We start from the raw sequence: 71,697 nt of genomic DNA on the forward strand, positions 1-71,697 counted from the left end.
TGTGCCCCTCTAGGTAAGGAAGTGTTGGATGGGCAGCTGCCTCTCGAGGAAGGACCCGGACTAGTTTTGGGGGATTCGGTACACAGAGCAAGAGCTCACCCTCAAAAGGGCCTGTTGGGCATATTCCCAACACAGACACCCTCCCATGGACAGTGCCCAGCCGGGACTCCCTTCCTGGGACCCACTTCTCTGCAGTGAGCATTTGACACCACACCTCTTCATTTCACTCATGGGCATGTGCCCCGGTTTTTGCACTGCTACTGCCTGGACCCCAAACATAGGCTCCCATGGTCTAGAGTGATAGTTCAGCAGGATGGGTGTTTGCCTTGCATGTGGCTGACCAATAGTCAATCCCTGGTAACTGAGCCACCAGGAGTAATCCCTGGGCTCAGAGCCAGGAATAAGCCTGAGCACCTGAGCACTGCCAGGTATGGCCAAAAGCACATAAAATACAAAAACCAAAACCAAACACGAAATCCCTGGAATCCAGGTGTCGAGCACTGTGTCAGGGCCCAGCATAGTAGGGACAACTGGACAGAAAGGAGGGTCTGCGAATCCCATCCCCAGGATGAGCCCCATGTTCTCATTCTGAAAGCCCGCAAGGCTCCAATAGCGGCCATTTCTGAAAAGTGGGTCCCGGTCTGGCCTTGCTCTTTCCCCACCCCCGCCCCAGACACCTACTCTGACACTTCAAGGGCGGGAAGTGGCTGAGGAGGAAGAACGAATGAGCGAGCTAGAGAGCGGAAGGAGGGAAAGTGAGGGGCTCCGTCTGTCCACAGGCTACGTAAACACCCTGGCCCCGGTGAGAGGATGCGGCCACTTGCTCTCCTGCTCCTTCTCTGCGGCCTCTCAGGTGAGACGCGCCTGGCCTGGGGTCCTGCTGGGCCCACCCCCTCTCCATAGGTGTCTAGGTCTTGAGGAAGGTGGGACGGTCTGAGTGCAGTGGACCCAGAACGGGTGAGCTGCGGGGGCCGCACAGAAATCTGCCTGGGGCCTGGCTTCTGACCCAGCGGGTGGCCAGGTGGACAGTGAGCACCCGGTCATGTTGGTGGGAGCACCATAGACAGCTCAGTGACCAGCATCCACTTCTCCCTCCTCTCTGTCCCTGGAGGGTGGGGTGGGCCCTGGAAGGAGGGGACAGGGTGCAGGAAGGAGAAGGGAAAGTGTTGGACACTCAGGAGCCTGCACTGGGCACCGGGAGCAGGTGGGGAAGGCGGAAGGGCCAAGGACTGGGGATGGCTGAGGCAACTCCAGTAGCTGCGCTAACATGGCGGATGAGGTAGCTGTGGGTGTGGCTGCTGGGGCTTCTGAAAAGACGTGGGGGTTTGGGGTCGCCCATCCAGGTTCAGACAAGGCCTGAGGTGTCAGCCTCAGGGACCCTTGTGCCAGAGGATCTGAGCAGGGGGTTAAGACTCTGTGAGGTGACCTTCACCTGAAAGAAGTCTCAGGTTCTCAGTTCCCTGAAGCTGAGAGCTCTGGACCTCCTCACAGTCTGGATGAGCGACCACCACACACCTCCCTGTACTTCCAGAAGTCTCCGCAGCTACGCCCAAGAACCACCCCCACTGCCAGGTGAGCTCAGCAGTCAAAAATTTAACTCTGTTGGACTGGAGTGATAGCACAGCGCGGAGGGCATTTGCCTTGCATGTGGCCAACCTGGGTTCAATTCCCAGCATCCCATATGGTCCCCTAGCACCGCCAGGAGTAATTTCTGAGTGCATGAGCCAGGAGTAACCCCTGTGCATTGCTGGGTGTGAGCCAAAAAGAAAAAAAGTTTAATTCTGGATAGACTGACCAGTTAATAGCTGGATTTCCTTGGTGAGTGGCCACAGTCGAGGCCACATGGCATCTCCAGAATCTACAACACTGAAAATCAGGCAGTAGCACAGAGATGGGATGGGATGTCATGAGAACCCAACCAATCTCGACTAGAAAAGCATTAACCCCGGAGCTTAAAGTGTAAAACATTTTCGTAGAACCTCAGACTCGGACTTTATTTTCTCATGATGACATGCAAAAACATTTCACTAATTTTCTTCTAAGGGAATTTTTTATTATTCTGTTAGACGGTAATGCGTAATAAGTAATATAAAATAAATTATGTGGGACAGGCTTGGGGTTTGGTTGGGAAAATGGAGACAATTGTCGTGGGAAGTTGCCAGTTGTGGGTTTTGTGTTGGAATATTGAATGCCCAGAACAAATCTTCATGAGGGACTCTGTAAACCACAGCATTGACATAAAGTGCGTGTGTAGGGGGGGAAGTGGGGATGGGTCTCTGAGGCTCAGTGCCGAGGTGAAAGACTCTTGTGGTTGCTTTGGTTTGTGAGAAAATCTCAATCTTAATATTATTTCACCATTCACTCTATTAGGAGAATAAATAATATTTCTTATTTTATTCATTCAGGTATTAATGCTGTTCTTTGCATTCCCACTTTTTTGTATTGGAATGTCCTGGTATTATATTTGTATGTAATAACATTTTATGAAAATATTAAGCTAAATATCAAAAAGAACAATGCATCTGAAAATCATTCAATAAAATGAAAAGTATCTTAAATCAGTTTAATTTGAGGTCCCTTGAAAACCTACTATCAGCGCCTATGCTGCCTGAGCCCAAGTTCTGCTTGTGCCCTCGTGGCTGAGCACATGTGGTGTTTGAGCACATGTGGTGCCCGCATCTCGGCCCTTGAGATGTGTACTCTCATTCTTTTGTGTCCAGTGCTAGGATGTGTGTAGAGCTTCCCTTGGAGAAGCCCGCGTTCTCTCTTGAGAGCGTGACTCATACTGGTTTTTTTCTTTTCCACTTATCCCTTCCTCCTTCCCTCAGAAACCTCTAAATAAAATCTATTTACTTCAAAAAAACCTACTATCAGATGATAATATAAAATATAGATAGTAAAAAAATATAGATAGTAAAAAAGTATATAGATAGTATAAGTATAGATAGTAAAAGTATATAGATAGTAAAAAATATATATATAGTAAAAAAGTACAAATGCTTACTTTTTTTTTAGTAAAAACACCAAGGATTGGGAAGCTAGCTTAGTGATAGAGTGCTTGCCTGAGGAGCTTGTCTGAGAGCTCTGGGATCATGTGAAGGGTCTAAGGAAACCATGGCTCCTCTGATCTCTGGATATCTGCTCTCCCGGCCTATGCGAGCGTATCTTCAGGATGCTGCAAAATGAGCAGCTCTAATGCCAACCTTGGCAACGACAGAGGAAGGGAATGACGGACTGAGCTCACTCAGGGACAGTTCTGGGGCAGGGTCTGAAAACTGGGTGCAAGCACTGACAGAGTGGACCCTCGAATGCGTAGTGACCCATTTATTTTTTTAATCTTAAAGTAAAATGTATATAGAAATTTAAACTTCTTATTAAGAATTTTTTACAATACCACCATGATTTCCCAAGTAGTTCCTCATACAGTTGTTTCGGGCAGTCAATGTTCCAACATTAATCCCACCACCAGTGTAGGATAACAGTGGGTTTGTCCTTTTAGCCTTGCCACAGGGAACTTAGTTTACCTTAAAGCAATGTCCTTTCTGTATGGACAGAGGAAGACAGTTAATATTAAGCCTTGGAACTTGGGAGTTGACTAACTCCAATAATGTTTACTCGTGGGCATCTGCTTTCTCAAGTCAATTGCCATTATTTCCTAGCACCCCAAAAGCAGGGCCCAATGAGAGACAGAATGAACCCAGGGCAAGCTGTGAGCTACCCTGGCATCGAAATGGGCCAGGCCAAAGCGCCACAATACTCAACTATAAGTTGAGAACATGATTATAGACAATTGCTGTCATGATCCAAAAGTAGCAACAAGACTAGGACCCAGCTGGAGTTAGGAAAACTAACCTGGCCTGAGGACTGTGGTTTGGAATATATAATGAATGTCCTCAGGAAAAATCAAACTTTAAGTTTGATATATCTCTTACTGTGCTCACACAGAATGACATTGCTAGAAATATTAGAAGTAAATTTACTATAATTATTTAATGGATTACTAGCTGAGGAAAGAAGAAAGTGACACACCCTGGATGCTATCCCACCATTGACCAGATCTCCTAGTAATCTGGAGTAAACTCCTTAGATGAGAGTTTGTTAATATCCTGGAGAAGTGGTCTTAACCCTCTTTGTTGATTTGTTAGTGTTCAACCCACCTTTGTGTCACCACCCTATGTGATTGCTGTATGAACTAAGACTGTAAGAGAAGTAGAGGGAGAAGACACAGAAGAAGAGCACAAGCGAAAGAGAATCAGGGAGTCATCGGAGCCAGAAGCAGGGGAAAGAAAGAGCACAAAGCGAGTGAGAGTCAGAGTCAGAAGTAAGGGTCAGAGTCAGAAATAAGAGACAGAGTCTATAGTGAGAGCGAGTGGGGCTCCAGAGAGAGAAGCAGAAGGGCTCCGGAGAGAGAGATCAGAAGATAGATCAGAAGAGACCAGAGGAGAGACGACAGAGACAGAGAAGTCGGAAGAGACCAGAGGAGAGAATACAGAGACAGAGTCAGAGATAGAGAGACAGACAGAAGAAAGCACAGCGGCACACACAGAAGCAGAGCACAAAGGAGGAGCCATCCCAGTCAGGTCCATACATAGCAACTCGAGAGCACCGAACTCGAGCGGCGAGAGAGAGAGAGAGAGAGAGAGAGAGCGACACTCCAAACACACATCACCCCTCCAGTGTGCACGCATGTTTGTAATTTTTACACACCAGTGTGACCTGCCCTCCACCAGTGTCCCCCAGTTTTCCAACAACGCCCCCCCCCCAAGTCTGCCCCTTTCAGGCATGAGTAAATTTACTTTTATCATTTATGTGACACAAAGGCAAGAGGAATGAGCAACCTTTGAAGGGTAGGAGTGACTTTGTGGCGATTGTCCCCCTCACACGGGGGTTAGTAAAGTCGCCATCCGAGGCTGTGCTGGGCTGGTTGCTGCTGCCTGAGCCTCTGGTTACTGATCAGGCCCCTGAGCTGGGGGCTTCTGGGCAACTTTCCCATCAGCCTCGCTGGGACCCTGTGGGCCGACAGCGCTGTGGGATTCTGAGGTCCGGGAGCTTCAGTGTGGAGCGATGTGGGGGCTGGGCAGCTTGATGAGGGTCAGCTCTGGAACTGGTTGAGAGGAGTTCGAGGTGGGTGGAGCTGCCGGGACATCAGGAAGAATGGGGAATATTCATGCCCCCATTCCAGAAGCCCCCCAAGTTCTCAGCCCAGACCAGTCAAGTTCTTTTGAAGACATGGTGCTGGGCCAGTTCTCTGCCCATGACATGGTCCCAAGTGACCCACTTACATCTCCGCTACTGTTGTTTCTGGTTAAGTTTCCAGCAGACAGACCCACACAATGACCAGTTCCAGTAACTCCGTCACACATCCTGCAAGGGAAAAGAGTCTGTGTGGGAGGGGCCTCTCCCGTGGGGTCCTCACGCTCTCAGGGGTGGTCCTAGCTCTGCTCCAGAGCCAACAGGGCGTCTCAGGACCCCGCTGTCTGCAGAGTGTTCCAGAAAGGAAACAAGCTTTGCCAAGGCCATGAATCTTCAGACAAGTCAGAGAGAGAAAGGGATTTGGAGGAGACGCCTCTGTACCTGTAACGCTGCCCACACTGATGGAGGGACGGGTCAGCATCAAGATGGACAGAGGGAGCCGGGACACCCCGAGTGACACACAGAGGATTCCCCTGAGGGCCAAAGCAGTTCCCAGATACCACGGCCCTGGGGGAGGCAGATTCCACCCACAGGGGACAGTGGGCACTGAGCCATGGGGGGCTTCAAGTGTCTGTGCAGACGGTTTATCACCAAACAGGATAGACCATCATGACCACTGGGGAGAACCCCCACTCCAGGGGTGTGTTGCTGCAGTTGTGGGGCTCCTAACACCATAGAAAAAGCATCATCTGTCACCCACAACCCATCACCTTCTATCCTTCATCCTTCAGAGACAGGGGTCCAGGTCCTGCCCGCCAGCCCAGTCCCGCAGGGCTGCTGAGGGACAGACTGAACCATCCATGTGCAGCGGGTCTGAGCACCAGGCAGGGGCCGTCACTGCTCAAGGTCACGGTCTTCACTCTCAGAGGCCTGTAGTGGTCCTGTGGGTTCTTGGGGGGGGGAGCAGAAGGGTGGACAGGGGAGGGGAGTGTCCCTGGGTGAGGAGGGATGGGATAAGTCCCCGTGCCTGTAGGTAGCGCTGCCCACACTGGGAGGTGACAGACACTTGTGTTTTTCTCCAGGCTCAGCTACTCTCAAGGGACCCAGAGAAGTTATGGGTCAAGCTGGAAGAAACTTGACTGTGACCTGTGACTATAACATCGAGTATAAGAAGCACCGGAAGTGGTGGTGCCGAAAGACAGCCCTGATCCACTGTCAGAACCGTGTACACACCACTGGAGCAGAGCAGGTGGTGAGGAAGGACCGGGTGACCATCAGGGATGACCAGGGTCAGCACAGGTTCACCGTGACCATGGAGCGGCTCAGGGACAATGATGCGGGCATGTACTACTGCGGGGTTGACACAGATAAATTTGATCTAGCATTCCCCGTCAGAGTGACCATTGCCCCAGGTAGGTGACAATGTCTGTCATGAATCCCCCAGGGCCACTTCTGGCTTCTCTCCGGGTCCCTCTCCTGTCTTCATTGGTCACTCTGAGGGCACAATCCTGGGGCTGAGTCCTGGCTTCACACTTATGTGGGCACTGGAGGGGGCCTCTCTGCTCAGGGGCTCCCCCACACCGAGTGCCCTCGCCCACCCTTGGATCAGCGCTTTGTGCCCAGGTCGGGACTGGCCGGACACCCTGAGCCGCCTGTGACCTGGTCACACTGTTCAACTCCATCCCCAGCCCCGATCACCACCACTGTGTCCACCACGACTACCACAACCACCTGTGCACCCATGACAGCGGCCACCACAGAAGAGCCCACAGACATCCCGAGGGTGACCAGGGCCCTCTCCAACACCACGTGAGCCAGCCCCATGCTCTGCTCTCTGCCATGTCCCTCTGGGCCCACTGCACCATGCGAACACCCAGGACGTGTCTCTGGACCCTCAGGCTCCTCGAAGGACCCAGCGGGGGTCCCCCACTTGTCCCTTAGCCCCAGCAATCCCGAATCTGAAACCAAGGCATGGGTGGGGTCGGAGACATCCCCAGGGCTCCACGGGAGACCGCTGTCTGAGCCCCCGTGAGCACCCACACTGCCTGCCTTTGCTTCTCTCCCCCTCTCCTCTCATTCCTGTCCTCTCTCCTCCCCTCCCTCCTCCTCCTCCTCTCCCATTCTCTTTTTCCCTCCTCACCTCTTCTCCTTTTCAATCCTCTCCTGTCCCCTGCTCTCCCCTGCCCTCCTCCCTGTACCGTACAATCCCCTACTCGACCCGTTGGCAGCACTGAGTCCCGGAGGTCCCACAGGAAGTTCAGATGGTCTGAGCTACTCAATTCTCCCCCTCTTCCTCTCCCCTTCCCTCCTCACCCATCCTGTCCTCTTCACTCCTATGCCCACCCCCCCTCCGCTTTTCTCTCCCCTCCCTCCTCTCCATGGAGATTGGGGTATCCTAGTCCTCTCAGACCTGGTGACCAGCAGCCATGGGGTGCTGTCCAGATCCTGGGCTTCCATCCTTGGCCATAGGTCTGCCCCCCCACTCCCCACACCGGGCACAGAAACAGACTTGGAGCCCCCAGCCTCTGCCACTCTGAGGCTTCTAGAAATAGAGGTCCAGCCCCTCCTGATCTGCCTCTGAACATGGTGACCCCATGAGGAGACCCCATCCCCCTCAGAACCCTCAGGTCCCCTCCTTGTTCTGAGGTTCTGAGGTTTCCTCCTTCCAATCACTCAGAAACGGTGAGCCAAGATCTGCTTCCTCTTCCCGGTCAGCCCTGGAGGCTCCAGGGGGGTCTCTGGCCACAGAGCATCGGCCAACTACGGGATTCTGGGACTCAGAGTCATCAGTGCTCACACCCTGATGGGTTCATTGGGTGGAGGGGGACCTGGGAGACTGAGACTCAGGGCCTGTCCTGGGGGACATTCAGGGGCTGTTCTGGGAGACACACAGGTGATGGGGCCCAGGGGCTTGAGATAGGGGGCCTGGGAGGTGCCTCATTTCTTGTCAGTGTCTTTTAGGTCCCTGCTCAGCAGCGTCCACTTCCTGCTCCCGGTCTTCCTGAAGGTGCCATTGCTGCTGGTCCTGATGGGGGCTGTCATCTGGGCAAGCTGGCCAAAATGGGGTCCTAGGAACAGACAGAGAACCTCCAGTCACAGAGCATTGAGGAGTCGCAGAAATCGGGATGCCAGGCAAGACCGGGGTCCCACCCTGCAGGGCCGGTCCCCACTCCCCGAAACAGTGCCTGCACATAGCTGAGTATTTCCAGGTCCTGCTAGAGGGGAGACGCAGTCGTCAGAGACAGGGTGAAGGAGCAGGAGGACCCCAAGTGCGATGCAAAAAGAACATCTGCCACTTCCCCCGAAACAAGTTCGCAGCTTCCAGCAGAAACAGCACCCAGGAAAGCAGCCTCTGTAGAATGGGGGGCCTCGAGGGGACCCCCACCCAGCTTGTCCCTCAGCTATGCCCAACTGAACTGTGCCTTCCCATCTGTCTGTCAACTGGCTCCCTCTGGCCTTCCAGAACCTGCGAACAGAATGTCCCCTCCTCTCGCAAGCAAAAATGCTGGACAATAAATGCAGGACACGCTGGGGCAGATGAGTCCAGCCCATGGCCCAGGTTCCGACAGTCTCACCTCCTGTGTTTACCCTGAACAGACTCTTTCCCCTGGTGTTTGGGTTTGGTTTGGGTTTTGCGGCCACACCCTGCAGTGTCAGGGCTTCCTCTGGCTCAGTGCTCAGGGGTCATTCCTGGGAGGCTCGGGATGTCCTTGGGGTGCCTGAGATCAAAACTGGTTCAGCCACATGCAAACGAGTGCCCTGAGCCCTGTTTGGTCTCTCCAGCCCCTAAACGTCCTTTCCCCAAGACCCGCTGAGGGACGTGTTAGGTGCCAGCCCCAGGATACATGCCTGGTATGAGATCTAGAAGGGCACTGTCATGACGAGCTTCCGTTAGAGCCTGTTTCCCTGTCCCCAAGGAGAGTTTCCGGGGAACAAGCCCCATCGCGCGTCCCTGTGCCCCCTGTCCCTGGACCTTCTGGCTCTGCTACTAACAGCGTCTCTCCCTCACAATGGGACTCTGGGAACCTCTGCCCCACACTCACCACCCCCAACACACACACACAAAGGCTTTGCCTATTTGGCTCTTACCAGTCCAAACTTTCAAGGACCCTCCACCAGCGCTGCAGACCCCAGAGAGTTCCAAGACCCGACACCAGCATTGGTGGTTTCTGACCCGATACTCTGAATGCAACATGTGGAAAACGCATCTTTGTTTGGCCGAGAAATGCCACAAGCCCTCAGAAACAGGAAGAGACCTGCAGCCTCCAGGGGCTCCACCGGAAGTTGCCAGCTTCTTGTGGGCAGGTGCCAGTGGCCAAGTTGAACTTCCGGTCTCTAGGGCTTTGAGAGACTCTGTCTGTGGCTTTAATCTCCAAATCTGGGGGCGAGTTTGCTCCTAGGAAAATCAGACCCACCTTCCCCCTCTGAGGGGAGCTGCAGGGGAGACAAGGAATGGGCAAGACTGACTCTCCTTCTCCTCTGGGACCCTGGAGGCCAGATATTAGAGCCAGTTCCCTACTGGACTATGACTCATCCTGCCCTGTGCCTACTAGTGGTCTCTGCTCCGGGAGCTCCCGGGGCCCCAGAGTCAGGGGTGCTGGGAAACACACTGCTAGCGGATGTTCCAGTAAAGTCATTTCTTTCTTCTCCGTTTTCTACTCCATAAACTCCAAGGGATCCACCAGCCATAAGACCTGGTTTCCCACACGGAGCCTCTGAGAACCCCGGTCCCTCATCGGGATGGGTACAGCTGGGTAAAAGTTGACCCCAGGGTTTCCGCATGCAGAGCATGTGCCTGGCCCATTGGACCAACTGCCAGATCCCTCTTCTGGCTTCATAATAAATGTAAATCATGGGGGCGAAGCTATAGTACAGCCAGGAGGGCATTTGCCTTGCATGCGTCCAATCTGGGTTCAATTCCAGGCATCCCATAGGGTCCCCCCAGCACCACCAGGAGTGATTCCTGAGTGCAGAGCCAGGAGTAACCCCTGAGCATCTCAGGGTATGCCGCGAAAACTAAAAAAAGAAAGAGAAAAAGAAAATCATGAAGATTCTTGAATATTTGTCTCAGAGCCCCACAGAGGAACAGCAGATGAAGACCCCAAACACTCACCTGATACTAGCTCAGACACACACACACATGCAGGCACCTCACGCCATATAAACACACCATATACACACCTAACAGACACACAATCTCACACCACATATACATACATATACCTTACAACAAAGACGCACATACACCTCACACCACAAAAATGCGTACACATACCTCACTACATACACACAGTCACAACAGAGGGACATTTCTGTTACTAATTCTGACAAACAAACGGCTCATACAAGAGACACTCACACTCTCGTACCACACACACATATGTGTCAGGCCACAGACACACATACTTCAGACTATGTTGCAGACACAGACACACACAGACACACCTTATTTCAGAGACTCTTACATCTCACACCAAAGAAACACACTGACACCACACAAAACTCATCTCACACACTCTCTCTCTCACACACACACACACACCCCTCACACAGCATCTCAGGTGCACACTCTTCATCAAAGATCACAATTACCTGACACCGCACACATCATACAACACATGTCTCACACCATAAGAAAAACACACTCCAGTCACACCACACACATACATGCCTCATGCCACACTTGAACTGAAATCATAGATCAAATATAATTTTGTGTCGTGTGACAATCACACAGACCTCACGGAACAACAAAGTGCAAACTCCCAAGATCATGCCCAGGGACACAGCTCACACCACAAACACATGCACACCACACACACACAGTGTCTCAGACGCTCTCCTCACACGCATCTCCCTCAGACACAGGCTCCTCACACACGTTCCCCTCAGATGTGTCCCAGAACTCTCCTCACCCAGTGCAGATGTCCCAAAGCTCAGGCCCTGAGACCCCGCTGTACTGGGCCCCCGACCCCCAACTTCCCTTGCGGGGTTCTGTAAGAGATAGGGGAGGTGAGAGGGGCTCCCAATGGTGGGAAAGAGCCTCAGACCAGGGGCGCCATGGGTGGGGTGTGGAGGGCTATTCTCAAAGTGGATGAGGGAGCGTCTGAGTCTGAAGCGCCTGTTTCCCAAATGTGGTCCGGCGACTGGTTCCTGTGGAGACGCAGACCCGAACCTCAGCATCTGCCCCTCAGCCCAGCTTCCCGAGGCTGATCTGCCTTCCTGAGTGGGGACCCGCCCCACACCTGTGTCAGCAGTGCAATGGCTCGGGGAGGAGGCGACAGAGCAGCTGGAGAGGTGACAGAGTGTGGGCCAGAGGCACTGACCCGGGTTCTTTGCACCCTTCAGGAGCGAGACCTGGGGAAAGCGAGGCAGGAAGCAGCGGGGAGACCTGGGAGGGGAGAGGCTGACAGGCAGAGTGACTGTGTGAGCCCCGGGGTGCCGGCACCCAGCAAACTCCTCCACCCACACAGCAGCCAGGTGAGGGAGCCGCTGAGGGGCGCTGGGAGCCCTGGGCAGGAAGTGCTTCTCCCAGAAGGCTGGGCCAGGAGCTGCTGGGTGAGGGGGTTCCAGAGGCCAGGGGGTGACGATCCCCTCAGCCTCCTCAGCCTGTGAGCTGTGCCCGCAGGAGCCACAGCTAGGGGCTCAGGGCCCTCCCCCAGCCTGGGGGCTTTGGGGACAGACCAGCATGGAAATGGGGGCCCCACCCCCAGCCGTGCATCTGTGAGCCTGAGGGTTACATCTACGCACACACCTCACTCTGCACCTCTGACAGGATAGAGGTGTGAGGAGAGCTTCACTCAGGGCTGGGGGGGCCTGGGCTGAGACCCTGATCCACACTGCCCCCCCTGCGCACTTTGCTGGGGCCTCAGAAACCAGCTCTGCCCCCCACTTCAGGTCCTGCCCTCGCCCTGACAGGCTCCCCTCCCTGCTTCCTGGGAACCCTGTCAACCTGAGCCCTCACTTTCCTCGCTGGGACCCCACGGGCACGCCCAGACCCTGTGGCTCACCTCTCCTGTCTTCCCCGTCGGGGCACCGCTGTGTCCCCAAGTTGGGCCTCACAGGCCTGTGCTTGCTGTGGCTCGGATGTGACCATGGCCCTTGCTCAGTCCTAGGAGGCTCCAGTGGGTGGTCCTGGAGGGCCAGGGGGAGACGGGCTCCTCCCCAGGTCAGGCTTCACTAGACAGGGACAGGCCGGAGCAGGGGCCGGGCCCAGGAGGGCTCTGGGCTGTGTCTGCAGGCCGGGAATGTCCCGCTGGAACTGCCTCTCAGCTGGGTCCGGACACGGGCTGAAGTGGAGCTGGGCCCTGGATTGCCTCTGGGCGGCACAGCTGAGGAATCTGTCTAGAATATTCTGCCGGCCTCAGCCTCATGGATTCCTCCCCTGGACACAGCCCTGAGCAGCCTGCAAGGACACGGCTCTGACTTCCAGGAGGTTTCAGTCGCGTTCAGCCAGGGGGAGCCCCAGGAGACGAGGGAGCAGGAGAGCATGGCAGGTGGTGACTGTCCCTGGTGCGGTTGTCCTGAGGGTGGGGCTCTGCCACCAGCCTGCCCATGAGACCCTCTTCATCTTGAGCGATCATGGCCTTGGATTACCTGCTCACACAGGCCTTGCCTGAAGATTCTGGAAGGCCCCAGTCCCTTCTCCCATCCCTGAAGCCTGCTTTCCTGGCAGATGGTCTTTGTCCACAAGTCCTTGGAGGACCCCGGGGGGCACAGACCCATTTCCAACCCACACCTGGCAGAACTGGCAGCACTTAAATGAAGCTGATGCCCACGGTGGCATCAGAAGGAGCCTGGAGGAACTTGCCCTGGTGCAACTGCACCAGCAGCGATGTCTTCCCAGCTGAGCACCCAGAGGCAAGTGCACAAAGGAGGGCACACGGTCCTGCACACACATGCACACCTGCACACACACATACACATATGTACATACACATGCATGCACACACATGTACACACATCTGCACACACCGGCGCACACACCTACTTGAACACACACATATACACACATGTACACACCTGCGCTCACACACCTGCACACAAACATCTACAAAATACACAACTGCACATTCACAGATTTGCATACACATCTACACATAGACCTAAACACACACCTGCAGGCAGAAACATACATGGACACATACACACCTGCATCACACAACTGAGCATACACATCAGTATACACACATATACCTGCACGCACACATGCACACACACACATCCCTGCAATTGTATGCCCTGACACACAGACTCACCTGCAAACACATAGATGCACATGCCCATTCAGGCACACACATCATACAGGTTTAGACACATGTGGGTGCATACACCATACGCTTTGTTTCCTGTCATGGCCATTATACAAGACGGAATTGGGGTGGGGTGCAGGGGATAAACTCTCTTGGACTGAGCTGAACATGTGAGGTGACCGTGAGGTTCCCCTCTTCGGCTACACCCTCAGGTCCGGGCTGTTCTACTGCATCACAGTGGGTGCATGTCCTGCATCCTTCACTCACACAAACACACACATGCATGCGTGAGCACTAGGCATATTCACAGAACTACACACACTAAACACGGGATCACAACCCTGCTCCCAAGACATGCAACACACTCCCTACACATGTGTTCACACACTCCCATACATGCCCACATAAAACATATAGCACAGGACTTCATGGCACACACCAGCACACATACTCACATACACGCAAATATGCACACACTCACAGACATACTCGCACATACTCACACACAGCACACTCTCACACGCACACGCATACATGCTCACACATATTCACACTCAAACACCCGCACCAGGGCTTGAGAGCGGATGGTGCTCAGAGGATCCATCCAACCCCATCTTTCCCGGTGTAGTCAGAACCCCGAGGGAAACCCTGCCTGGGCAGGATCGTGTCAATCAGGGTCCCATGGTACAAGGATTTCTGTGAGCATGCGGGGGTCCCATTGCCCCAGTCCTGCAATCATTCTCCATTCGTGGTCAAACCCCAGGGGGACGGGGCAGGAAGGGGGGATCTGAGCAGCTCAGGTGAGGGCAGACCCCTGTCTGCTGGGAAAAGAGCAGAAGGAGACCCAGGGACCCAGCCTCGCTTCTGTCTTCCTCAGCCCCTACCCCCTCCCCCGTGTGAGAGGCCACTGGCTCTGGGGACTGGACAGCCCTCATGACAGGCTCTGACATGAGTCAAGGGCAGACGTGCTGGCCATATCCTGTGGGCGGCCCACGGCCCCTCTGCCGGTCTCTGCAACCCACCACAGACTGAACAAGTCTGGTAAGTCCTGAGGGGCTCAAGTCTCTCCGGAGTCTCTGTACCCCAACGGCGGCACCAATGGGGCACAGGTTGTGGGGGCTCATGCTTGAGACCAAACAGGAGAAAACCCCATTCCTGTTGGCCTTGTGCCACTCTAGGTAAAGAAGTGTTGGACTGGCAGCCGCCTCTCGAGGAAGGACCCGGACTAGTTTTGGGGGATTCAGTGCACAGAGCATGAGCTCACCCTCAAAAGGGCCTGTTGGGCGTATTCCCAGCACAGACACCCTCCCATGGACAGTGCCCAGCCGGGACTCCCTTCCTGGGACCCACTTCTCTGCAGTGAGCATTTGACACCACACCTCTTCCTTCCACTCATGGGCAGGTGCCCCGGCTTTGACACTGCTACTGCCTGGACCTCAAACATAGGCTCCCATGGGCTAGAGGGATAGTTCAGCAGGAGGGGTGTTTGCCTTGCATGTGGCTCGCCAATAGTCAATCCCTGGTAACTGAGCCACCAGGAGCGATCCCTGGGCTCAGAGACAGGAATAAGCCTGAGCACCTGAGCACTGCCAGGTATGGCCAAAAGCACATAAAATACAAAAACCAAAACCAAATACGGAATACCTGGAACCCGGGTGTTGGGCACTGTGTCAGGGCCTACCATAACTGGGACAACTGGACAGAAAGGAGGGTCTGCGAATCCCATCCCCAGGACGAGCCCCGTGTTGTCATTCCGAAAGCCCGCAAGGCTCCAATAGCGGCCATTTCTGAAAAGTGGGTCCTGGTCTGGCCTTGCTCTTTCCCCACCCCCGCCCCAGCCACCTGCTCTGACACTTCAAGGGCGGGAAGTGGCTGAGGAGGAAGAACGAGTGAGCGAGCAAGAGAGCGGAAGGAGGGAAAGTGAGGGGCTCCGTCTGTCCACAGCCTATGTAAACACCCCGGCCCCGGGTGAGAGGATGCGGCCACTTGCTCTCCTGCTCCTTCTCTGCGGCCTCTCAGGTGAGTCGCGCCTGGCCTGGGGTCCTGCTGGGCCCACCCCCTCTCCATAGGTGTCTAGGTCTTGAGGAAGGTGGGACGGTCTGAGTGCAGTGGACCCAGAACGGGTGAGCTGCGGGGGCCGCACAGAAATCTGCCTGGGGACTGGCTTCTGACCCAGCGGGTGGCCAGTGGACAGTGAGCACCCGGTCATGTCGGTGGGAGCACCAGAGACAGATCTGTGACCAGCATCCACTTCTCCCTCTTCTCTGTCCCTGAATGGTTGTGGGGGCCCTGGAAGGAGGGGACAGGGTGCAGGAAGGAGAAGGGAAAGTGTTGGACACTCAGGAGCCTGCACTGGGCACCAGGAGCAGGTGGGGAAGACGGAAGGGCTGAGGACTGGGGATGGCTGAGGCGACTCCAGTAGCTGCGCTAACATGGCGGCTGAGGTAGCTATGGGTGTGGCTGCTGGAGCTTCTGAAAAGACGTGGGGGTGTGGGGTCGCCCATCCAGGTTCAGAGAAGGCCTGAGGTGTCAGCCTCAGGGACACTTTTGCCTGAGGATCTGAGAGGGTTAAGACTCTGTGAGGTGAACTTCACCTGGAAGAAGTCTCGTGTTCTCAGTTCCCTGAAGCTGAGAGCTCTGGGCCTCCTCACAGTCGGGATGGGCGACCTCCACACACCTCCCTGTACTTCCAGAAGACTCCGCAGCTACGCCCAAGAACCCCCCCTCCCACACACACACTGCCAGGTGAGCTCAGCAGTCAAAATTTTTACTCTGTTGGACTGGAGTGATAGCACAGCGGGTTTGCCCTGCATGCGGCCAACCCGGGTTCGATTCCCAGCATCCCATATGGTCCCCTAGCACCGCCAGGAATAATTTCTGAGTGCATGAGCCAGGAGTAACTCCTGTGCATTACTGGGTGTGAGCCAAAAAGAAAAAAAATTTAATTCTGGATAGACTGACCAGTTAATAGCTGGATTTCCAAGGTGATTGGCCACAGTTGAGGCCACATGGCATCTACAGACTCTACAACACTGAAAATCGGGCAGTAGCACAGAGATGGGATGGGATGTCATGAGAACCCAACCAATCTCGACTGGAAAAGAATTAACACCGGAGCTTAAAGTGTAAAATCTTTTAGTAGAACCTCAGACTAGGACTTAATTTTCTCATGATGAGATGCAAAAACATTTCACTAATTTTCTTCTATGGGAATTTTTTTATTATTCTGTTAGACGGTAATGGTTAATAAGTAATATAAAATAAATTATGTGGGACAAGCTTGGGGTTTGGTTGGGAAAATGGAGACAATTGTCGTGGGAAGTGGCCAGTTGTGGGTTTCGTGTTGGAATATTGAATGCCCAGAACAAATCTTCATGAGGGACTCTGTAAACCACAGCATTGACATAAAGTGCGTGTGTAGGGGGGGATGTGGGGATGGGTCTCTGAGGTTCAGTGCTGAGGTGAAAGACTCTTGTGGTGGCTTTGGTTTGTGAGAAAATCTCAATCATAATATTATTTCACCATTCACTCTATTAGGAGAATAAATAATATTTCTTATTTTATTCATTCAGGTCTTAATGCTGCTCTTTGCATTTCCACTTTTTTGTATTGGAATGTCCTGATATTATATTTGTATGTAATAACATTTTATGAAAAAATTAAGCTAAATATCAAAAAGACAATACATCTGAAAATCATTCAATGAAATGAAAAGTATCTAAAATCAGTTTAATTTGAGGTCCCTTGAAAACCTACTATCAGCGCCTATGCTGCCTGAGCCCATGTGCTGCTTGTGCCCTCGTGGCTGAGCACATGTGGTGCCTGAGCACATGTGGTGCCCGCATCTCCCCCCTTGAGATGTGTACTCTCATTCTTTTGTGTCCAGTGCTAGGATGTGTGTAGAGCTTCCTCCACCCTTGGAGAAGCCCGCGTTCTCTCTTGAGAGCGTTACTCATACTGGTTTTTTCTTTTCCACTTATCCCTTCCTCCTTTCCTCAGAAACCTCTAAATAAAATCTATTTACTTCAAAAAAAACCCTACTATCAGATGATAATATAAAATATAGATAGTATAAAAGTACAAATGCTGTTTTTTAGTAAAAACATCAAGGTTTGGGAAGTTAGCTTAGTGATAGAGTACTTGCCTGAGGAGCTTGTCTGAGAGCTCTGGGATGATGTTGAAGGGTCTAAGGAAACCATGGCTCCTCTGATCTCTGGATATCTGCTCTCCCGGCCTATGCGAGTGTATCTTCAGGATGCTGCAAAATGAGCAGCTCTAATGCCAACCTTGGCAACGACAGAGGAAGGGAATGACGGACTGAGCTCACTCAGGGACAGTTCTGGAGCAGGGTCTGAAAACTGGGTGCAAGCACTGACAGAGTGGACCCTCGAATGCGTAGTGACCCATTTCTTTATTAAATCTTAAAGTAAAATGTATATAGAAATTTAAACTTCTTATTAAGAAATTTTTTTACAATACCACCATGATTTCCCAAGTAGTTCCTCATACAGTTGTTTCGGGCATTCAATGTTCCAACATTAATCCCAACACCAGTGTAGGAAAACAGTGGATTTGTCCTTTTAGCCTTGCCACAGGGAACTTAGTTTACCTTAAAGCAATGTCCTTTCTGTATGGACACAGGAAGACAGTTAATATTATGCCTTGGAACTTGGGAGTTGACTGACTCCAATAATATTTACTCCAGGGCATCTTCTTTCTCAAGTCAATTGCCATTATTTCCTAGCACCCCACAATCAGGGTCCAGTGAGGGACGGAATGAACCCAGGACAAGCTGTGAGCTACCCTGGCATCGAAATGGGCCAGGCCAAAGCGCCACAATACTCAACTATAAGTTGAGAACATGATCATAGACAAATGCTGTCATGATCCAAAAGTAGCAACAAGACTACAACCCTGCTGGGGTTAGGAAAACTAACCTGGCCTGAGGACTGTGGTATGGAATATATAGTGAATGTCCTCAGGAAAAATCAAACCTTAAGTTTGATATATCTGTTACTGTGCTCATACAGAATGACATTGCTAGAAATATTAGAAGTAAATTTACTATAACTATTTAAGTGGATTACTAGCTGAGGAAAGAAGAAAGTGACACACCCTTGATGGGACCCCACCCTTGAGCAGATCTCCTCGTAATCTGGAGTAAACTCCTTAGATGTGAGTTTGTTAATCTCCTGGAGGAGTGGTCTTACTCCTCTTTGTTGATTTGTTAATGTTCAACCCACCTTCATGTCACCACCCTATGCGATTGCTATATGAACTAAGACTGTAAGAGAAGTAGAGGGAGAAGACACAGAAGAAGAGCACAAGGCGAAAGAGAATCAGGGAGTCTTCGGAACAAGAAGCAGGGGAAAGAAAGAGGACAAAGCGAGGGAGAGTCAGAGTCAGAAATAAGAGACAGATTCTACAGTGAGAGCAAGTGGGGCTCCAGAGAGGGAAGCAGAAGGGCTCCGGAGAGAGAGATTGGAAGAAGATAGATCAGAAGAGACCAGAGGAGAGACGAGAGACAGAGAAGTCGGAAGAGACCAGAGGAGAGACTACAGAGATAGAGTTAGAGATAGAGAGACAGACAGAAGAAAGCACAGCGGCACACACAGAATCAGAGCACAAAGGAGGAGCCATCCCACTCAGGTCAAGAGCTACTCAAGAGCACCGAACGTGAGCAGTAAGGGAGGGAGAGAGAGAGAGAGACAGAGAGAGAGTGACACTCCAAACACACACATCACCCCTCCCGTGTGCACGCATGTTTGTAATTTTTATACACCAGTGTGACCTGCCCTCCACCAGTGTCCCCCAGTTTTACAACAACGCCCCCCCTAGTCTGCCCTTTTCAGGCATGAGTAAATTTACTTTTATCATTTTTGTGACACAAAGGCAAGAGGAATGAGAAACCTTTCAAGGGTAGGTGTGACTTTGTGGCAATTGTCCCCTCACACTGGGGTTAGTAAAGACACCATCCGAGGCTGTGCTGGGCTGGTTGCTGCTGACTAAGCCTCTGATTACTGATCAGGCCCCTGAGCTGGGGGCTTCTGGGCAACTTTCCCATCAGCCTCGCTGGGACCCTGTGGGCCGACAGCGCTGTGGGATTCTGAGGTCCAGGAGCTTCAGTGTGGAGCGATATGGGGGCTGGGCAGCTTGATGAGGGTCAGTTCTGGAACTGGTTGAGAGGAGGTCGAGGTGGGTGGAGCTGCTGGGACATCAGGAAGAATGGGGAATATTCATGCCCCCATTTCGAGAAGCCCCCCAAGTTCTCAGCCCAGACCAGTCAAGTTCTTTTGAAGACATGGTGCTGGGCCAGTTCTCTGCCCATGACATGGTCCCGAGTGACCCACTTACATCTCCGCTACTTTTGTTTCTGGTTAAGTTTCCAGTGCACAGACCCACACAATGACCAGTTCCAGTCACTCCGTCACACATCCTGTAAGGGAAGAGAGGCTGTGTGGAAGGGGCCTGTCTCCGTGGGGTCCTCAGGCTCCCGGGGGTGGGCCTAGCTCTGCTCCACAGCCAACAGGGCATCTCAGGACCCCGCTGTCTGCAGAGTGTTCCGGAAAGGAAAGAAGCTTTGCCACGGCCATGAATCTTCAGACAAGTCAGAGAGAGAAAGGGATTTGGAGGAGACGCCTCTGCACCCGTAATGCCACCCACACTGATGGAGGGACAGCTAGGTGTCAAAATGGACAGAGGGAGCCGGGACACCCCGAGTGACACACCAGAGGATCCTCCTGGGGGCCAAAGAAGTTCCCAGATACAACGGTCCTGGGGGAGGCGGATTCCACCCGCAGGGGGCAGTGGGCACTGAGCCATGGGGGACTTCAATTGTCTGTGCAGACGGTTTATCACCAAACAGGAAAGACCATCGTGACCTCTGGGGAGAATCCCCACTCCAGGGCTGTTTGGCTGCAGTTGTGGGGCTCCTAACTATAGAAAAAAGTGTCATCTGTCACCCACAACCCATCACCTTCTATCCTTCATCCTTCAGAGACAGGGGTCCTGGCCCTGCCCGCAGGCCAGTTTAGCGGGGCTGCTGAGGGACAGGCTGAGCATCCATGTGCAGCAGGTCTGGGCACCAGGCAGGGGCCGTCACTGCTCAAGGTCATGGTCTTGACTCTCAGAGGCCTGCAGGGGTCCTGTGGGTTCTTGGGAGGGGGGAGCAGAAGGGAGGACAGGGGAGGGGAGTGTCCCTGGGTGAGGAGGGATGGGATAAGTCCCCGTGCCTGAAGGTAGCGCTGCCCGCACTGGGAGGTAACAGACTCGTGTGTTTTTCTCCAGACTCAGTTGCTCTCAGGGGACCCGAAGAAGTTATGGGTCAAGCTGGAAGAAACTTGACTGTGACCTGTGACTATAACATCGAGTATAAGAAGCACCGGAAGTGGTGGTGCCGAAAGACAGTCCTGATGCACTGTCATAACCGCGTACACACCACTGGAGCAGAGCAGGTGGTGAGGAAGAACCGGGTGACCATCAGGGATGACCAGGGTCAGCACAGGTTCACCGTGACGATGGAGCGGCTCAGGGACAATGATGCGGGCACATACTGGTGCGGGGTTGACACAGATAAATTTGATCTCGCATTCCCCGTCAGAGTGACCATTGCCCCAGGTAGGTGACCATGTCTGTCATGAGTCCCCCAGGGCCACTTCTGGCTTATCCCCGGGTCCCTCTCCTGGTCACTTCATCGGTCACTCTGAGGGCACAATCCTGGGGCTTTGTCCTGGCTTCACACTTATGTGGGCACTGGGGGGGGGGCCTCTCTGTTCAGGGGCTACCTTCTCCGGGCGACCACGCCCTCCCTTGGATCAGGGCTTTGTGCCCAGATCGGGGCTGGTCGGACACCTTGAGCCGCCTGTGTCCTGGTCACACTGTTCAACTCCATCCCCAGCCCCGACCACCACCACTGTGTCCACCACGACTACCACAACCACCTACGCACCCACGACAGCGGCCACCACAGAAGAGCCCATAGATGCCCCGAGGGTGACCAGGGCCCTCTCCAACACCACATAGGCCGGCCGCATGCTCTGCTGTCCGCCATGTCCCTCTGGGCGCACTGCTTCATGGGGACCCCAGGACTTGTCTCTGGACCCTCAGACTCCTCGAAGGACCCAGCTGGGGTCCCCCACTTCTCCCTCCCTTAGCCCCAGCAATCCCGAATCTGAAACCAAAGCGTGGGTGGGGTGGGCGACATCCCCAGGGCTCCACGGGAGACCGCTGTCTGAGCTGCCGTGAGCACCCACACTGCCTGCCTTTGCTTCTCTCCCCCTCTCCTCTCATTCCTTCTCTCTCCTCCCCTCCCTCCTCCTCCTCCTCTCTCCTTCTCTTTTTCCCTCCTCACCTCTCTTCTCCTTTTCAATCCTCTCCCCTCCCCTCCTCTCCCCTGCCCTCCTCCCCGTACCCTCCACTCCCCTACTCTCACCTTTTCCTCCCCTCCTCTTCCTCCTCTCCTCTTCTCTCCCCACATCTCCTTTCCTCTGTCCTCCCTTCCTTCTCACTCCCTGCCCCCCTCTGCTGCTCTGTCTTCACCATGTTGGAGGGGGGGCTCCCATGGGCAGCAGCGGCCTGGAGGTGACCAGCGTGTGCATCTGCTGCAGCCAGGCGGGGATTACGACCCTGCCTCGGGGACTCAGGTGCGAGGGGTCCATCTTGTTTCCAGGGGCTTCCCTGTCTCCCCGCTCCTCCCCGTCATCTCTGCTGTGTTCCCGCTTCTGCTGCTGGCGGCCGCCCTCCTTGCTTGGAGGAAGCTGAAGCGACAGAGGACAGGTGAGAGCAGGGGTGGGTGTGTGGGTCTGATGGCAGCAGGGGCCACAGCCATCAGACAGCGACTCCCCAGGGCTGGGGGCACCGCCCTAAGGCCAGCGCGGGAGGTAGCAGAGCCGTGGGTGGCCGTGGTACGCGGCCCGGCTTCCACCACACAGACTTTTCTGCCTGGTTCTCAGGTGGCCTTGGCAGGTGCCAGCACATGCCCACAGCACCTTCCTGTCGGCTGCTGTTGGCTTGGAGGGACCAGGAGGACACGGAGCTCAGGACACATGCAAACACACATGTGTGAATGTATACACGCACACACATGTGCACGCTTGCATATATTCGCAGCACTTGAAGACACATTTACATATACATACATATTTGCATACATGCACACATGAGCACACATGTGTATACACGTGTACACATACATGTGCACAAGCTCGTGCACACACATGCGTGCACTCACATATGTGCACAAACACACATGCACACACCTCACTCACTCGGAGAAGTAGGAGCTGCGGCTCCTCTCTGGGGCTCCTCTTCCCCGTGCCCTCTCAGCCTCGGGCCAGGTGCAGCTGCTCTGCGGAGGGGCCTCGGCTCCCAGCCGCACCCAGGGTCCAGCCCGGCTCCCACGTCCTTCCTGTGTAACCTCACGCCCACACCCGGTTACCCACCTCGCCCTCTGGGGCCTCATGTCAGGTGTCTGACCCACATGAGGAGAATGAGTCAGAGGGTCCCCATCTGCTCCCCGAGTCTGCCCCTAACCCAATGTCCAGTCGAGGCTTCTCCGCGCTCGGGTCAGTGACTCAGAAGATGAAACCAGGTGTCACCTGCTTCCTTTCGATCTGAAGTTTGGGGTGGGGGGGACCTGAGGGGTAGGGGAGATGGGTCAGGGCAGAAGAAACAGGAACCAGGGAGGATCCTGGACACTGGTCTGATTTCTCTTCCTTTCTCCCTCTTTCCCTCCCTCCTTTCTTCTTTCCTTTCTTCCCTCCTTTCCTTCTTCCTTTGTTCCTTCCTTCCTTCCTTCTTTCCTTCCTTCCGTTCCTGCTGACAGGGCCCCAGAGCCATTTCCTGTGACACTCAGCCCAGTGCTATTTGGGTCCGTCAGTGCTGGGGGCCCCCAGGGCCACCCTGGCCATATCTGGGGGACATCTGCATGCCAGGTGGCCACTTCACTCCTAAGTATTCCCTACCAGGGACGCCTTTCTAATGTTCCCCTGTTGTCTTTCAGCCACCGGGGTTCCCCCAGAGCCGTTAAGAGTCCTGGGGTCACACCCAGCCCCCGCCTACACCTTTCCCAGCTCCCACTACTTGTCCCAGAGCCCCGAGACAGGGCCCATGGTGGGGGGTCTAGAAAGGGCGAGAAGGAGCAGGACTGGGTGGGGCAGAGGAGGGAAGCGGCAGGTGTTGGGCCCAGCAGCCACTGTGGACATGGGGTCTGAGACTCCCCGCATTTCAGCACTGATCCTGGCACTCAGTCAAAGGCACTCAGTTTAATGGGGCCCTTGTGCGGTGGGGGGCTTGGGGACCCAACAGCCTTGTGGCTGGAACCTGGGAGAGACAGGGGAGGGAGCCTGGCAGAGCAAGGGGAGGGGCAGAGGCTCAGGGTGCTCTGCAGAAGCCCCTTAGCACTGCCCGTCCCTCCAGGAGGCCCAGGAGGAGGTCAGCTACGCGCACCTGTCTCTGCGGCCCCGTGACCCGGAGCCCATCTACGCCAACGCGGACGCTGGTGCAGGCAACTGCGCTGACAGGAGCCGAGAGGTGGCCACCGAGTACAGCAGCATCAGGAAGCCCAGGGCTGGGCTCTGAGACCCCTCTCCAGCCTGCACCCCCAGGGTGACCCTGCCCTGGGGTTCGAGGTTAGGTGGGGAAGCTTCTCCCTGCTCCCCTCCTCCCGCCCACCACTGGGGAGGCTGTTCTGGTTCCCAGGGTGCTGATTGAGTGAGATTGGGATTGACAGCGGTACACGGTCCTTCTTCTTGGGCTGAGTAATGGCCCCCCCCAGAACTCAGTGCAGGGCCCAAACCAACCTGACGCAGGTACATGCCCGACCACTGAGCCACCCAACCCTGAGACTTCTATGCTTTGGAGTTGAGGATGAGCCAGCAGGGTGGGGCCCCTACTTCTGCCTGGCCCACCAGGACAGGCTGCAGAAGTGGGAGCAGAAGGGGCTGGGCCCATCCTGGAGATGACAGGACGCCCCACCTGCAACACGGCCAGCATCGGAACCCCCCTGAGTCGCTCACTTCTTGCTGCGTCCACCTCACTTCCTCTCTCTTCGGTTAGGAAATGTGGGTCTCTGGCTCGGGCGGGAGCACAGGGCAGGGGAGACGAGAGGAGCCAGCGAGGGTGGGTGTGAACATCCCTCTGGGGCTCCCACCCACATCCAGGCCAGCCCTAGTCTCTGTCCCTCCCTCCCCAGAGGTCACCGTGGGCTGATGGGAACAGAGACCGGGCCTGTCCCCAGCTGCTGCCCCCTGCTTCCTCGCTCTTTCAGGGGCTCAGGTCCTCCCTCAGCTACCTCTTTGCCTGACCTGAACTTCTTGCCTGGGACCTCAGAATCCTTCTGTGAGGGGGACCCCATCACTCGGTGTCTGGGGGCCCAGATCCCCTAGACTCATCACCCCCCAGATACCTGTCCATGTGATCACAGAGTCCCCAGGGAGGGACAGAGAGGGGGCACAGGGACCAGGCACTCGCCGGGCACGTGGCCAAGCCCAGTCCAACCCCACCATTGCACTAGAGCCCCTTGGCCCCACCAGGAATGACCCCTGGGCACAGAGCCAGGAGTTAGCTCTGAGCACTGCAGGACCGAGTGTTGCTAGAAGGGACCCAACTCCTAAGGATAACTGAGGAGCCCTGACAATCCCACACCTCCGGGCCTGTGGCTTCCCGCAGGCGGGGTCAGTGGGTTGGGGCAGCTCAGGCCCACACATCGGCCCCAGGTTTCTGCCCCCAAGGAGCCCCGCCCCCATGAACGTCTGATACGAATCCCCCAGGGAGTCTGGACAGGAACTGGAGCCTTTGAGCTTCTGCAGAGTCAGAGAAACAGGGCAGAGTGGGAGCCACAGGGAGGGACGCGAGGGGGTTGGGGCTGATGGACAGGAGAGGGCGAGGGGCAGCTGCGTCCAGGCTAGAAGGTCTCGTGCTCAGGAGAACCCCTGAACAGACGCGGGTCTGAAGGGAGATTGATAGACGGTGAGAAGCAGCTGGTGCTCAGGGAGAAGATATGGGAAGGTCAAGGAGACAAAGGGAGAGAAGGACCTGGGGGATGAGGGCGGGGATTGTGAGTAGGGGGCTGCAGGGAGAGGGAGAGAAGGGGACACTGGTGGCGGAAATGTACACTGATGGAGGGACGGGTGTTGGAACACCGTATCACTGAAACCTGACTATGATCAGCTTTCTAACTCTGTATCCCACTGTGATTCAATTAAAAAGAAAAAAGGAAAAAAGCTCAGAAACGTGTTTTGTAAGGCAAAACTTGCTGTCAAATTTACAAGGATAACCAAAGGAACTAGGATGCCTAAAAGTGCTTTTGAAAAATAGTAAAGCGGGAATGACTCTGACTGATGTTGAGTCTTACTGGAGCTACATTAGTCACCTGGGTCCTTGAACTTTAGAGGTGGGATAGATGCAGAACTTCCAGGGTAAAGCAGCTTGATCCCTGAATTCTCAGCGACAAACCCTTCTCTCTCCTTGGTCCTGAAACCAACCCTTCTCTAGGGTCCTTCAGGAACTCAACAAAAAATCAAACCATGTCTGAAAGTCGATACTTTCAGAGATCCAGAGCAAAGCTTGTCACTGGCATGCAGCCCTGCCAAAAACATCTGGTCCCTAATCCGAGGGGCCCTGGGCTATGGCTAAAGCAGAGAAGCCGGGAAGAAATAATTCGCTGGGAGGGACCAGGGAGCCTCAGTGGCATCAGGAGTAGTGGTGCCTTCCAGTTGTGGAAGGGAAGGACAGCAGGTCTTCGGGGATGGGGCTCCTGGGGAGAAGCTTCCATGGAGATGCCTCTGTGGTTCCTGCAGAGGCAAGTGCACACACCAGCACACTCACAGACCTGCACACACAGAGCATGCACACACACATGCACAATACACACCTACACACATACCTGCGCACACACACCTGAATCACACACCTAAGTATAGACACCAGCATACACACATACACCTGCACACACATTTGCAGACACACACCTACACTTGCATGCCCTGACGACACATTCACCTGCACACACATAATGCACATGCCCACTCATGCACACACATCACACAGGCACAAACACATGTGCACGCATACACCAAACCCTTTGATTCCTGTCACAGCCATTATACAGGACAGGAGTGGGGTGGGGTGCGGTACATGGTCAAGCTCCCTTGGACTGAGCTGAACATGTGAGGTGACTGAGAGCTCCCTTTCTTCAGCCACACCCCCAAGTCAAGGCTGTTCTCCCTGCATTGGCAATGGGTACATGTCCCGAGGACTGCGTCCTTCACACACACACACACACACACGCATGATCACTAGGCATACTCACACAACTGAAAACACTAAACCTGGGCTCTCAGCCCTGCACCAAGATGTGCAACACAATCCCTACACATATGTGCACACAATCCTACAAATGCCCACATACAACACATAGCACAGGACTTCATAGACACACACCAGTACACAAAAACACACACGAATGCATGCGCACACATAAACAAACACACATATTCACACACACCTGCACCAAAAACTTGAGAGCAGATGGCACTCAGACAGACATCCAAACCCATCTTTCCCAGTGTGGGCAGAAGCCCCCGAGGACCCCTGCCTGGCTGAATCGTGTCAAGTCAGGGTCCTGAGGGATGAGGATTTCTGTGAGCACGTGGTCCCCAGAGTTGGGCCCCAGCTCTGGGAGGATCTTGCCACCCCAGCCCTAAGGTCATTTCCATTCCTGGTCCAACCCCAGGGAACGGGTCAGATAGGGCATCTGAGTAGCTCAGGTGAGGTCAGACCCCCATCTGCTGGGACAAGAGCAGAAGAGGATCCTACGCCCCCAGCCTTGCCACTCTCTTCCCAATTTCCCCTCCCCTCGTGTGCAGGCCGCTGGCTCTGGGGACTGGGCAGGGCTTACGGAGGCTCTGACATGGGCCAAGTGCAGACGCGCTGGTCACATCCTGTGGGCGGCCCACGGCCCCTCTGCAGGTGTCTGGAAGCACCACAAGACTGTGCTTGTCCTGCTGAGGCTGTGGGGCTCACATCACTCCAAGGTCTCCGTCCCCCAAAGAACACAGGCTGTGGGGGCTCGTGCAGAGTTGGCTTGGGACCAAACAGGACAAAACCCCGTTCCTGTCGGCCTTGTGCCCCACCAGGGAAGGGGGCATTATAGGGCCGGTGCCTCTCCAGGAAGGACTCTGTCTTGTTTTGGGATATTCAGAACACAGAGCACAGGCTAGCCTGAAATAGGCCTGTTGGGCATATTCCCAGCACAGACACCCCCACCCATGGCCAATATCCCGACTGGGACTCCTTTCCTGGACCCCGTTTCCCCGCAGTGGGTGCTTGACCCCCACCCCTTCTTTCCATTCATGGGCAGGTACTCCAGCTTTTGCACTGTGACTTCCTGGACCCCAAACATTCCCTCCCCTGGAGCAGAGCGAAAGTCCAGTAGGTGGAGTGCTCACCTTGCACGTGGCTGACCCATAGTCCATCCCTGGTAAACCGTATGGTCCCCCGAGCCCACCAAGAGTGATCCCTGGGTTCAGAGCCAGGAATAAGACTGAGCACTGCCAAGTGTGGCCAATTGCAAAGGAAATATAAAAAAGCAAAACCAAGCACGGGCTCCGGGGAACCCGGGTGTCAGACACTGTGTCAGGGCTCACAGCGGCAGGATCCACGGCCACCAGCAGGGATAAAGGAGGGTCTGTGAATCCCACAGCCCCAGGACGAGCACCGAATTCTCAGTCCAGGAGCCCTCTAGGCTCCATAGGGGCCATTTCTGAAAAGTGGGTCCTGGTTTGGTCTTGTTCCTTCCACCCTGCCCCACCCCCGCTCTGACACTTCAGGGGCGGGGAGTGGCTGAGGAGGAAGCACAAGTGAGTGAGACAGAGAGAGCAGAAGTAGGGAAGGTGAGGGGCTCCGTCTGTCCTTTGAACTGTGCCCACACCCCGGCCCCGGGTGAGAGGATGCGGCCGCTTGTGCTCCTGCTCCTTCTCTGCTGCCTCTCAGGTGAGTTGGGCCTGTCCTGGGAGAAGGGGCCCTGCCCGGGGTCCCGCTGGGCTCACCCCCATTTCCATGGAGTATCCAGGTCCCGTGAGAGTGGGGTCAGTCTGAGTTGAATGGACCCAGAAAGGGTGAGCTGCAGGGTTGCACGGGGATGTACGAGGGCAGAGCTCCTGACCCCCAGTGAGTGGCCAGATGGACAGTGAGCAAATCTGTGTCAGGTCAGGGAAGCAGCGGAGACAGCGCAGAGACCAAAGTCCACTCCTCTGCCTCTCTGTCCCTGAGGGTGGTGTTGACCATGGAAGGAGGGGACGGGGTGCAGGAAGGAAAGAGGGGAAAGTCTGGACAGTCAGGGAGCCTGCACTGGGCACCAGGAGTAGGTGGGGCAGGCAGAAGGGCCGAGGGCTGGGAATGGCTGAGGTGGCTCCGGTAGCTGCACTAACATTGTGGCTGAAGTGGCTGTAGGTGTGGCTTCTGGGGCTTCCGGAAGGACATGGGGGTGGGGGGGTCACCTAACCAGGTTCAGAGAAGGTCTGAGGTGTCAGCCTCAGGGACCCGTGTGCCTGAGGGTCTGGGCAGGTTAAGACTCTGTGAGGTGACCTTCACCTGGAAGAAGTCTCTGGTTCTCAGGCCCCTGAGGCTGAGAGCTCTGGGCCTCCTCACAGTCGGGATGGGCGACCCGCACACACCTCCCTCTACTTCCAGAAGTCTCCACAGCTATGCCCAAGAACCACCCCCACCACCAGCTTAGTTCAGCAGTAAAACATTTAACTCCAGATTGACTGACCAGTTAAAAACTGGATTTTCTGGGTGAGCGCCCACATTCAAGGCCGCATGACATCTCCAGACTCTACCGCACTGACACTCCAGCAGGAGCACACAGATAGGAAGGGAGGGCGTGAGAACCAACCAATCTCGACTAGAAAAGCATTAACACCGGAGCTTAACTTGTAAAGACATTTTAGTAGAACCTCAAACTAGGACTTAATTTGCGCATGGTGAGATACAAAAGTTTTCACTAATTTTCTTCTAAGGGAATACTTTTTGATCCTCCTGTTAGTCATTTGTGGATAATAAGAAATATAAAATAAATTATTCTGGACCTGCTGTGGGGACAGGCGTGGGATGTTGTTGGGAAATTGGAGACAATGGTGAGGGAAGGTGACAGTGCTGGTGGGGTTGGTATTGGAATATTGAATCACTCTCACAAATCTTCATGAGCAACTCTGAAAAGCACAATGTTTATGTAAAGTGAGGGGAAAATTTTCTCTGTCAGGCTCAGTACTGAGGCAGTAGATTCTGCCTGGAGCATAGATGTGACTTTGGTTTGTGGGAAACTCCCAATTTAATACTATTTAATCATTCACCCTTTATCAAAGGAAAACAGTTTTTAAATTCTGTTCATCCATGCACTATTCTATGTTCTTAGCATTTCACTTTTGTATTAGTATGTCCTGATGCTACATTTTTATTTAAGTTAATTTAATTTCTATAAAGTTGTTCACAATAATTTATTACATTCAATATTCCAACAACAATCCCACCACCATTACACCTTCACACCACCGTATTCAGAATTTTTCCACCCTGATATCCAAAGCCTGTCCACAAGACTGGACCTAAATAATTTATTTTGTATGAATAATCTGCTAAAAATGACCCAAAGAAGTTTCCTTAGAGGAAAGTGTATAACGACTGTTGTGTTTCACCCTGGAGCCATTGAACACTTTTATAAGAGTTTACTAACATGTTGTTAAAGGTTGAGCCTTTCATACTAGTATATATATGTATATAATTTTTTAATCAAGGTTGATTGTTTTCTACTTAACACCCCATCAAATGTGATATGCTACCCTTGGTACATCAGTGGTGTAGAGTGTGAGATGTCATGGGGCCACGAATGCAGCCCATGCTCTGCGAAGTCTAAGATTTTAACTAGGGTGATACAGCTAGAGTTAAATGTTTAACTGGATGGTGACGTTGGGTCTGGAGGCATCTCTACAGCATGTTGCTCTCTTCCTCTTTGGAGGCTTATTTGTGAGCCTCTTGATCGTGGCTAATGAGCTTATGTGGTGCCAGAGGCAGTTTGTGGGCATGACTTCCAGAACAGGGAGATGCGGGGAGGTCACCCATGACCAACTCTGTGCAAACCAGGAGATTTCTGTCACAAAACCCCATACCCGAATAACTGGTTTTCAGTGGATTATCTCATTGGTGAGGCTTGTCTGAGCTTGTGGGGATTGGCCCTGAGTATGGTGGCAATTGTGTCCTGATGTAATATTTGTATGTAGTCAAAATGTCATGAAAATATTGAGCTAAATAATTAAAAGAAGAATGCATCTGAAAATCATTCACAGAAAATAAAAATGATCTGATCTGATTTTAATTTTAGCTTCCCTTAAAAACCTGCTATCATTGGATAATATAAAATATAGACGACATAAAATTAATGAGACTTCTATTTTTTCTATGTTATTTATTTTATTGAATCACCATGTGGAAAGTTACAAATTTCTCAGTTTTATGTCTCAGTTATCCAATACTAATCACCCATCCCTTCACCAGTGCCCATATTCCACCATCAAAAATCCCAGTATACCTCACACCCCCCGACCCCCAACCCCACCTGCGTAACTGATAAATTTCACTTCATTTCCTCTTTACCTTGATTACATTTCATACTTCAACACAAAACTCACTATTGAAGTTTCCCCCCAAAAAAGACAGCCTTACTGCCAAGGAAGCATTTGATAATTAGTTTTCCATTGCTGAGAATGAAGAGATATGAAGTCCCGCTGTTCCAAGCATATAACTCTTTTTTTCTCCTTCACGCGCCCCCAAGTTCATGCCTGCTTAATAGTCCTCATAATATGGCAGATGCCACGCAGCTTCTCTTCAAAAGGGGGATAAAAGACCAAGAAAGAAGGATATTTCTCCTCCTCAGCCAGCGTGGTGCTATGGCTTAGTTCACAGTCTAGAAACATGGCTGTAAGCAGTTTCTGGGACCAAAAGTAGTCTAGTTGGCCTCCGAATCCTGGTCGATAAGAAGCAAAGCGGCCATACAAAATTGAATTGTGGCCACCTGGTTCGAATCTCGGCAGAGCGTGCCCCGGTAACGGCCCCGGTCCAAGACTGCCCAAGGGTCCCACTGTTCCAAGTACATAATTTTTTTTCTCTTTTTTTTCCTCCTTCCCGTGCCACCAAGTTCGTACCTCTTTAATAGACCTCAAAATATGGCGGAAGCCATGCCGCTTCTCCCCGAAAAGGGAAAAAAACTGAGAAGAAGGGTATTTTCTCTTCTCAGCCGGCGTAAGGCTATGGCTTAGTTCACAGTCTAGAGACATAGCTGCTACTTTGATTACCTTCAATATTTCAACAAAAAACTAACTATTATTGTTTGGAGTTTTCCCCCAAAGTCAGACCTGCTAAAAAGGAACCGTTTCACATTGCTGACAATTAAGAGATATTAGGTCTTGGATTAATTAAAACCAATATTGGGTTTTGGATTTCTATATAAAGTCCAGGGAAAATTCTGCCAGAAATTGCATCACTGCAAGCTTTTACTTCTCTCTTGTGGTGCTCATAAGATGGAAAAGCCTGGAGAGAGAAACCCTATCCCCCTGGCGCCGCATGGGGCAGTGACTCAGTTCACAGTCTAGAGGCATTTCTGCGAATGCTGGTGTCCAAAGTAGTTTAATTGGCCTCTGGGATCATGCTCTTGCAGCAGCAGAAAGGCCACACACGTGTGGCCTCTGAGCTTAAATCTCTGCGGAGGATGGGGCCAGTACCCTCGCCCCCCGGGATCTCCCCGAGACATGGATTTTTTTTAAATAAAAACACATTTGGGGATGTGGCTTAGTGATAGATACTTTCCTTGAATATGTAAGGTTCTGGGAATAATGTTTGGCTCATAACATAAAAGGAATGAGGAAAGAAATAAGGAAAGAAAAAACGGAGGGGCTGGAGCAATAGCACAGCGGGTAGGGCATTTTCCTTGTGTGCGGCCAACAAGTATTCAATTCCCAGCATCCCATATAGTCTCCCAAGCCACCACAGGAGTAATTCCTGAGTGCAAGGCCAGGAATAAACCCTGAACATCGCTGGGTGTGACCCAAAAAGCAAAAACAGAAAGAAGAAAAGAAGGAATGAGAGTGAAGAAGGAAGGAAGGAAGGAAGGAAGGAAGGAAGGAAGGAAGGAAGGAAGGAAGGAAGGAAGGAAGGAAGGAAGGAAGGAAGGAAGGAAGGGAGGAAGAAGAGAGGGAGGGAGGGAGGGAGGGAAAGAGGAAGGAAGGGAGAGAGGAAGGAAGGAGGGAGGAAGGAAGAGGAAGGGAGGAAAGGAGAGAGGGAGGGAGGGAGGGAGGGAGGGGGGAGGGATGGAGGGGGGAGGGATGGAGGGGGAGGGAAGGAGAGGGGGAGAGAGGGAGGGGGAGGGAAGGAGGGAGAGAGAAGGGAAGGAGGGAGGAAGGAAGGAAGGAAGGAAGGAAGGAAGGAAGGAAGGAAGGAAGGAAGGAAGAGAGGGAGGGAGGGAAGGAAAGAGGGAGGGAGGGAGGAATGGAGAGAGGGAGGGAGGGAGGGAGGGATGGAGAGAGGGAGGGAGGGAGGAAAGGAAGGAAATAGTGTATATCCGAACTGGTGTGTTTTCTTGTACACCACCGACCCTGGTTTAGTCCCTGGCACCTCAAAATTTCCCATCACCGCCAGAAATGAATCCTGAGCACAGAGTCAGAATTAAGCCCTGAGCAGTGCTGGGTGCTTTGCAAAAGATATCTCAGTTTTAAAAGTGGGGAATAAATTCTTTTTTGTGTTTTACTTTTTTTTTAACTCTGGCCACACCTAGCTATGCTCAAGAAGAACTCTTCCTTTTTTAAGATTAAATAGTTTATTTATTCTTGATTTTTAGGGTCACACCCCGCGATGCTCAGGAGTTACTCCTGGCTCTGTATACAGGAATTACGGGCAATTCTCAGTGGACCATATGGGATGACAAGGATTGTACCCAGGTCAGCTGCATGCAAAGAGGCATGCCCTACCAGCTGTACTATTGCTCTGGCCCCTCAGGGCCTACTCTTAACTCTGTGCTCTGGGATCACTCCTGGTGGGATTCAGTATGCCACAGATCGAAACCCAGGCCAGCCATGTGCAAGGCAATCATCCAGCCGAAAGCATCATTATTCTGGCCCAAAGGAGCAAATCTTTGTGCCTGTGTTTGTTGGTGTGTGTGGGGGGGGGGCACACGTAGCGATGCTCAGGGTTACTCCTAGCTCTGCACTCAGGAATCACACATGACAGTGCCTAGGGCCATATGGGATGTGGAGGATGAACCTGGGTTGGCTGTGTGAAGGTAAATGCCTCCCCAGTGTACTATCACTCCGGGTCCCAAAGAGCAAATTCTCAGACTTAGCCATGTGTTATTGAATCACAGAAGGAAATTATAAGATTTCATTTAGAAAGAGATAGGAGCTATTCTCTCTCTTTTTTTCTTTCTGAATCCTATCCAGCAATTCTCTGGACTTACTCCTGGCTCTGCACTCAGGGATTACTATTGTTGGTGTTGGGGAACCAATGGGATGCTGGGGATCGAACCCAGGCGTGCTGCATGCAAGGAAAGTGCCCTCCCTGCTATACTATTGCTCTGGTCCCAGGAAATTTTCTTTTTTTATTTTTTATTGGGTCACCATGTAGAAAGTTACAAAGTTTTCAGGTTTAAGTCTCAGTTCCCAGGAAATATTCTTAAAGAAATAAAAGGAATCAATTTAAATGTGAGAGAAATTAATCATTTAGATAATAAAAGATAGTAATACCAACTGAATATCGAAACAGATTGAATTTCTGAGGAGGTTAAAAATAAAAGAATCTTTGATCAAAATAGTATCAGTACAAGTAGTAAAAATGTATCATTACAATACAGCAGTAGTTTTCATGGTGAATAATATTCAAGTTATATTTAAAAATTTTGTGCTATTAAAAGTCTATGAAAGGTCTAGAGAGATATTAAAGCGGGTAAGTTGCTCGCCTTAAGCACTCTTGGTTCTGTTCAATCTCTGCACCACCTGTGATTCCCTGAGCCCTGCCAGGAGGGATCCCTGAGCACAGAGCCAGGAGTAAGCCCTGAGAGCAATTGGGTGTGGCCCTGACATAACCTCCCAAAATAACAATAATAACACTCCATGAAATAGGTAACACTGGGGGAGGCAGTAGATGTCGAATGTATCCAGGATCAACAACAGCTAAAACACTTCATACTAATATTCATGGGGTCCTGGGAGTTCTGGGGAGGATAGAAAAGGGGACTGAGGGAGGCAGGTGTGCCTGGGTGGGGAGGGATGGGACGAGTCCCCATGCCCGGCGCTGGTGCTGCCTGCACTGGGAGGTGACAGGATCGTGCGTTTGTCTCCAGGCTCAACTGCTCTCAGGGCACCCAGAGATATTGTCGGTCAAGCTGGAAGCTTTGTGTCAGTGAGCTGTGTGTATGACGCCGGGTATGAGAGGCACCGGAAGTGGTGGTGCTGAGGGGCGGCCCTGGGTGGCTGTTCGAACCGTGTAGAAACTACTGGAACAGAGCAGGTGGTGAGGAAGGACCTGGTGACCATCAGGGACGACCAGACGCAGCGCAGGTTCACCGTGAGCATGGAGTGTCTCAGGCACGATGACGTGGGCATGTACTGGTGCGGGATTGAGCCATCTGATCAGAAGTCCCAGGTCACAGTGACCATCATCCCAGGAAGGCGACCGTGTCCGTGTCATGAGTACCCCAGGCCCTGCTCTGGCTTCTCCCCGGGTCCCTCTCCTGGCCTTGTCGGTCACTCTGGGAGGACAGTCCTGGGACTGAGTCCTGGTCTCATACCCATGTATCCACTGGGTGGGGGAGGGGCTTCTCGGCGATGCTCGGGAGCTCCCCCCACCCTGGGTGCCCCTGTCCTCTCTGGGCTCAGCGCTCTCTGCATAGCTAGGGCTGGCAAAGCAGCCTGAGCCGCCTGTGATCTGGTCTCTCTGTACAACTCTAACCCCAGCCCCGACCACCACCACTGTGTCCACCACGACCACCACATCCACCAACGCACCCAGGACAGCGGCCACCACAGAGGAGACCACAGACGCCCCGAGTGTGACCAGGGCCCTCTCCAACACCACGTGAGCCGGCCACATGCTCTGCTCTCTGCTTCGTCCCTCTGGGCCAACTGCTCCATGGGGACCCCCAGGACTTGTCTCTGGACCCTCAGGCTCCTCGAGGGGCCCAGCTGGGGTCCCCTACTTCCCTTTCATTCCTAGGGACCCTGAATCTGAAACCAAGGTGTGGGTGGGGTTGGAGGCACTCTCTGGTATCGATGGTAGATCGCGTCTGGCCCCGCTCCCAGCTCTGTTCCCGCCAACATCCCTCCCCCTCCATGTCTCCTGTCCTGCACTGGACCCATGTCCTCTTCAAGGCCCACCTCTGGTGCAGGGCTGGAGCCCAGGACTCTCCACCTGGACCAGTTGGCATCACCAAGTCCCCGAAGGACCCAAAGGAGGTGCCGATGGTCTGAGCTGCTGGGGAGGACACTTCTCTCAAGGGTGGGAGCACTGCAGGGAGAAGCCTATCACATGCTGTCTGAGCTGCCGTGGGCACCCACCATGCCTGTCTTTGATTCTCTATCCTCTCCTCCCCTCTAGTCCTGTCCTCCTTTTCTCCCCTTCTCTTTTTCCCTCCTCACTCTCCTCTCCCTATCTATCCTCTTCTCTCCCTCTCCCTCCTCTCCTCTCCCCTCCTCTTCCTATGCTCCCCTCCCCCATCCTCCACTCCCCTACTCTCCTCTCCCCCTATTCTCATTTCCCCTCCCCTCTTCTTTGCTCCTGTGCCCTCCTCTCCCCTCCTGTTTTCTCTCCCCTCCCCTACTCTGCATGGAGATTGGGTCATCCTAATACTCCCGACCCTGGTGGCCAGCAGCCATGGGACACTGGCTCAACCCAGGCTCTTATCCTTGACTGTCCCTGCTGCCCACCATTCCCAGAGTGGGGACTGCGTCCAGGCTTGCTGCCCCCAGCTTCTGCCAATCTGAGGCTTCTAGAAACAGAGAGGCCCAGCCCTTCCTGCTCAGACCCTGGACATGGTGACCCCATCAGGAGACCCCGATCCCCCTAAGCATCCTCAGGTCCCATCCCATATGTCCTTGTTCTGAAGTTTCCTCCTTCCAATCTCTCAGAAAAGGTAATCTGAGACCTGCTTCCTCTTCCGGGTCAGCCCTGGAAGCCCCATGAGGGTTTCTGGCCACAGGGGATCATCCAACCAGCTACAGGGTTCTTGGGGCTCAGAGGTTATCAGTACTCCCACCCTGATGGGTTAATTGAACTGAGAGGAGTCTGAGTGACTGAGGCCCAGGGGCTGTTTGGGGGACACTCAGGTGCCCTCACACAGGTGTTGGGGACCAGGGGCTTAGGAGAGGGGCCTGGGAGGTACCTCATTTCATGTCACTGTCCCCCCTCAGGTCCCTGCTCAGCAGCGTCCAATTCCTGCTCCTGGTCTTCCTGAAGGTTCCCCTGCTGCTGTTTCTGATGGGGGCCCTCGTCTGGGCAAGCTGGCCTCAGAGGGGCCCTAGGAAACAGACATAGAAGCGCCAACACAGAGCATTGAGGGGCCACAGAAATTGGGGTGGGCAGAGTCATGGTGCCCACCATTTAGGGCCCATTCCCTGCCCCCTTAAACACTACCCACCCACACTGAGCGTTTCCAGGTCCTGCTCGAGAGGGACGCAGTGGCCAGAGATGGGGTAGAGGAGCAGGAGGCCCCACGCAGGATGCAGAGAAGAGAACGTCTGGCCTCGTCCCCCGGAACAAGTCTGCAGCTTCCAGTGGAAACAGCACCTGGGGAGAACAGCCTCTGTGAAAGTGGGGGGCTCCAAATGACCCCACCCATCCTGTTTCTCAGCTACGCCCAACTGAACTGTGCCTTCCCGTCCATCTGTGAACTGGCTTCCTGTAACCTTCCGGAACATGGAGAAAATGTCCCCTCCTCTCGCTAGCATTGGGGTGGACAATAAATTCAGGACACTAGGACAGATTATTGCAGCCTTTGTTCATGTTCCAGCAGTTCCACCTCCTTCACTTAGCCCTGAACACTCTTCCCTGGTGTTTAGTTTTGGTTTTGGTTTTGGGGCCACACCCGGCAGTGCTCAGGGCTTCCTCTGGCTCTGTGCTCAGGGGTTGCTCCTGGCAGGTTCAGGGCATCCCTTGGCTGCCAGGGATCGAACCAGGGTCAGCCGCATGCATACAGGTGCCTTAAGCCCTGTTCTGTCTCCCCAGCCCCAGAACCTCCTTTCCCCCAGACTCACTGAGGGACGTGTTAGGTGCCAGCCCCAAGCTGTTTGCCTGGTCCCAGATCTAGGAGGTCACCAGTCATGATGAGTGTCCATTAGAGCCTGTTTCTGTGTCCCCAAGGAGAGTTTCCACAGAACAGGCCCCATCGGGCGCCCTTGTTGCCTCCCGCCCCTGGATCTTCTGGCTCTGCTACTAAGAGTGTCTCTCCCTCCTGCTAGGCCCCTTGGAGGCTTTGCCCCACAACCCCACGTGCACGCGTGCGTGCACACACACACACACACACTCACACACAAGCCTTGATTTCTTGGCTCTTAGCAGTCCAGGCTGCCAAGGGCCCTCCACCAGGGCTGCAGAGCCCAAAGAGTTCCAAGTCCTGACATCAGTACCTCTGCATAAACATGTGGAAAACACATTTTGGTTTGACCGAGCCCTCAGAAACAGGAAGAGACCTGCAGCCTCCAGGGGCTCTGCCAGAAGTTGCCAGCTTCTCGTGGGCAGGTGCCTGTGGGCACTTGAACTTCCAGGTCTAGGACTTTGCAGGTATTGTATGAATATTCTTTTGGTCAGAGGTGCTGAGACAAGAAACAGGAGAGGAATGGAGTTGGTCCTGAGGGCTACAGCTTTCTCTGGAGTGATAGCTGAGGAGGAGAATCCCACAGTCTCTTATTTACTACCCTATGCATAGGGTATGCATCGCTAATGAGCTCAGTTTAGAGAAGTCACTAATGGAGAAAAGGAGGGTGCAGGAGGGACAACAGAACATCAAACAATACTTTGCTCTGTTGTGTCTGTAAACTAAATGGTCAACAATCTCCAGGGAGGAATGCAAGGGGAGCTCTATAGCTGGCACAGAAGTCACTAACCCTGGCACCTGGTGTGATAAGAGGGATAAGAGAGTGTCTGCATTCCAAAGCCAAGCTGGGTCAGGGATCTGTGAGAAAGGGAAGATTGCTTCTTTGTCATGCTAGAATTTAGAGTAAGGCCAAGAGAGCAGAAGGAAGAGATGTTAACCCTTTCCAGGTCAGTCATATTCCCGGATTCCAAGTCAGCACCTCGCCCACTATCCTGGGGTCCAGGGACCCGCTCACTTGCGGTCAGTCTCTGAGGACTCATTATAACCTGGCTAGGCACCAACATAAGGAACTTCTGTGGTTTTAGTCTCCAAATCTGGGGCGAGTTTGCTCCTAGGAAACTCAGACACAACTTCCCCCTCAGAAAGGAGCTGCAGGGGAGACCAGGAAGGGGCAGGAGCCTGAGGGAGAGCTCTTTCCCCACTGGACCCTGTTTCATGCTGCCTGGTGCCCATTGCTGGACTAAACTCCGGGAGCTCTCAGGCCGCCAGTCAAGGATGATGGCAAACATGCTGCCAGCAGATGCTTCAGTAAAGACATTCCTTGCTTTTCTGTTGGATATTGCACAAAAATCCAAGTGATCCACCAGCCATGAGACCTGGTTTCCCGCACGGAGTCTCTGAGAACCCCAGTCCCTCATCAGGATGGGTAAAGGTTGACCCCGGGGTTCCCGCATGCAGAGCGTGTGCCCAGACCATTGGACCACCTGCCAGCTCCCTCATTTGGCTTCATAATAAATGTAAATCACGGAGGGCTGGAGAGATAGTACAGCGGGGAGGGCGAGATGGGAGGGGTTAGGCCTTGCATCACTTACCCAGTGAGTCTCCAGCACCCCAAATGATCTCATCAAAGGAGATCTCCAGATTACTAGGAGATCCGCTCAAGGGTGGGATCCCATCCAGGGTGTGTCACTTCCTTCTTTCCTCAGCTAGTAATCCACTTAAATAGTTATAGTGAATTTACTTCTAATATTTCTAGCAATGTCATTCTGTATGAGCACAGTAAGAGATATATCAAACTTAAAGTTTGGTTCTTCCTGAGGCTCACAATCACAATCTGAAGATCACAATCACTTCCTGAGGATATTCACTATATATATATATATTCACTAAATATATAGAATATATATACTATATATATATTTACTATATATTCACTATATATTCCAGACCACAGTCCTCAGGCCAGATTTGTTTTCCTAACCCCAGCTGAGTCCTAGTCTTGTTGCTACTTTTGGATCATGACAGCATTTGTCTATGACCACGTTCTCAACTTATAGTTGAGTATTGTGGCGCTTTGGCCTGGCCCATTTCGATGCCAGGATAGCTCACAGCTTGCCCTGGGTTCATTCCATCCCTCATTGGGCCCTGCTTTTGGGGTGCTAGGATATAAGGGCAACTGAGTCAAGAAAGCAGATGCCCAGGAGTAAATATTACTGGAGGCAGACAACTCCCAAGTTCCAAGCATAATATTAACTTTCTTCCTGTGTCATACAGAAAGGACATTGCTTTAAGGTAAACTAAGTTCCCTGTGGCAAGGCTAAAAGGACAAACCCACTGTTTTCCTACTCTGCTGGTGGGATTAATGTTGGAACATTGAATGCCATAAACAACTGTATGAGGAACTACTTGGGAAATTATGGTGGTATTGTGAAAAAATTTCTTAATAAAAAGTTTAAATTTTTATATACATTTTACTTTAAGATTAAAAAATAAATGGATCACTATATATTTGAGGGTCCACTCCTTCAGTACTTGCACCCAGTTTTCAGCCTTGATTTACCTGCTCACACAGGCCTTGCCTGAAGTTTCTGGAAGGCCCCGATTCCTTCTCCCTTCCCTGAAGCCTGCTTTCCTGGCAGGTGGTCTTTGTACACAAGTATTTGAAGGACCCGGGGGCCCAGACCCAATTTGTGTCCGCAAACTGGCAGAACCACTGGCCCCGCACGGCCTGGGTGGCAGCACTTACCGTGAAACCAATGCCCATGGTGGCATCAGAAGGAGCCTGGGGGAACTTGCCCTGGTGGAACTGCACCAGCTGTGACGTCTTTCCAGCTGAGCAATCAAAGCAAAGTGCACACATGCGGGCACACACTCCTGAACACACACACACCTGAACACACACTTACACACATACCTGCACACACACCTACACACATGTACATATACATGCAGGCATACACATATACACACATCTGCACACACCTGCACACACAGACACACACATACACACACATGCATGCATGAGCACTAGTATACTCACACAACTACACACAATAAATACAGGGTCACAACCCTGCTCCCAAGACATGCAACACACTCCTTAAACATATGTTCACCACAATGGCCACTCAACACACTTATTGCAAACCACAACACCTAATCAGAGAGAGAGAGAACAGAAGGGAATACCCTGCCATAGTGGCAGTGTGGGGTCGGGGAAGTCAGGACTGGGGAGGGTGGGAGGGATGCTGGGTTTACTGATTGTAGAGAATGGGCACTGGTGAAGGGATGGGTTATCGAACTTTGTATGGGGGAAACATGAGCACAAAAATGTATAAATGTAACTGTACCCTCACGGTGATTCACTAATTAAAAATAAATAAATTATAAAAAAGAAAAAAACATGTGTTCACACACTCCCACACATATCCACATAAAACACATATCATATGACTTCATAGGCACACACCAGCACATATACTCACATACACGCAAATATTCAAACACTCATAGTCATATTCACAAACAAACACAGCACACTCATGCATACATGCACATACATAATCACGCATATTCACACTCAAACACCTGCACCAGGTCTTGAGGGGGATGGCGCTCAGAGGATCCATCCAACCCCATCTTTCCCGGTGTAGTCAGAAGCCCCAGGGGAACCCTGCCTGGGCAGGATCGTATCAATCAGGGTCCCATGGTAAAAGAATTCCTGTTAGCACGTGGACCCCGAATTAAGGCCCCAGCTGTGGGAGGGTCTTGTTGCCCCAGTCCTGCAGTCATTCTCCATTCCTGGTCCAACCCCAACGGGACGGGGCAGGAAGGGGGGATCTGAGCAGCTCAGGTGAGGGCAAACCCCTGTCTGCTGGGATAAGCGCAGAAGGAGACCCCGGGCCCCCAGCCTCGCTTCTGTCTTCCCCAGCCCCCACTGCCTCCCCTATGTGAGAGGTCGCTGGGTCTGGGGACTGGACAGCCCTCACGACAGGCTCTGACATGAGTCAAGGGCAGATATGCTGGCCACATCCTGTGGGCGGCCCACGGCCCCTCTGCGAGTCTCTGTAACCTGTCACAGACTGAGCAAGTCAGCTGAGGCCTGAGGGGCTCAGGTCTCTCCGGGGTCTCTGTCCCCCAGTGAGGCACCAATGGGGAACAGGCTGTGGGGGCTTATGATTGAGACCAAACAGGAGAAAACCCCGTTCCTGTTGGCATTGTGCCCCTCTAGGTAAGGAAGTGTTGGATGGGCAACCGCCTCTCGAGGAAGGACCCGGACTAGTTTTGGGGGATTCGGTACACAGAGCAAGAGCTTACCCTCAAAAGGGCCTGTTGGGCATATTCCCAGCACAGACACCCTCCCATGGACAGTGCCCAGCCGGGACTCCCTTCCTGGAACCCACTTCGCTGCAGTGAGCACCTGACACCACACCTCTTCATTTCACTCATGAGCAGGTGTCCCGGTTTTTGCACTGCTACTGCCTGGACCTCAAACATAGGCTCCCCTGGGCTAGAGCGATAGTTCAGCAGGATGGGTGTTTGCCTTGCATGTGGCTGACCAATAGTCAATCCCTGGTAACTGAGCCACCAGGAGCGATCCCTGGGCTCAGAGACAGGAATAAGCCTGAGCACCTGAGCACTGCCAGGTATGGCCAAAAGCACATAAAATACAAAAACCAAAACCAAACACGAAATCCCTGGAATTCGGGTGTCGAGCCCTGTGTCAGGGCCCACCATAGCAGGGACAACTGGACAGAAAGGAGGGTCTGCGAATCCCATCCCCAGGACGAGCACCGTGTTCTCATTCTGAAAGCGCGCAAGGCTCCAATAGCGGCCATTTCTGAAAAGTGGGTCCCGGTCTGGCCTTGCTCTTTGCCCACCCCCGCCCCAGCCACCTGCTCTGACACTTCAAGGGCGGGAAGTGGCTGAGGAGGATGAACGAGTGAGCGAGCAAGAGAGCGGAAGGAGGGAAAGTGAGGGTCTCCGTCTGTCCACAGGCTACATAAACACCCCGGCCCCAGGTGAGAGGATGCGGCCACTTGCTCTCCTGCTCCTTCTCTGCGGCCTCTCAGGTGAGTCGCGCCTGGCCTGGGAGAAGGAGCCCTGTCTGGGTTCCCGCTGGGCCCACCCCCTCTCCATGGGTGTCTAGGTCTTGTGGAAGGTGGGACGGTCTGAGTGCAGTGGACCCGGAACGAGTGAGCTGCGTGGGCCGCACAGAAATATGTCTGGGGCATGGCTTCTGACCCAGCAGATGGCCAGTGAACAGTGAGCACCCGGTCATGTCTGTGGGAGCACCAGAGACAGCCCAGTGACCAACCTCCACTTCTCCCGCCTCTCTGTCCCTGGAGGGTGGTGGGGGCCCTGGAAGGAGGTGACAGAGTGCAGGAAGGAGAAGGGAAAGTGTTGGACACTCAGGAGCCTGCACTGGGCACCGGGAGCAGGTGGGGAAGGCGGAAGGGCCCAGGGCTGGAGACAGCTGAGGTGACTCCAGTAGCTGGGCTAACATGGCGGCTGAGGTAGCTGTGGGTGTGCTTGCTGGGCTTCTGGAAGGACGTGGGGGTGGGGGTCGCCCATCTAGGTTCAGAGAAGGCCTGAGGTGTCAGCCCCTGTGACCCATGTGCCTGAGGGTCTGGGCAGGTTAAGACTCTGTGAGGTGACCTTCACCTGGAAGAAGTCTCGGGGTCTCAGTTCCCTGAAGCTGTGAGCTCTGGGCCTCCTCACAGTCGGGATGGGCGACCTCCACACACCTCCCTGTACTTCCAGAAGTCTCCACAGCTACGCCCAAGAACCACCACCACTGCCAGGTGAGCTCAGCAGTCAAAAATTTAACTCTGTAGAACTGGAGTGATAGCACAGCGGGTAGGGCATTTGCCTTGCATGTGGCCAACCCGAGTTCGATTCCCAGCATCCCATATGGTCACCTAGCACCGCCAGGAGTAATTTCTGGGTGCATGAGCCAGGAGTAACCCCTGTGCATTGTCGGGTGTGAGTCAAAAAAAAAATTAATTCTGTATAGACTGACCAGTTAATAGCTGGATTTCCTAGGTGAGTGGCCACAGTCGAGGCCACATGGAATCTCCAGACTCGAAAACACTGAAAATCGGGCAGTAGCACACAGATGGGATGGGATGTCATCAGAACCCAACCAATCTCGACTAGAAAAGCATTAACCCCGGAGCTTAAAGTGTAAAACATTTTAGTAGAACCTCAGACTAGGACTTGATTTTCTCATGATGCGGTGCAAAAACATTTCACTAATTTTCTTCTAAGGGAATTTTTTTTATTATTCTGTTAGACGGTAATGGGTAATAAGTAATATAAAATAAATTATGTGGGACAGGCTTGGGGTTTGGTTGGGAAAATGGAGACAATTGTGGAGGGAAGTTGCCAGTTGTGGGTTTCGTGTTGGAATATTGAATGCCCAGAACAAATCTTTATGAACGACTCTGTAAACCACAGCATTGATGTAAAGTGCGTGTTGTGGGGGGGAAGTGGGGATGGGTCTCTGAGACTTAGTGCTGAGGTGAAAGACTCTTGTGGTGGCTTTGGTTTGTGAGAAAATCTCAATCTTAATATTATTTCACCATTCACTCTATATTAGGAGAATAAATAATATTTCTTATTTATTCATTCAGGTCTAAATGCTGTTCTTTGCAGTTCCACTTTTTTGTATTGGAATGTCCTGATATTATATTTGTATTTAGTAACATTTTATGAAAATATTAATCTAAATATCAAATAGAACAATGCATCTGAAAATCATACAATGAAATGAAAATTATCTAAAATCAGTTTAATATGAGGTCCCTTCAAAACCTACAATAGCACATATTCTGCATGAGCCTATGTGCTGCTTGTGCCCTCGTGGCCGAGCACATGTGGTGCCCGAGCACATGTGGTGCCCGCATCTCCCCCCTTGAGATGTGTACTCTCATTCTTTTGTGTCCAGTGCTAGGATGTGTGTAGATCTTCCTCCACCCTTGGAGAAGCCCGCGTTCTCTCTTGAGCGCGTTACTCCTACTGCTTTTTTCTTTTCCACTTATCCCTTCCTCCTTCACTCAGAAACCTCTAAATAAAATCTATTTACTTCATAAGAAACCTACTATCAGATGATAATATAAAATACAGATAGTATAAAAGTACAAATGCTTACTTTTTTTTAGTAAAAACATCAAGGTTTGGGAAGCTAGCTTAGTGATAGAGTACTTGCCTGAGGAGCTTGTCTGAGAGCTCTGGGATGATGTTGAAGGGTCTAAGGAAACCATGGCTCCTCCAATCTCTGGATATCTGCTCTCCCGGCCTATGCGAGTGTATCTTCAGGATGCTGCAAAATGAGCAGCTCTAATGCCAACATTGGCAACGACAGAGGAAGGGAATGACGGACTGAGCTCACTCAGGGACAGTTCTGGAGCAGGGTCTGAAAACTGGGTGCAAGCACTGACAGAGTGGACCCTCAAATGCATAGTGACCATTTATTTTTTAAATATTAAAGTAAAATGTATATAGAAATTTAAACTTCTTATTAAGAAATTTTTTACAATACCACCATGATTTCCCAAGTAGTTCCTCATACAGTTGTTTTGGGCATTCAATGTTCCAACATTAATCTCACCACCAGTGTAGGATAACAGTGGGTTTGTCGTTTTAGCCTTGCCACAGGGAACTTAGTTTACCTTAAAGAAATGTCCTTTTTGTATGGACACAGGAAGACAGTTAATATTATGCCTTGGAACTTGGGAGTTGACTAACTCCAATAATATTTACTCCTGGGCATCTGCTTTCTCAAGTCAATTGCCATTATTTCCTAGCACCCCAAAAGCAGGGCCCAATGAGGGACGGAATGAACCCAGGACAAGCTATGAGCTACCCTGGCATCGAAATGGGCCAGGCCAAAGCGCCACAATATTCAACTATAAGTTGAGAACATGATTATAGACAAAGGCTGTCATGATCCAAAAGTAACAACAAGACTCGGACCCTGCTGGGGTTAGGAAAACTAACCTGGCCTGAGGACTGTGGTCTGGAATATATAATGAATGTCCTCAGGAAAAATCAAACTTTAAGTTTGATATATCTCTTACGGTGCTCATACAGAATGGCATTGGTAGAAATATTAGAAGTAAATTTACTATAACTATTTAAGTGGATTACTAGCTGAGGAAAGAAGAAATTGACACACCGTGGATGGGATCCCACCCTTGAGCAGATCTCCTAGTAATCTGGAGTAAACTCCTTAGATGAGAGTTTGTTATTCTCCTGGAGAAGTGGTCTTACCCCTCTTTGTTGATTTGTTAATGTTCAACCCACCTTTGTGTCCCACCCTATGTGACTGCTATATGGACTAAGACTGTAAGAGAAGTAGAGGGAGAAGACACAGAAGAAGAGCACAAGGCGAAAGTGAATCAGGGAGTCATTGGAGCCAGAAGCAGGGGAAAGAATGAGCACAAAGCGAGTGAGAGTCAGAGTCAGAAGTAAGGGTCAGAGTCAGAAATTAGAGACAGAGTCTAAAGTGAGAGCAAGAAGGGCTCCAGAGAGAGAAGCAGAAGAGCTCCGGAGGGAGAGATTGGAAGAAGATAGATCAGAAGAGACCAGAGGAGAGACGACAGAGACAGAGAAGTTGGAAGAGACCAGAGGAGAGACTACAGAGACAGAGTCAGAGATAGAGAGACAGACAGAAGAAAGCACAGCGGCACACACAGAAGCAGAGCACAAAAGAGGAGCCATCCCAATCAGGTCCATACATAGTAACTCAAGAGCACCAAACGTGAGCAGCGAGGGAGAGAGAGAGAGAGAGAGAGAGAGAGAGAGAGAGTGACACTCCAATCACACGTCACCCCTCCAGTGTGCACGCATGTTTGTAATTTTTACACACCAGTGTGACCTGCCCTCCACCAGTGTCCCCCAGTTTTCCAACAACGCCCCCCCCAAGTCTGCCCTTTTCAGGCATGAATAAATTTACTTTTATCATTTATGTGACACAAAGGCAAGAGGAATGAGCAACCTTTGAAGGGTAGGAGTGACTTTGTGGCCATTGTCCCCCTCACACTGGGGTTAGTAAAGACACCATCCGAGGCTGTGCTGGGCTGGTTGCTACTGACTGAGCCTCTAGGTACTGATCAGGCCCCTGAGCTGGGGGCTTCTGGGCAACTTTCCCATCAGCCTTTCTGGGACCCTGCGGGCCCACAGCGCTGTGGAATCCTGAGGTTCCAGAAGCTTCAGTGTGGAGCGATGTGGGGGCTGGGCAGCTTGAATATGATCAGCTCTGGAGCTGGTCGAGAGGAGGTCGAGGTGGGTGGAGCTGCTTGGACATCAGGAAGAATGGGGAATATTCATGCCCCCTTTCCGAGAAGCCCCCCAAGTTCTCAGCCCAGACCAGTCAAGTTCTTTTGAAGACATGGTCCCGAGTGACCCACTAACATCTCCGCTATTGTTGTTTCTGGTTAACTTTTCAGCGGACAGACCCACACAATGCCCAGCTTCCAGCCACTCCATCACAATTCCTGCAAGGGAACAGAGGCTGTGTGGGAGGAGCCTGTCTCCGTGGGGTCCTCACGCTCCCGGGGGTGGTCCTAGCTCTGCTCCACAGCCAACAGGGCGTCTCAGGACCCCGCTGTCTGCAGAGTGTTCCGGAAAGGAAAGAAGCTTTGCCACGGCCATGAATCATCAGACAAGTCAGAGAGAGAAAGGGATTTGGAGGAGACGCCTCTGCACCCGCAACACTACCAACACTGATGGAGGGACGGGTCAGCATCAAGATGGACAGAGGGAGCCGGGACACCCGAGTGACAAACACAGAGGATTCCCCTGGGGGCCAAAGCAGTTCCCAGATACCACGGCCATGGGGGAGGTGGATTCCACTCACAAGGGGCAGTGGGCACCGAGCCATGGGGGGCTTCAAGTGTTTGTGCAGACGGTTTATCACCAAACAGGAAAGACCATCGTGACCATTGGGGAGAACACCCACTCCAGGGGTGTGTGGCTGCAGGTGTTGGGGCTCCTAACACCATAGAAAAAGCGTCATCTGTCACCCACAACCCGTCACCTTCTATCGTTCATCCTTCAGTGACAGGGGTCCAGGTCCTGCCCGCCAGCCCAGTCCCGCGGGGCTGCTGAGGGACAGGCTGAACCATCCATGTGCAGCGTGTCTGGGCACCAGGCAGGGGCTGCCACTGCTCAAGGTCACAGTGTTTTTTTTTATTTTAAATAAAATCAGCTTTATTTTATATAATAAAGATGGTAAATAAGTATAAAGAAAAGAACATGGATCAATGGAATGTGGATAGATAGAGAGAAGAGAACAAGAATATAACGTGGAATAAAATTAGATATTTTATTACTGATATGAAGTGCTTTTTTTAAAAAAATTTTTTATTGAGTCACCATGTGGAAAGTTTTCAGGTTTAAGTCTCAGTTATACAATGCTCAAACACCCATCCCTTCACCAGTGCACGTATTCCACCACCAAGAATCACAGTATAGCTCCACCACGTGCCCCCATACCCCTAGCCCCCCACACCCCCTAGACCCCACCACCACCCCTAGCTGCCCCATTGCCTGTGTAACTGATAAATTTCACTTTGCTTTCACTTAGATTGCATTCAATATTTCAACAAAACTCAATATTATTGTTTTGAGAGTCTCCCCCCTAAAGTCAGACCTGCTGAAAAGGAAGCATTTGTCAAGGTCACAGTCTTGACTCTCTGAGGCCTGTAGGGGGTCCTGAGGGTTCCGGGGGCGGGGGGGTGAAAGAAGGGTGGACAGGGGAAGGGAGTGTTCCTGGGTGAGGAAGTATGGGATAAGTCCCCGTGCCTGAAGGTAGCGCTGCCCGCACTGGGAGGTGACAGGCTCGTGTGTTTTTCTCCAGGCTCAGCTACTCTCAGGGGACCCAAGAAGTTAAGTGTCAAGCTGGAAGAAACTTGACTGTGACCTGTGACTATAACATCTGACATAAGAAGCACCGGAAGTGGTGGTGCCGAAAAACAGCCCTGATGCATTGTCAGAACCATGTATATACCACTGGAGCAGAGCAGGTGGTGAGGAAGGGCCGGGTGACCATCAGGGATGACCAGGGTCAGCACAGGTTCACCGTGACCATGGAGCGGCTCAGGGACAATGATGCAGGCATGTACTACTGCGGGGTTGACACAGATAAATTTGATCTAGCATTCCCCGTCAGAGTGACCATCGCCACAGGTAGGTGACCATGTCTGTCATGAGTCCCCCAGGGCCACTTCTGGCTTCTCCCTCTCCTGTCCTCATTTGTCACTCCGAGGGCAGAATCCTGGGACTGAGTCCTGGCCTCACACTCATGTGGGCACTGGGGTGGGGGGGCCTCTCTGCTCAGGGACTCCCCCTCTCCGGTTGCCCACGCCCTCCCTGGGATCAGCGCTTTGTGCCCAGATCGGGGCTGGCCGGACACGCTGAGCCGCCTGTGACCTGGTCACACTGTTCAACTCCAACCCCAGCACCGACCACCACCACTGTGTCCACCACGACCACCACAACCACCTGCGCACCCACGATAGCGGCCACCACAGAAGAGCCCACAGACATCCCGAGGGTGACCAGGGCCCTCTCCAACACCACGTGAGCCGGCCCCATGCTCTGCTCTCTGCCGTGTCCCTTTGAGTCCACTGCTTCATGGGGACCCTCAGGACGTGTCTCTGGACCCTCAGACTTCTCAAAAGACCCAGCGGGGGTCCCCCACTTGTCCCTTAGCCCCAGCAATCCCGAATCTGAAACCAAGGCATGGGTGGGGTCGGAGACATCCCCAGGGCTCCACGGGAGACCGCTGTCTGAGCCCCCGTGAGCACCCACACTGCCTGCCTTTGCTTCTCTCCCCCTCTCCTCTCATTCCTGTCCTCTCTCCTCCCCTCCCTCCTTCTACTCCTCTCCCCTTCTCCTTTTCCCTCCTCACCTCTCCTTTTCTTTTCAATCCTCTCCCCTCCCCTCATCTTCCCTGCCCTCCTCCCCATACCCACCACTCCCCTACTCTCACCTTTTTCTACCCTCCTCTTCCTCCTCTCCTCTTCCCTCCCCACATCTCCTTTCCCCGTCCTCCCTTCCTTCTCACTCCCTGCCCCCCTCCGCTTCTCTATCTTCACCATGTTTGGAGGGGGGGCTCCCATGGGCAGCGGCGGCCTGGATGTGACCAGCATGTGCATCTGCTGCAGCCAGGCGGGGGCTACGACCCTGACTCGGGGGCTCAGGTGCGAGGGGTCTGACTTGTTTCCGGGGGCTTCCCTGTCTCCCCGCTCCTCCCTGTCATCTCTGCTGTGCTGCTGCTTCTCCTGCTGGCGGCCGCCCTCCAGGCTTGGAGGAAGCTGAAGCGACAGAGGACAGGTGAGAGCGGGGGTGGGTTCTGTGGGTCTGATGGCAGCAGGGGCCGGAGCCTTCAGACAACTACTACCCAGGGCTGGGGGCACCGCCCTAAAGTCCAGCGCGGGAGGTAGCAGAGCCATGGGTGGCCGTGGAGACGCGGCTGGCTCCCCCCTCACATTTCTGCTTTGGTTTCTGCCTGGTGCTCGGGTGCCCTTGGCAGGCGCTAGCACGTACCCAGAGCACCTTCCTGTCGGCTGCTGGTGGCTAGGAAGGACCAGGAGGACACGGAGATCAGGACACATGCAAACACACATGTGTGAATGTACACACGCACACACAGGTGCACACACATACACATTTGCATACATGCATACATAAGCACACATGTGTATACACATTTACACATACATGTGCACAAGCCCATGCACACACATGCACGCACTCACATATGTGCACACACACACATGCACACACCTCACTCACTCAGAGAAGCAAGAGCTGCGGCTCCTCCCTGGGGCTCCTCTTCCCCGTGCCCCTTCAGCCTCGGGCCAGGCGCAGCCGCTCTGCGGAGAGGCCTCGGCTCCCAGCCGCACCCAGGGTCCAGCCCGGCCCACACGTCCTTCCTGTGTAACCTCACACCCACATCCTGTGATCCACCTTACCCTCTGGGGCCTCATGTCAGGTGTCTGACCCACACGAGGAGACTGAGTCAGAGGGTCCCCATCTGCTCCCCGAGTCTGTCCCTAACCCAATGTCCAGTCGAGGCTTCTCCGCGCTCGGGTCAGTGACTCAGAAGATGAAACCAGGTGTCACCTGCTTCCTTTCGATCTGAAGTTTGGGGTGGGGGGGACCTGAGGGGTAGGGGAGATGGGTCAGGGCAGAAGAAACAGGAACCAGGGAGGATCCTGGATTCTGTTCTGATTTCTCTTCCTTTCTCCCTCTTTCCCTCCCTCCTTTCTTCTTTCCTTCCTTCCCTCCTTCCCTTCTTCCTTCCTTCCGTCCTTCCTTCCTTCCTTCCTTCCCTGGTGACAGGGCCCCAGAGCCATTTCCTGTGACACTCAGCCCAGTGCTATTTGGGTACGTCAGTGCTGGGGGCACCCAAGTCCACCCTGGCCATATCTGTGGGACATCTGCATGCCTGGTGGCCACTCCACCCTAAGAATTCCCGACCAGGGACGCCTTTCTAATGTTCCTCTGTTGTCTTTCAGCCACCGGGGTTCCCCCAGAGCCGGTAAGAGTCCTGGGGTCACACCCAGCCCCCGACTACCCCTCTCCCAGCTTCCTTTCCTGGTCCAGAGCTCCAAGACAGAGCCCAGGGTGGGGTGTCTGGAAAGGGCGAGAAGGAGCAGGACGGGGTGGGGCAGAGGAGGGAAGCGGCATGTGTTGGGCCCAGCAGCCACTGTGGACATGGGGTCTGAGACTCCCCGCATTTCAGCACTAACCTGGCACTCAGTCAAAGGCACTCAGTTTAATGTGGCCCTTGTGAGGTGGGGGGCTTGGGGACCCAACAGCCTTGTGGCGGGAACCTGGGAGAGACGGGGGAGGAAGCTTGGCAGAGCAAGGGGAGGGGCAGAGTCTCAGGGTGCTCTGAGGCTCAGGGTGCTCTGCAGAAGCCCCTCAGCACTGCCCGTCCCTCCAGGAGGCCCAGGAGGAGGTCAGCTACACGCACCTGTCTCTGCGGCCCCATGACCCGGAGCCCATCTAAGCCAACGCAGACGCTGGTGCGGGCCCCAGCGCTGACAGGATTTCCGAGGTGGCCACCGAGTACAGCAGCATCAGAAAGCTCAGGGCTGGGCTCTGAAACCCCTCTCCAACCCGAGTCCCCAGGGTGACCCTGCCCTGGGGTCCGAGGTTAGGTGGGGGAGCTTCTCCCTGCTCCCCTCCTCCCACCCACCACTGTGGAGGCTGTTCTGGTCCCCAAGGTGCTGATTGAGTGAGATTGAGATTGACAGCGGTACACGGTCCTTCTTCTTGGGCTGAGTACTGGCCCCCCCAGACCTCAGTGCAGGGCCCAAACCAGCCTCACGCAGGCACATGCCCGACCACTGAGCCACCCAGCCCTGAGACTTCTATGCTTTGGAGGTGAGGATGAGCCGGTAAGGTGGGACTCCCACTTCTGCCTGGCCCACCAGGACAGCTGGAGAAGTGGGAGCAGAAGGGGCTGCGCCCATCCTGGAGATGACAGGACTCCCCACCTGCAACACGGCCAACATCAGAACCCCCCTGAGTTGCCTCACTTCTTGCTGCGTCCACCTCACTTCCTCTCTCTTCGGTTAGGAAATGTGGGTCTCTGGCTCGGGAGGGCACACAGAGAAAGGAAGATGAGAGGAGCCAGTGAGGGTGGGTGTGAACATCCCTCTGGGGCTCCCACCCCCATCCAGGCCAGCCCTAGTCTCTGTCCCTCCCTCCCCAGAGGTCACCGTGGGCTGATGGGAACAAGACCGGGCCTGTCCCCAGCTGCTGCCCCCTGCTTCCTCGCTTCTTCAGGGGCTCAGGTCCTCCCTCAGCTACCTCTTTGCCTGACCTTAACTTCCTGCCTGGGACCCCAGAATCCTTCTGTGAGGGGGACCCCATCACTCAGCGTCTGGGGGCCCAGATCCCCTAGACTCATCACCCCCCAGATACCTGTCCATGTGATCACAGAGACCCCAGAGAGGGGGCACAGGGACCAGGCACTCGCCGGGCACGTAGCTAAGCCCAGTCCAACCCCACCGTTGCACTAGGGCCCCTTGGCCCCACCAGGAATGACCCCTGGGCACAGAGCCAGGAGTTAGCTCTGAGCACTTCAGGACAGAGTGCTGCTAGAAGGGACCCAGCTCCTGAGGATAACTGGGGAGCCCTGAAAATCCCATACCTGGGACCTCCAGGCCTGGGGCTTCCCGCAGGGGTCGTCAGCAGGTTGGGGTGGCTCAGGCCCAGACATTGGCCCCAGGTTCTGCCCCCAAGGAGCCCCTGCCCCCATGAACCTCTGTTATGAATCCCCCAGGGAGTCTGGACAGGAACTGGAGCCTCTGAGCTTCTGCAGAGTCAGAGAAATGGGGCAGATTGGGAGCCTCAGGGTGGGATGCAAGGGGGTCGGGGATGACAGACAGGAGAGGGCACAGGGCAGCTGTGTCCAGGCTAGAAGGTCTCATGTTCGGGAGAGCCCCTGACAGACACAAGCCTGAAGGGAGATTGTTAGGAGGTGAGAAGCAGCCGGTGCTCAGGGAGGAGACATGGGAAAGTCAAGGAGACAAAGGGAGATATGGACCTGGGGGGTGGGGGCGGGGATCGTGAGTAGAGGGCTGCAGGAGGGGTGAGAGAGAGAAGGGGACACTGGTGGCAGGAAATGTACACTGATGGAGGGGCGGGTGTTGGAACACTGTATCACTGAAACCTGACCATGATCAGCTTTTTAACTCTGTATCCCACTGTAATTTTAATTTAAAAAAAGCCCAGGAATATGTTTTGCAAGGCAAAACTTGCTGTCAAATTTACATGGAAAATAAGAGGAACTAGAATGCGTAAAAGTATTTTTGAAAAATAGTAAAGTGGGAATGACTCTGCTTGATGTTGAGTCTTACTGGAGCTACATTAGTCACCTGGGTCCTTGGACATTAGAGGCGGGATAGACACAGAACTTCCAGGGTAAAGCAGCTCCATCCCTGAATTCTCAGCTACAGAACCTTCTCTGTCCGTGGTCATGAAACTAACCCTTCTCTCAGGTCCTTCAGGAACTCAACAGGAAAATCAAACCGTGTCTGAAAATCGATAAGAGATCCAGAGCAAAGCTTATCACTGGCATGCAGCCCTGCCAAAAAAAGCTGCTCCCTCATCCGTGGGGCCCTGGGCTATGGCTAAAGCAGAGAAGCCCGGAAGAAAAAATTCGCTAGGAGGCACCAGGGAGCCTCAGTGGCACCAGGTGTAGTGGTGCCTTCCAGTTGTGGAAGGGAAGGACAGCAGGTCTTCGGGGATGGGGCTCCTGGGGAGAAGCTTCCATGGAGATGCCTCAGTGGTTCCTGCAGAGGCAAGTGCACACACCCGCACACTCACAGACCTGCACACACAGCAGCATACACACACACTTGTACACACACCTGCACAATATGCATCTGCACACACACACCTGAATCACACACCTAAGTATAGACACCAGCATACACACATACACCTGTGCACACATTTTCAAGACACACACCTACACATGCATGTCTTGATGACACATTCACCTGCACACACATAATGCACATGCCCACTCATGAACACACATTACACAGGTACAGACACATGTGCATGCATACACCAAACACTTTGATTCCTGTCGCAGCCATTATACAAGACAGGAGTGGGGTGGGGTGCGGTACATGGTCAAGCTCCCTTGGACTGAGCTGAACATGTGAGGTGACCGTGAGCTCCCTTTCTTCAGCCACACCCCCAAGTCGAGGCTGTTCTCCCTGCATGGGTAATGAGTGCATGTCCCGAGGACTGCGTCCCTCGTGCACACACACACACACATATGCGTAGACACTAGGCATACTCATACAACTGCACACACTAAACGTGGGCTCTCAGCACTGCACCCAAAACGTGCAACACACTCCCTACACATGTGTGCACACAATCCTGCAAATGCCCACATACAACACATAGCACAGGACTTCATAGGCAACACCAGTTCACAAAAACATTCACGAACACGTGCGTACACACACACACACACACACACACAAACTCACACATATTCACACACACCTGCACCGAGACTTGAGAGCAGATTACGCTCAGAGGATCCACCAACCCCATATTTCCAGGTGTGGGCAGAAGCCCCCGGGGACCACTGACTGACTGGATCGTGTCAAGTCAAGGTCCTGAGGGACAAGGATTCCTATAAGCATGTTGTCCCCAGAATCTGGGCCCAACTCTGGGAGGGCCTTGCCACCCCAGCCCTGAGGTCATTTTCGTTCCTGGTCCAACCCCAGGGGACAGGTCAGATAGGGGATCTGAGCAGCTCAGGTGAGGTTAGACCCCCATCTCTGGGACAAAAGCAGAAGGGGACCCTGCACCCCCAGCCTTGCCACTCTCTTCCCAATTTCCCCTCCCCTCGTGTGTGGGCCGCTGGCTCTGGGGACTGGGCAGGACCCACGGAGGCTCTGACATGGGCCAAGTGCAGACGCGCTGGCCACATCCTGTGGGCGGCCCACGGCCCGTCTGCAGGTCTCTGGAACCACCACAAGACTGCGCTTGTCCTGCTGAGGCTGTGGGGCTCACATCATTCCAATGTCTCCGTCCCACAAAGAACACAGGCTGTGGGGGCTCGTGCAGAGTTGGCTTGGGAACAAACAGGACCAAACCCCGTTCCTGTCGGCCTTGTGCGCCAACAGGGAAGGGGGCATTATAGGGCCGGTGCCTCTCCAAGAAGGACTCTGTCTTGTTTTGGGATATTCAGACCACAGAGCACAGGCTAGGCTTAAATAGGCCTGTTGGGAATATTCCCAGCACAGACACCCCCAACCATGGCCAATGTCCCGACTGGGACTCCTTTCCTGGACCCCCTTTCCCTACAGTGGGTGCTTGACCCCCACCTCTTCTTTTCATTCATGGGCAGGTACTCCAGCTTTTGCACTGTGACTTCCTGGACCCCAAACATTGGATCCCCTGGACTAGAGCGTCAGTCCAGTAGGTGGGCTGCTTGCCTTGAACGTGGCAGACCCTTAGTCCATCCCTGGTAAACCGTATGGTCCCCCAGGTCCACCAAGAGTGATCCCTGGGTTCAGAGCCAGGGATTAGACTGAGCACTGCCAGATGTGGCTAATTGCAAAGAAAATATTAAAAAGCAAAGCCAAACACGGGTTCCATGGAACCAGCTGTTGGACACTGTGTCAGGGCTCACAGTGGTGGGATCCCCTGCCACCAGCAGGGATAAAGGAGGGTCTGCGAATCCCACAGCCCCAGGACGAGCCCCAATTTCTCATTCCAAGAGCCCTCATAGCTCCATAGGGGCCATTTCTGAAAAGTGGGTCCTGGTCTGGCCTTGCTCCTCCCACCCCCACCACAGACACCTGCTGTGACACTTCAGGGGTAGTGAGTGGCTGAGGAGGAAGCACAAGTGAGTGAGACAGAGAGAGCGGAAGGAGGGAAGGTGAGGGGCTCCGTCTGTCCTTTGAACTGTGCCCACACCCCGGCCCCGGGTGAGAGGATGCGGCCGCTTGTGCTCCTGCTCCTCCTCTGCTGCCTCTCAGGTGAGTTGGGCCTGTCCTGGGAGAAGGGGCCCTGCCTAGGGTCCCGCTGGGCTCACCCCCTTTTCCATGGAGTATCCAGGTCCTGTGAGAGTGGGATCAGTCTGAGTTGAGTGGACCCAGAAAGGGTGAGCTGCGGGGCTGCACGGGGATCTACCAGGGCAGAGCTCCTGACCCCCAGCAAGTGGCCAGATGGACAGTGAGCAAATCTGTGTCAGGTCAGGGAAGCAGCGGAGACAGCACAGAGACCAAAGTCCACTCCTCTGCCTCTCTGTCACCGAGGGTTGCGATGACCCTGGAAGGAGGGGATGGGGTGCAGGAAGGAAAGAGGGGAAAGTGCTGGACACCTAGGGAGCCTGCACTGGGCGCCGGGAGTAGTTGGGGCAGACAGAAGGGCCGAGAGCTGGGAATGGCTGAGGTGGCTCTGGTAGCTGCACTAACACTGTGGCTGAAGTGGCTGTAGGTGTGGCTCCCAGGGCTTCCGGAAGGACATGGGGGTGGGGGGTTACCCGTCTAGGTTCAGAGAAGGCCTGAGGTGTCAGCCCCAGGGACCCGTGTGCCTGAGGGTCTGGGCAGGTTAAGACTCTGTGAGGTGACCTTCACCCAGAAAAAGTCTTGGGTTCTCAGTCCCCTGAGTCTGAGAGCTCTGGGCCTCCTCACAGTCGGGATGGGCGACCTGCACACAAATCTATGTACTTCCAGAAGTCTCCACAGCTATGCCCAAGAACCACTCCCACCACTAGCTTAGTTCAGCAGTAAAACATTCAACTCTGGATGGACTGACCAGTTAAAAACTAGATTTTCTGGGTGAGCGCCCACATTCAAGGCCACATGACATCTCCAGACTCCACCACACTGACACTCCAGCAGGAGCACACAGATGGGAAGGGAGGGCGTGAGAACCAACCAATCTCGACTAGAAAAGCATTAACACCGGAGCTTAACTTGTAAAGACATTTTAGTAGAACCTTAAACTAGGACTAAATTTGCGCATGGTGAGATACAAAAGTTTTCACTAATTTTCTTCTTAGGGAATACTTTTTGATCCTTCTGTTAGTCATTTGTGGATAACAAGAAATATAAGATAAATTATTCTGGACCTGCTGTGGGGACAGGCTTGGAAGGTGGTTGGGAAAATGGAGACAATGGTGAGGGAAGGTGACAGTGCTGGTGGGGTTGGTATTGGAATATTGAATCACTCCCACAAATCTTCATGAGCAACTCTGAAAACCACAATGTTTAAGTAAAATGTAGGGGAATTTCTCTCTGTCAGGCTCAGTATGAGGCAATAGATTCTGCCTGGAGCATGAATGTGGCTTTGGTTTGTGGAAAATTCCCAGTTTTAATACTATTTCATCCTTCACCCTTTATCAAGGGAAAACAGTTTTTAATTTTATTCATCCGTGCACTATTCTATGTTCTTAGCATTTCACTTTTTTATTAGTATATCCTGACGCTTCCTTTTTATTTAAGTTAATTTAATTTCTATAAAGTTGTTCACAATAATTTATTACATTCAATATTCCAACAACAATCCCACCACCATTACACCTTCACACCACCATATTCAGAATTTTTCCACCCTGATATCCAAAGCCTGTCCACAAGACTGGACCTAAATAATTTATTTTGTATGAATAATCCGCTAAAAATGACCCAAAGAAGTTTCCTTAGTGTATTACGACTGTTGTGTCTCACCCTGGACACTTGAACACTTCTATAAGAGTTTACTAACATGTTGTTAAAGGTTGAGCCTTTCATACTAGTATATACATATGTATAATTTTTTAATCAAGCTTGATTGTTTTCTACTAAACACCCCATCAAATGTGATATGCTACCGTTGGTACATCAGTGGTGTAGAGTGTGAGATGTCACAGGGCCACGAATGCAGCCCATGCTCTGTGAAGTCTTAGATTTTAACTAGGGTGATACAGCTAGAGTTAAGTGTTTAACTGGATGGTGACGTTGGGTCTGGAGGCATCACTGCAGCATGTTGCTCTCTTCCTCTTTGGAGGCTTATTTGTGAGCCTCTGGATCATGGCTAATGAGCTAATATGGTGCCAGAGGCAATTTGTGGGTATGACTTCCAGAACAAGGAGATGCAGGGAGGTCACCCATGACCGACTCTGTGCAAGCCAGGAGGTTTCTGTCACAAAACCCGCATAACTATTTTTCAGTAGATTATCTCATTGGCGAGGCTTGTCTTAGCTTGTGGGGATTGGCCCTGAGTATGGTGGCAATTGTGTACTGATATAATATTTATATATAGTCAAAATGTCGTGAAAATATTGAGCTAGATAATTAAAAGAAGAATGCATCTGAAAATCATTCACAGAAAATAAAAATGATCTGAACTGATTTTAATTTTAGCTTCCCTTAAAAACTTGATATCATTGGATAATATAAAATATAGACAACATAAAAGTATTGAGACTTGGATTTTTTTCTAAATTATTTATTTTATTGAATCACCATGTGGAAAGTTGCAAAGTTCTCAGGCTTATGTCTCAGTGATACAATACTCAAACACCCATCCCTTCACCCGTGCCCGCATTCCACCATCAAAAACCCCAGTATACTCCCCACTCCTGCCCTCCCAACCCCACCTGCGTAAATGATAAATTTCACTTCATTTCCTCTTTACCTTGATTACATTTCATAATTCAACACAAAACTCATTATTGTTGTTGGAGTTTCCCCCCAAAAAAGACAGCCCCACTGCCATGGAAGCATTTGATAATTAGTTTTCCATTGCTGAGAATGAAGAGATATGAAGTTCCTCTGTTCCAAGACATAACTCTTTATTTCTCCTTCCTGTGCCCCAAGTTCATGCCTGCTTAATAGTCCTCATACTATGGCAGTGCCACGCCGCTTCTCCCCAAAAGGGGGGAAAAAAGACCAAGAAAGAAGGATATTTCCCCTCATCGGCCAGCATCGGGCTATGGCTTAGTTCACAGTCTAGAGACATGGCTGTAAGCATTTTCTGGGACTAAAAGTAGTCTAGCTGGCCTCCGGATCCTGGTCGATCAGCAGCAAAATTGTGCCCACCTGGGTCGTATCTTGGGAGAGCGTAAGCCGGTAACGGCCCCAGCCCAAGACTGCCCAAGCGTCCCACTCTTCCAAGTACATAATTTTTTTTCTTTACTTTTTTTCTCCTTCCCGCGACACCAAGTTTGTACCTGCTTAATAGACCTCAAAATATGGTGGACGCCACGCCGCTTCTCCCCAAAACGGTAAAAGAACTGAGAAAGAAGGATATTTTCCCTCCTCAGCCGGTGTGGGGCTATGGCTTAGTTCACAGTCTAGATACATAGCTGCTACTTTGATTACCTTCAATATTTCAACAAAAAACTCACTATTATTGTTTGGAGTTTCCCCCCAAAGTCAGACCTACTAAAAAGGAACCGTTTCACATTGCTAACAATTAAGAGATATTAGGTCTTGGACTAATTAAAACCAATATTGGGTTTTGGATTTCTGTGTAAAGTCCAGGGAAAATTCTGCCAGAAAGTGCATCACTGCAAGCTTTTACTTCTCTTTTGTGGTGCTCATAGGATGGAAAAGCCTGGAGAGAAAAAACCTACCCCCCGGCGCCTCATGCGGCAGTGGCTCAATTCACAGTCTAGAGGCATTTCCTTTTTATATGGACAAAGAAAGACATTTATTAATTTGCTTTGGTAACATGGGATTTAATTGTCTTCAAATATTATTCACTCCCGGGCATCTGCTTTCTGCACTTAAGACTCAGCTGCCCTTACTTTCTAGCACCCCTAAAAGCGGGGTCCCAACGAGGGATGGGACGGACTTAGGGCAAGCAGTGATTTTTATGCTACCCTGGCATCGAGATGGGCCTGGCCAAAGCGCCTAATGCTTAACTCTATGTTAAGAGCTTGGTTATGGGCATGTCATGTCATCATCCAAAAGCAACGATGAGACTAGGACCCTGCTAGGGCTAGGAAAGACTAATCTGGCCTGAATGCTGTAGTCTGAGATCGAGGTGACCCCAGGAGAGCAATTCTATAAGCTTAATGCATCTCTTGCTATGTCCATACAAAATGATTTATAATATAAATACTTACATGTTAGTTGAACAAAGAGAGGAGAAACACACCATGGGACTCCACTCTTGGGTTGATGTCCTGCTGAAAGAGATTCTGTCCTAGTGAAAGCATCCCCTGAGGGATAGAACTTCACCCCCTATTTATTGTAACCACACCTATGCATAAGCCCCACTGCCGCATCCAGCACCAGATGCGGGGGGATTTAAGGTAGCAGTATGAGGGGGTTCGAGGAGGCAGCAGAGAGAGAGAATGAAGTAGGATGGGGGAGGAAGAAGCAGGAGGAGAATCAGAGGAGAATAGAGATGGGAATGGAATAAACTGCAACTGAGACCAACCAGTGTGGCCTACGTTCCTTTCTTCGCCTGCCTCATCATCACCATCAACCTCCCCTGGGTGGGGGAAGCGGCTGGAGACTACCGAACTCGGGTGTCAGGAGAGTAAGACCGCTGCCCTGTGCCCAGTGCTCAGCCTGGTGCGGCGAGGTGCTCCCCTCCTCGCCCCTTCCCTTACTTTTCTTTTTTGTGTTTTTACACATATCTACACTGACTAATTAAAAACTGGATTTTTTTTCCGGGCGAGCATCCCCATTTGAGGCTGCATGACAACTCCAGACTCTATAACAGTGACACTCCAGCAGGAGCACACAGATGGGATGGGAGGGCATGAGAACCAACCAATCTCGACTAGAAAAAGCATTAACACTGGAGCTTAACCTGTAAAAACATTTTAATAGACTCTCAGATTAGGACATCTGCATGGTGTGATACAAAAGTTTTCACGAATTTTCTTCTAAGGTAATATTTTTTGATCATTTTGTGAGTCACTTGTGGGTAACAAGCAGTATAAAATGAATGACTGTGGGCCTGCTGTGGATAAAGGCTTGGAGAGTGGTTAGGAAAATGCAGACAATGGTGGAGTGAAGGTGACAGTGGTGGTGGGGTTGATGTTGGAATATTGAATGCCTGGAACCACTCTTCATGAGCCGCTCTGAAAACCACAGTTTTTAAGTAAAGTTTGAGTGAAAAAAGTCTCTATGTGGGTCAGTGCTGAGGTGTGGACTCTGCCTTGAGCATGGCTATGGCTTTGGTTTGTTGGAAAATTCCAATCTTAATATTATTTCATCATTCATCCTTTATCAGGAGAAAAAATATTCTTGTTTTATTCATCCATATGCTCTTCTCCATTCTTTGCATTTTCACTTTTGTATTAATATATCCCAATGTCACTTTTTATTTAATTTAATTTTTTCTATATAGTTGTTCACAATAGTTTATTATATTCAACATTCCAACACCAATTCCACCACCATTACAACTTCCCAAAACTGTATTTAGAATTTTTCTTGCCCCGACATTCAAAGCCTGTCCCCAAAGCAGGACCTAAATAATTTATTTTGTATTCCTTGCTATGAATAATCCACTAACAATGACCCAAAGAAGTTTCCTTAGACGAAAGTGTGCGGGAAGACTGTTGTGTTTCTCCTTGGAGCCATTGAGCCCTTCTATAAGAGATTACTAACATGTTGTCACAGGTTGAGTCTTGTATTCTAATATATATATATAATTTTTGAAATCAAGACTGGTTGTCTTCTACTTAACACCCCATCAAATATGGTGTGCTACTCTTGGTACGTCAGTGGTGTAGAGTTCGAGATGTCACAGGGGCCATGAATGCAGCCCACACTCCGAGAATTCTAAGGTTTTCACTAGGGTGATACAGCTAGAGTTAAATGTTTCACTGGATGGTGACTTTGGGTCTGGAGGCATCTCTGCAGCATGTTGCTCTCCTCCTCTTTGGAGGTTCATTTGTGAGCCGCTAGGTCAGGGTGTAAATGACCTTATATGGAGCCAGAGGCAATTTGTGGGCATGACTTCCAGAACATGGAGATGGGGGAGGTCACCCAATCCTGACTCTGTGCAAGCCTGGAGATTTCTGTCACAAAACCCACATGACTGGTTTTTCAGCAGTTTCTCTCATAGATGAGGCTCCTCTGAACCCATAGAGATTGATGGCCGTGAGCATTGTGGCAATTGTGTTCTCATGTTATATTTACTTCTAGTCAAAATTTCATGAAAATATTGAACTAAATAACAAAAAGAAGAATGCACCTGGAAATTATTCACAGGAAATAAAAATGATCTGAAATTATTTTAATTTGAGTTCCCCTAAAGATGATATAATTGGATAATATAAAATATAGACAATATAGAAGTATTGAGACTCCTATTTCTTTTTTTTGGTAAATTATTATTTATTTTTGTTTGTTGATGATTGATTGAATTTCTCCCTGTTATTATTGATTTTTTTTAATTAATTTATTTTTTTTAATTAGTGAATCACTGTGAGGGTACAGATACAGATTTATACATTATTATGCTCATGTTTCCCCCATACAAAGTTCGAGAACCCATCCCTTCACCACTGCCCATTCTCCACCACCAGTAAACCCAGGGTCCCTCCCACCCTCCCCAGTCCCGTCTCCCCCCACCCCAAACTGCCACTATGGCAGAGTATTCCCTTTCGTTCTCTCTCTCTGACTAGGTGTTGTGGTTTGTAATAAAGGTGTTGAGCGGCCACTGTGTTCAGTCTCTAGTCTACATTCGGCACGCGTCACTCCTCCCCCGCATGACCTCCGACCACATTTTACTTGGTGTTCCCTTCTCTGAGTTGCCCCGAATGAGAGACCAGCCTCCAAGCCATGGAGTCAACCTCCTAGTACTTATTTCTACTATTCTTGGGTATTAGACTCCTAGTCTATTATTCTATATTCCATAGATGAGTGCAATCTTTCTATGTCTGTCTCTCTCTTTCTGACTCATTTCACTTAGCATGATACTTTCCATGCTGATCCACTTATATGCAAACTTCATGACCTCATTTTTTCTAACAGCTGCATAGTATTCCATTGTATAGATGTACCAAAGTTTCTTCAACCAGTCATCTGTTCTAGGGCACTCGGGTTTTTTCCAGATTCTGGCTATTGTAAACAGTGCTGCAATGAACATACAAGTGCAGATGTCATTTCGACTATACTTTTTTGTTCCTCTGGGATATATTCCCAGCAGTGGTATTGCTGGGTCAAATGGGAGCTCAACCTCTTGTTTTTTGAGAATCATCCATATTGTTCTCCAAAAGGGCTGAACTAGTCGGCATTCCCACCAGCAGTGTAGAAGGGTCCCTTTCTTCCCACATCCTCTCCAACAGCGGTTGCTTTTGTTCTTTTGGATGTGTGCTAGTCTCTGTGGTATGAGTTGGTATCTCATGGTCCTTTGGATCTGCATCTCTCTGATGATTAGTGATGCAGAGCACTTTTTCATGTGCCTTTTGGCCATTCGTATCTCTTCCTTGGAAAAGTTTCTGTTCATTTCTTTGCCACATTTTTTGATGGGGTTGGATGTTTTCTTCTTGTAGAGATCAACCAGTGCTTTATATGCCATTGATATCAACCCCTTATCTGATGGGTATTGTGTAAATATCCTTTCCCGTTCTGTAGATAGAGACTCCTATTTCTTAAATAAAAACACAGAGATTTGGGGATGTGGCTTAGTTAAAGAGTACTTGCCTTGAATGTGTCAGGTCCTGGGACTAATGTTTGGCTCATAAAGAAAAGGAATGAGAAAGATGGAAAGAAAAAAGATGAATGAGAGGGATGAAGGAAGGGAGGGAGGGAGGAGAGAGGGAGGAAGGAATTACTGCATATTCAAACTGCTGTGTAAAACTGAAAGCTGAGGGGCTGGAGCAATAGCACAGCGGGTAGGGCGTTTGCCTTGCATGTGGCTGATGCGGGCTCAATTCCCAGCATCCCACAAGGTCCCCTGAGCACCGCCAGGAGTGATTCCTGAGTGCAAAGCCAGGAGTAACCCCTGAGCATCGCTGGGTGTGACCCAAAAGGCAAAAAAAAAAGTGAAAGCTGAGTTCAAAAATAAATTCTCGTTAAATAAACTTAGCACATGAGCCAGCAACTTTACAATTCCTCTATAATAGGATCTGAAGCAAAAGTACCGCAGGTAGGGTGCTTTCCTTGTGTACAGCCAACACTGGTTTGGTCCCTGGCACCCCATATGTTCCCGGCACCACCAGGCTGAATCCTGAGCACAGAGCCAGGAGTAAGCCCTGATCAGTGCTGGGTGCTTTGCAAAAGATATCTCATTTTTAATTGTGGAGAAAATATTCTTTTTTGATTTTTGCATTTTGTTTATTTGATATGTGGCCATACCTGCTTGTGCTCAAGGATAACCCTTTCTGTTTTAAAAATAATTAATTAATTTATTTATTCTTGACTCTTGGGGTCAGACCCGGCAATGCTCATGGTTTAGTCCTGGCTCTGTACCCAGGAATTACTACTGGTAATGCCCAGTGGACCATATGGGGAGCCAGGGATTGAACCCACGTGACCGCATGCAAGGCAAAGCTCTCCCTGCTCTACTATCGCTCTGACCCCTCAGCGCTTACTCTTAACTCTGTGCTCTGGGATCACTCCTGGTGGGGATACAGGATGCCGCAGATCAAAACCCAGGCCAGACATGTGCAAAGCAAGAACCCAGCCTGAAGCACTATTATTCTGGCCCAAAGGAGCAAATCTTTTTTTTTTTTTTGGTGGGGGGGGTTAGGGGAGGCACACCCAGCGATGCTCAGGGGTTACTCCTGGCTCTGTACTCAGGAATCACACATGGCAGTGCTCGGGGCCATATGGGATGTGGAATATGAACCTGGGTTGGCCGCATGAAGGTAAACACCCTCTCCGCTGTACTGTCGCTCGGGGTCCCAAAGAGAAAATTCTTAGCCTTAACCGTGCTTCATTGAATCCAGAAAGAAATTATCAGATTTCATTTGGGAAGAGATAGGAGATATTCTCTCTGTTTTTTTTTTCATTCTGGGTTTCACCCAGCAATGCTCAAGTTTTACTCATGGCTCTGCACTCAGGGATTACTATTGGCGGTGTTGGGGGACCGATGGGATGCTGGGGGGTCGAACCCAGGTGGGCTGCATGCAAGGCAAATGCCCTCCAACTCTAGTGTCACTCTGTTCCCAAGAGATATTCTCACAGTAATAAAAGGAATCAATTTAAATGTGAGAGAAATTAATAATTTAGATAATAAGAGACAATAGTACCAACTGAATCTGAAAACAACTTGAATGCATGAAGAGGTTAAAAATAAAGAAATCCTTTATCAGAAAGGAGATCAGTACAAGTAGAAAAATGTATAATTACAATAGTCAGAAGTTTTCATGATAATATTCAAGTTATATTTTCAAAATTTTGTGCTAATAATAGTCTATGAAAGGTCTAGAGAGATATCACAGCGGGTAAGTTGCTCGCCTTGAACAGTCTTGGCTCTGTTCACTCTCCGCACCACCTGTGATTCCCTGAGCCCTATCAGGAGGGATCCCTGAGCACAGAGCCAGGAGTAAGCCCTGAGTGCAGTTGGGTGTGGCCCCCAAACAATCTCCCCAAATGACAATAACAATACTCCATAAAATTGATAACACTGGGGGAGGCAATAACAGTACAATAAACCCAGGATCAACAACAACTAAAACATTTCAATGCTAGTATTCATATGGAATAATAAAATATTGACCAAATCAAGGAATCTGCCCAGTAAAGAATTGGTGCAAGGCCAGTGACGTCGCTCAGTGCAGAGCATTTGCCATGACGTGAGGTCCGGAGTACCATGGCGAGCGACAGCAAGAAGAGCTTGTCCAAGAGCTCTGGGATAATCCTGCAGGGTCTAAGGAAACAAGGACTCCTCCGTTCTCTGGACATCTGCCCTCCCGGCCTATGCAGACGTCATCTTCAGGACGCTGCAAAATGAGCAGCTCTAATGCCAACCTTGCAAAGACAGAGGAAGGGAATGACAGGCTGAGCTCACTCAGGGACAGATCTGGAGCGGGGTGTGACCAGTGGGTGCAAGCACTGATGGAGTGTCCCCTCAAATGCATAGTGACTCATTCATTTTTAAAATCTTAAAATAGAATGATATAAAACTTTAAAAATTTTTTCAAGAAGAATTTTTTTTTACTATACTCACATGGTTTAGGGCTGGAGCGATAGCACAGCGGTTGGGCGTTCGCCTTTCACACGGCCGACCCGAGTTTGATTCCTCTGCCCCTCTCGGAGAGCCCGGCAAGCTACCAAGAGTATCGAGCTCGCGCAGCAGAGCCTTGCAAGCTACCCGTGCGTACTGGACATGCCAAAAACAGTAACAACAAGTCTCTCAATGAGAGACGTTACTGGTGCCCGCTCGAACACGTTGATGAGCAACGGGATGACAGTGACAGTGATACTCACATGGTTTACTAAGTAGTTCCTAATACAGATGTTTTGGGGATCAGTGTTCCAACACCAATTCCACCACAAGTGTGACCTGCCCTCCACCAGAGTCCCCCAGATTCCCACCCACCACCCCAGCCTGCCCCGTGTGGGCACGAGTAAATTTACTTCAAATCATTTATCATAACACAAAGAGAAGAAGAATGAGCAAAACTTAGATGGGTAGGAGTCACTTTGTGGCGATTGTTCCCTCACACTGGGGTTAGTAAAGACGCCATCCGAGGCTGTGCCCAGCTGGTTGCTGCTGACTGAGCCTCTAGTTACTAATCAGGCCCCTGAGCTGGGGCTTCTGGGCAACTTTCCCATCAGCCTCGCTGGGACCCTGCGGGCCGACCGCGCTGTGGGATTCTGAGGTCCGGGAGCTTCATTGTGGAGCGATGTGGGGGCTGGACAGCTTGATGAGGGTCAGCTCTGGAGCTGGGGGGGAGGGAGTGGAGGTGGTGGAGCTGCTGGGGTTCAGGCAGAAAGAGGAATTTTCACACCCCCATTCCGAGAAACCTCCCCAGTTCTCTGCCCAGAACAGTCTACCTGGGAAGGCTCGGTGGCACCATGTTCATTTGGAGACTTGGCGCTGGGCCAGTTCTCTGCCCATGACGTGGCCCAGAGTGACCCATTCACACCTCTGCTACTGTTGTCATTTCTGGTTTCGTTTCCAGCAAACAGGTCCACACAATGCCCAGCATCCGGCCACTCCATCACAGTAGAATAATCTAGAACCACAGGACCCACATCCTGCAAAGGGACAGAAGCTGTGTGGGAGGGGCCTGTCTCGTGGGGTCCCTAAACTCCCAGGTGGTCCCAGAGCTGCCCAAGGCTGACAGGGCATCTCAGGACCCTGCTGTCTGCAGAGCATTCCTGAAAGGAAAGAAGCCTTTCCGCGGCCCTGAATCTTCAGATGAGTCAGAGAGAGAAAGGGTTTCAGAGGAGACGCCTCTGCACCCGTAATGCCTGCGGTGACGGAGGGACGGGTCAGCATCAAGATGGACAGAGGGAGCCGGGACAGCCCGAGTGATACACATAGAGAATTCCCCTGGGGGCCAAAGCAGTTCCTGGAAACCACGGCCCTGGGGGAGGCGGGTTCCACAGCACACGGGGCAGCGGGCACTGAGCCATGGGGGGGACTTCAAGGGTGTCTATGCAGACGGTGTATCAACAACCCAGGAAAGACCACCGTGACCACTGGGAAGAGCCACCAACCCCAGGGAGGTGTGGCTGTAGCCACTCGTGCTCCTGTCACCAGAGCAAAAGCATCATCCGTGACCCACCACCCATCACCCTCCATCCTTCATCCATCAGAGACAGGGCACGGGCCCCGCCAGCCCAGTCCTGTGCTAAGGGACAGGCAGAAGTGTCCATGTGCAGCGGGTCTGGGCCACCGGGCAGGGGCCATCACTGCTCAGGGTCACGGTCTTGAGTCTCTGAGGCCCGTATGGGGTTCTGTGGTTCCGGAGAGGACAGAAGGGGGGACTGGAGGAGGCAGTTGTCCTTAGGCAGGGAGGGATGGTGCGAGTCCTCGTGCCCAGTGGTGGCGCTGCCCACACTGGGAGGTGACAGGGTCATGCATTTGTCTCCAGGATCAGCTGCTACAAAGGGACCCAAAGAAGTTGTCGGTCAACCTGGAGGCTCCTTGACTGTGACCTGTGACTATGGCCCCCAGCATAAGTGGCACCAGAAGTGGTGGTGCCGAGGGGAGACCCTGAATGGCTGTTGGAACTGGGTAAAAACCTCTGGAGCAGAGCCGGTGGTGAGGAAGGACCGGGTGACCATCAGGGATGACCAGAGTCAGCACAGGTTCACCGTGACCATGGAGCAGCTCATGGACAGTGACACGGGCATGTACTGGTGCGGGATTGAGAGAGAGAGACTTTATCTGGGGTTCCAGGTCAGAGTGACCATACGCCCAGGTAAGTGACCATGTCCATGTCACGAGTCCCCTGGTCCTGCTCTGGATACTCCCCGGGTCCCTCTCCTGTCCTCGTCAGTCACTCTGGGGGAACTGTCCTGGAGCTGAGTCTTGGCTTCATGCCCATGTGGTCACGGGGGTGGGGCGGGTAGAGGGACTTTTCTCCAATGCTCTGTGCACCCCCCAGCCCCGGTGCCCCCGCCCTCTCTGGGCTCAGCGCTCTCTGTGAGAGCAGAGCCGCCTGTGACCTGGTCTCTCTGTCCAACTCCAACCCTAGCCCCGACCACCACCGTGTCCACCACAACCACCACAACCCCCAACGCGCCCACGACAGCGGCCACCACAGAAGAGACCACAGACGCCCCGAGTGTGACCAGGGCCCTCTCCAACACCACGTGAGCCGGCCACATACTCTGCTCTCTGCCATGTCCCTTTAGGCCCACTGCTCCATGGGGACCCCCAGGACTTGTCTCTGGACCCTCAGGCTCCTCTAGGGGCCCAGCTGGGTCCCCACATCCGCCTCAGCCCCAGTGACCCTGAATCTGAAACCAAGGCATGGATGGAGTGGGAGAAACTCTGGGCTCCTCAGGAGACCATGTCTCCAGCCCCACTCCCGGCTCTGTCCCTGCCAACATCCCTCCACCCCACATGTCTTATATCCTGCCCCCTGCCCATATCCTTTCCAAGGACCACACCTCTCGCAGAACCCAGAGCCCAGGACTCTCCACCTGGACCCATTGGCAGCACTGAGTCCCAGAGGTCCCACAGGAAGTTCAGATGATCTGAGCTACTCAATTCTCCCTTCATCCCTCTAGCCTTCCCTCCTCTCCCCTCATCTCCTCTTCACTCCTATGCCCTCCCCTCCCCTCCACGTTTCTCTCCTCTCCCTCCTTTCCATGGACATTGGGGTATCCTAGTCCCCTTAGACCTGGTGACCAGCAGCCATGGGGCGCAGTCCAGATCCTGGGCTTCCATCCTTGGCCACACCTCTGCCCCCCACTCCTCACAGCGGGTACAGACACAGACTTGGAGCCCCCAGCCTCTGCCACTCTGAGGCTTCTAGAAAGAGAGGTCCGGCCCCTCCTGATCTGCCTCTGAACATGGTGACCCCATAAGGAGACCCAAGTCCCCCTCAGAACCCTCAGGTCCCCTCCTTGTTCTGAGGTTCTGAGGTTTCCTCCTCCCAATCACTCAGAAACAGTGAGCCGAGATCTGCTTCCTCTTCTGGGTCAGCCCTGGAGGCTCCAGGGGGGTCTCTGGCCACAGAGGGGAGCATTGGCCAACTACGGGGTTCTGGGGCTCAGAGTCATCAGTGCTCACACCCTGATGGGTTCATTGGGTGGAGGGGGACCTGGGAGACTGAGACTCAGGGCCTGTCCTGGGGGACATTCAGGGGCTGTCCTGGGAGACACACAGGTGATGGGGCCCAGGGGCTTGAGATAGGGGGCCTGGGAGGTGCCTCATTTCTTGTCAGTGTCTCTTAGGTCCCTGCTCAGCAGCGTCCACTTCCTGCTCCTGGTCTTCCTGAAGGTGCCCCTGCTGCTGGTCCTGATGGGGGCTGTCATCTGGGCAAGTGGGCCAAAATGGGGTCCTAGGAACAGAGAACCTCCAATCACGGAGCATTGAGGAGTTGCAGAAATCGGGATTCCAGGCAAGACCGGGGTCCCCACCCTGCAGGGCGCGGTCCCCACCCCTCGAAACACTGCCTGCCTGTCCATAGCTGAGTATTTCCAGGTCCTGCTAGAGGGGAGACGCAGTCGTCAGAGACAGGGTGAAGGAGCAGGAGGACCCCAAGTGCGATGCAAAGAAGAGAACATCTGCCTCTTCCCCCGGAACAAGTTCGCAGCTTCCAGTGGAAACAGCACCCGGGAAAGCAGCCTCTGTAGAATGGGGGGCCTCGAGGGGACCCCCACACAGCTTGTCCCTCAGCTATGCCCGACTGAACTGTGCCTTCGCATCTGTCTGTCAACTGGCTCCCTCTGGCCTTCCAGAACCTGCGAACAGAATGTCCCCTCCTCTCGCGAGCAAAAATGCTGGACAATAAATGCAGGACACGCTGGGGCAGATGAGTCCAGCCCATGGCCCAGGTTCTGACGGTCTCACCTCCTGTGTTTACCCTGAACAGACTCTTTCCCCTGGTGTTTGGGTTTGGTTTGGGTTTTGCGGCCACACCCTGCAGTGTCAGGGCTTCCTCTGGCTCAGTGCTCAGGGATCATTCCTGTTTTGTCTCTCCAGCCCCTAAACGCCTTTCCCCAAGACCTGGTGACGGATGTGTTAGGTGCCAGCCCCAAGATACATGCCTGGTATGAGATCTAGAAGGTCACTGTCATGACAAGCTTCCGTTAGAGCCTGTTACCCTGTCCCCCAAGGAGAGTTTCCGGGGAACAGGCCCCATCGCGCGTCCCTGCTGCCCCCTGTCCCTGGACCTTCTGGCTCTGCTACTAACAGCGTCTCTCCCTCACAATGGGACTCTGGGAACCTCTGCCCCACACTCACCACCCCCAACACACACACACAAAGGCTTTGCCTATTTGGCTCTTACCAGTCCAAACTTTCAAGGACCCTCCACCAGCGCTGCAGACCCCAGAGAGTTCCAAGACCCGACACCAGCATTGGTGGTGTCTGACCCGACACTCTGAATGCAACATGTGGAAAACGCATCTTTGTTTGGCCGAGAAATGCCACAAGCCCTCAGAAACAGGAAGAGATCTGCAGACTCCAGGGGCTCCGCCGGAAGTTGCCAGCTTCTTGTGGGCAGGTGCCAGTGGCCAAGTTGAACTTCTGGTCTCTAGGGCTTTGAGAGACTCTGTCAGTGGCTTTAATCTCCAAATCTGGGGGCGAGTTTGCTCCTAGGAAAATCAGACACACGTTCCCCCTCTGAGGGGAGCTGCAGGGGAGACCAGGAATGGGCAAGACTGACTCTCCTTCTCCTTTGGGACCCTGGAGGCCAGATATTAGAGCCAGTTCCCTACTGGACTACGACTCATCCTGCCCTGTGCCTACTAGTGGTCTCTGCTCCGGGAGCTCCCGGGGCCCCAGAGTCAGGGGTGCTGGGAAACACACTGCTAGCGGATGTTCCAGTAAAGTCATTTCTTTCTTCTCCGTTTTCTACTCCATAAACTCCAA

General features: G+C 52.3%; 1 protein-coding gene across 1 annotated transcript; it reads left to right on the forward strand.

The window, feature by feature from the left end:
- The first annotated feature begins 20,704 nt into the window (after window positions 1-20,704).
- On the forward strand, window positions 20,705-36,956 carry LOC129403549 (CMRF35-like molecule 6). The gene is made up of 5 exons (XM_055132287.1): window positions 20,705-21,002; window positions 23,386-23,495; window positions 23,802-23,883; window positions 34,915-35,035; window positions 36,833-36,956. The coding sequence occupies exons 1-5, from the start codon at window positions 20,705-20,707 to the stop codon at window positions 36,954-36,956; spliced, it is 735 nt and encodes a 244-aa protein (XP_054988262.1).
- Window positions 36,957-71,697: the final 34,741 nt, after the last annotated feature.

The sequence above is a fragment of the Sorex araneus genome, chromosome 3 (genome assembly GCF_027595985.1).
Source record: "Sorex araneus isolate mSorAra2 chromosome 3, mSorAra2.pri, whole genome shotgun sequence".
Classification (NCBI taxonomy): domain Eukaryota; kingdom Metazoa; phylum Chordata; class Mammalia; order Eulipotyphla; family Soricidae; genus Sorex; species Sorex araneus.

Bases quoted from the DNA above. Each gene is read 5' to 3' on its own strand.
- LOC129403549 (XM_055132287.1), top strand. From the start codon at position 20,705: ATGGGTCAAGCTGGAAGAAACTTGACTGTGACCTGTGACTATAACATC. The intron at 21,003-23,385 runs GTAGGTGACCAT...GTTGTCTTTCAG, and splicing joins CAGAGTGACCATTGCCCCAG to CCACCGGGGTTCCCCCAGAG. The intron at 35,036-36,832 runs GTGCGGGATTGA...GTCCCCCCTCAG, and splicing joins GATGACGTGGGCATGTACTG to GTCCCTGCTCAGCAGCGTCC.